This window comes from Pongo abelii, chromosome 5 (assembly GCF_028885655.2).
Source record: "Pongo abelii isolate AG06213 chromosome 5, NHGRI_mPonAbe1-v2.0_pri, whole genome shotgun sequence".
Taxonomy (NCBI): Eukaryota; Metazoa; Chordata; class Mammalia; order Primates; family Hominidae; genus Pongo; species Pongo abelii.
In genome coordinates this window covers 30,856,111-30,921,100 of record NC_071990.2, presented here as the reverse complement: position 1 = coordinate 30,921,100, position 64,990 = coordinate 30,856,111, and the positions used below count along the sequence as shown (strand labels likewise).

At 46.2% G+C, this 64,990-nt stretch overlaps 2 long non-coding RNA genes across 2 annotated transcripts; both read left to right on the top strand.

Moving 5' to 3' along the window:
• The first annotated feature begins 19,993 nt into the window (after positions 1-19,993).
• LOC129060193 (uncharacterized) lies at positions 19,994-31,979 on the top strand. The gene is made up of 3 exons (XR_008526718.2): positions 19,994-20,314; positions 21,130-21,242; positions 28,261-31,979. It is a non-coding gene; the product is annotated as an uncharacterized LOC129060193 (long non-coding RNA).
• A 3,154-nt stretch (positions 31,980-35,133) lies between these two features.
• Positions 35,134-40,326, top strand: LOC129060194 (uncharacterized). The gene is made up of 3 exons (XR_008526719.2): positions 35,134-37,084; positions 37,506-37,657; positions 38,821-40,326. It is a non-coding gene; the product is annotated as an uncharacterized LOC129060194 (long non-coding RNA).
• The last annotated feature ends 24,664 nt before the right edge of the window (positions 40,327-64,990 follow it).

The window sequence follows — 64,990 nt, the reverse complement described above, 5'->3', positions numbered from 1 at the left end:
ATAATAAATTGCCCCAAAAGTAAGTAGTTTCAAACAATAAGAAACATTTATTTTCTGTCTCTCTTAAACACATACACACACATATACATACACACACACAGACAGTATTAATTTGTTATTGTTGAAGTTTTAAAAAGTGATTTGTATATCAAAAACAAACCCCAACCTCCTCTCCTTGCCACCCAAACCAAAGAAGTTCAGCTCCATAACATAAAAGTGCGAGGTGAAGCAGCAAGTGATGATGAAGAAGCTGCATCAAGTTATCCAGAAGATCTAGCCAAGATAATTGGTGAAGGTGACTACACTAAACAACAGATTTTCCATGTAGACAAAATAGCTTTATATTGGAAGAAGAGGCCATCTAGGACTTTCATAGCTACAGAGGAAAAGTCAATGCCTGCCTGGCTTCAAAGCTTCAAAGGACAGTCTGACTCTCTTGTTAGAGGCTAATATAGCTGATGGCTTTAAGTTGAAGCTAATCTTCATTTACCACTCTGAAAATCCTCTGGCTCTTAAGAATTATGCTAAATCTACTCTGCCTGTGTTTTATAAATGGAACAACAAAGCTTGGATGACAGCATATCTATTTACAGCATGGTTTGTTGAATATTTTAAGCCCACTGTTGAGAGACCTACTGCTCAGGAAAAAAAAGATTTCTTTCAAAATATTACTGCTTATTGACAATGTAGTTGGCCACCCAAGAGCTCTGATGCAGAGGTACAAGGAGATAAATGTTGTTTTCATGCTTGCTAACGCAGTGTCCATTCTGCAGCCCATGGATCAAGGAGTGATTTCAACTTTCAAGTCTTATTATTTAAGAATAAATTTTGTAAGGTTATAGCTGCAATGGATAGTGATTTTTCTGACATATCTTGGCAAAATACATTGAAAATCTTTTGGAAAGCATTCATCATTCTAGATGCCATTAAGAACACTTGTGGGCTGAGCGCAGTAGCTCACACCTGTAATCCCAGCACTTTGGGAGGCCGATGTGGGTGGATAACCTGAGGTTAGGAGTTCCAGACCAGCCTGGCCAACATGGTGAAACCCCATCTCTACTAAAAATACAAAATTAGCCAGGCATGGTGACACACTCCTGTAATCCTAGCACTTTGGGAGGCCAAGGCAGGTGGATCACCTGAGGTCAGGAGTTTGAAACCAGACTGGCCAACATGGTGAAACCCCATTTCTACTAAAAATACAAAAATTAAGTAGGCCTGGTGGCAGATGCCTGTAATCCCAGCTACTTGGGAGGCTGAGGCAGGAGAATTGCTTGAATCTGGGAGGCAGAGGTTGCAGTGAGCTGAGATCGCACCACTGCACTCTAGCCTGGGCAACAAGAGCAAGACTCTGTCTCAAAAAAAAAAAAAAAAAAAAAAAAGAGAGAGAGAGAAAGAAAAAGAACACTTGTGATTCATGGGAGGAAGTCAAAATACCAACACTTACAAAAGTTTGGAAGAAGTTTGGTGCCAACCTTCGTGAATGACTTTTGAGGGGTTCCTGACTTCGGTAACTGCAGATGTGGTAGAAAAAGCCAGAGAACTAGAAGTGGAGCCTGAAGATGTGACTGAATTGCTGCAATCCCATGATAAAATTTGAATAGATGAGGAATTGCTTCTTGTGGATGAGCAAAGAAAGTGGTTTCTTGAGATGGAATCTACTCCTGTTGAAGATGCTATGAACATTGTTGAAATGACAACAAAGGACTTAGAATATTACATAAACTTAGCTAATAAAGAAGCAGAAGGGTCTGAGATAATTGACTCCAATTTCAAAAGAAGTTTTACTGTGGGTAACATGCTATCAAACAGCATCACATGCTACAGAGAAATATCTCACAAAAGGAAGAGTCAATCTATGTGGCAAACTTCGTTGTTGTCTTAATTTAAGAAATTGCCATAGCCACTTAAGCTTCAGCAGCCCCTACTCTGATCAGACAGCAGCCATCCACATCAGGGCAAACCCTTCCACCCACAAAAGGATTATAACTCTCCAAAGGCTCAGATGATCATTAGAATTTTTTAGCAATAAAGTGTTTTAAAATTAAGGTATGTACTTCTTTAAGACATAATGCCATTGCACACATAATGGACCATAGTACAGTGTAAGCATAACTTTTATGTGCACTGGGAAAACAAAAACTTAGTGACTTACTTTACCGAGATATTCCCTTTATTGTGATGAACTGGAACTGGGCCCGCAATATCTCCAAGGTATGCCTATATCTGAGAAAGCAGCACTGAAATGGCAAATAAATAAAATTCATGAAAGCTTTGCCAGTAAGGAAGTAGAAGATGGCTGTTTTGTGGACACTAAAAGTGTCTCCTGCAAAAACCTTTCGTGAAATCAGACGGGCTTGCTCTCTTTTTTATTTTTTTTTCCAAGACAGGGTATCACTCTGACACTAAGACTGGAGTGCAATGATGTGATCTCAGCTCACTGCAGCCTCAACCTCCTGGGCTCAAGTGATCCCCTCACCTCAGCCTCCTCAGTAGCTGGGACTATAGGCATGTACCACAACGCCTGGCTAATTTTTTTTTTTTTTTTTTTTTAAATAGTGGTCTCTCTTTGTTGCCCTGGCTGGTCTTGAACTCCCAGGCACAAACTGAATAGGCCTCCCAAAGTGCTGTGATTACAGGTGTGAGCCACTGAACCCAGCCAGACAGGCTTTCTTCAGCAACTTGTCTGCCATGCAAAGAGATTTGGGTCATAAGATTCAGTAGTCTCTGGGAAGCCTTTAAAAAAAAAATTGAACTTGGCCATGATGAGATTTGCATAGTATTATAAAGGATGATATGAAGGGTGATACAGTTTGAATCCGTGTCCCTGCCCAAATCTCATATTGAAATGTAATCCCCAATGTTGGAGGTGGGATCTCGTGGGAGGTGATTCGATCATGGGGGCAGATTTCTCATAAATAGTCTAGTACCATCCCCTTTAGTACTGTACTCACCATAGTGAGTGAGTTCCTGTGATATCTGGTCATTTAAAAAGGTGTAGCACCTTTACCATCACTCTCTCTCACTCCTGCTCCCGCCATATGAGATGCCTGCTCCCCATTCACCTTCCGCTGTGATTGAAAGCTTCCTGGGGACTCCCCAGAAGCAGATGCTGCTATGCTTCCTGTACAGCCTACAGAACCGTGAGCCAATTAAACCTCTTTTCTTACAAATTACCCAGTCTCAAGTATTTCTTTATAGCAGTGCAAGAATGGCCTAATACAAAGGGAAAGCAAGATTGGGGAAGGGGTGCCAGTAACAAGGCTATGTATTATGTGCTTCTAATTCTAAATCATATACGTACTGGGAAACCAGAACTTGCAGGTGGATGGATCACCATCATGCCTATTCCATCCCAGGAGCAGCAAAACTGCCCCCCTTAGAGATCTTCCACTGTGAACCTCAGAGCCATTCAGCTATGGGTAAAGCTAACCTAAGCACAAATAGACTTTTAGCGCCTGACTGGGATCCAGAGCCACTTGGTCAGTGGGGATGGATATTGTGAAGCTTCAGAGGTCAGGGTGGGAGGGGGCTGGCAATGGGTTAATCAAAGAGGCTGTCACACAAATATCCTATTCAAGGCACCAAAAGTGACAACCTGAGACTTCTATTAGCCTGATTTTGTTGATGAAACATTCACCTTGGGGGGAGGAGGGAGGTACCCAAGGGATATCTCATGCATCTCTCACCTAGACTCCAGGGAAACCAGAGTCAAGGACTTCATAATGACCTGCCCCACCTGAGGATGATGGTGATATGCTGACATCATCCTCTGTATTGCCCGAATCCTGCTGCGCATCAAAGACACAATCTGCACCACCACACAACCACGTGATCATCAATTGAGACATGAAGTTCACATCATGTCTCTGGACCTTGAGAGCTTATTTGGAGATTCTAGCAGGGGAGCGCAGCTACTCATATACCCTTAGCCAAAGACTGGTCCTCCTCTATTGCGGATGGTCCTCCTCTTCAACTGAGCATGCAGCTTCAGGAGGGATGCACATGGAGTGGTGAGGGACACCACCTAGCCAGCCAGATCAGCAGAATCAACAGTGGCAATCACTGGGGTGACAGATGTCATAGCCAGATCACCCTCACATCCAATGTCTCTGGAAAATAGCGTTCAACTTTCTCCACTTGAGAAGGCACCTGACTACTTGCCTGCTGCCCACACTAAGGGCCAGATATGGTACATTAGTCACCTTCTTAGAGGCATTCTCCAGGCTCAGCAGGAAGCCCCCCCTTGATTGGGGAGCTGGGAAAGGGCAGGGATGTACTTTTCTGCAGAGATTTATTTTCTCCACAATGGGATTTAAATCATTAAACTGACTTTATAACATCAGTTCTAGAGCATCCTACTTGCAAACGGAGTGAAATTATCCAAATTATAAAGGAATCTCTCACTTGATAAAAGAAACACATGGTCTCAAGTAGCGTTTTAATGTTTCATAGCATGTGTTTTCAGATCAATAGACACTTAGCAGAGGGAAGGTGTATTAGTCCTGTAACAGGGTGTATTAGCACTGCTATAAAGAGCTACCTGAGACTGGGTAATTTATGAAGAAAGGAAGTTTAATTGGCTCACAGTTCCACAGGCTGTACAAGAATCATGCTTGGGGAGGCCTCAGGAAACTTACAATCTGGGCAGAAGGGCAAGGGGAAGCAAGCACCTTCTTCACACGGTGGAGTGGGAGAGAGGGAAAGTGAAGGGGGAGGTACTACACACTTTGTTTTTTTGTTTTGTTTTGTTTTGTTTGTTTGTTTTTTGAGACAGAGTTTCACTCTTGTTGCCCAGGCTGGAGTGCAATGGCGCGATCTCGGCTCACCGCAACCTCCATCTCTCAAGTTCAAGTGATTCTCCTGCCTCAGCCTCCCAAGTAGCTGGGATTATAGGCATGTGCCACCATGCCGGCTAATTTTGTATTTAGTAGAGACGGGGTTTCTCCATGTTGGTCAGGCTGGTCTCGAACTCCTGACCTCACGTGATCCGCCTACCTCAGCCTCCCAAAATGCTGGGATTACAGGCGTGAGCCACCACACCCAGCTCTACTACACACTTTCAAACAACCAGATCTTGTGGGGAACTCACTATCACGAGAACAGCAAGGGGGAAATCTGCCCCCATGCTCCAATCACCTCCCACTAGGCCTCTCCTCCAACACTGGGAATTACAGTTCAACTTGAGATTTGGATGGAGCCCATATCGGAGGGATTGAAAGGTCCTGTGTTCCAAGTTACAGACCAACAAGAAAGCAAGCAAATTAAAAAGGAAGCCTGAAATTCTAGTAGTAAGATAAATTATTAGGCCGGGTGCGATGGTTCACACCTGTAATCCCAGCACTTTGGGAGGCCAAGGCAGGCGGATCATGAGGTCAGTAGTTCGAGACCAGCCTGACCAACATGGTGAAACCCCGTCTCTACTAAAAATGCAAAAATTAGCCGGGCATGGTGGCGCGCGCCTGTAATCCCAGCTACTCAGGAGGCTGAGGCAGGAGAATCGCTTGAACCTGGGAGGCAGAGGTTGCAGTAAGCTGAGATCACACCACTGTACTCTAGCCTGGGTGACAGAGCAAGACTCCATTAAAAAAAAAAAAAAAGAGAGAGAAGTGATTTATGTATTTGGTTTTTCCTGGACAGGAAGCTAAAATTCCAGGCTGGTGTTTAACCCCGGATGACTGTCAGGCGTAGCTGAAGCCTCTGTTGGGTTTCTCTGAGCAATTGGCTCTTCACATTGATTTGCGGGTATGTCTGTAACTCCAAGCCATAGAGCTGGGAGAGTGCTGGGGGAGGACTGAGATTAGGACAAGATGCAGGTGAGGGTTCAGCCGTACTGTTTGTTCATGGAATGTTCCTCATGAGATCCTGCAGCCTCACATCAGCCAGAAAAGAACACATCTCCTTTATGTGCCAGCTGGGAGCTGAGGAGACTGGTCACACTCACAGAAAACCCAAGGAACATTAGTAGTCATGGTTTTCAAGGCCAAAATCTAAACAGTGTTTTGGGAGGAGCCGGTCCCTCCCACTATGCACAGAGGTGTTTATGTGGTGTCCCTAGGCCAAGGAAGAATGTCTCTCCAAGACCTCAGCTCCTCACCACACCTCCCCAGCCCTCAACTTTCCCCTTCCTTCTCCATGAATCCATCTCCTTTTTACCTTCTCTCACAGTTACGTGCCTTCCCAAGTCCTTGCACTGAGCTGCCCCGACTCTCCCCCAAGATTAGCAAGTCCCTGGCCCCCTTTTATATTTTTGTGCTTGCAGCCAGTCAACTCTCAGGCAAACAGACCCCGACAGACTGCTTTACCATGCAGAGTGCTACACCTCCTGGCTCCCCTGCTACCAGCTGCTAGGACCTAGTGCAGGAGGTTATCACCACTTTGGCCAGCCTCCTCACCACCCCATTCTTTTCTTTTTTTTCCTTTTTTTTTAAAAAAAAAGAGAAAGAGGGCCTCGCTCTGTTGCCCAGGCTGGAGTGCAGTGGCACAATCATGGTTCACTGCAGCCTTGAACTCCTGGGCTCAAGTGATCTTTCCAACTCAGCCTCTGGAACATCTAAGACTACCGGAACATGCCACCATGCCTGGATAACTTGGTTTTTTGTTTGCTTTTAGACAGGAAGTCTCCCTATGTTGCCCAAGTAAGTCTCCAACTTCTGGCCTCAAGTGATACTCCTGTCTTGGCCTCCCAAAGTGCTGGAATTATAAACTGATATGGTTTGGCTGTGTCCCCAATCAAATCTCATCTTGAATTGTAGCTCCCACAATTCCTATGTGTTGCAGGAGGGACCTGGTGGGAGATAACTGAATCATGGGGGCGGTTTCTCCTATACTGTTTTCATGGTAGTGAATAAGTCTCATGAGATCTAATGGTTTTATAAGGGGAAACCCCTTTCACTTAGTCTCTCATTCTTTTCTTGTCTGCCACCATGTAAGACATGCCTTTTGCCTTCAATCGTGATTGTGAGGCCTCCCCAGCCACGTGGAACTGTGAGTCCATTAAACCTCTTTTTCTTTATAAATTACCCAGTCTCAGGTATGTCTTTATCAGCAGCATGAAAAGGGACTAATACAGTAAATTGGTACTGGGAGTGGGGTGCTGCTGTAAAGTAACCCAAAAATGTGGAAGCAACTTTGGAACTGGGTAACACGTAGCAATTGGAACAGTTTGGAGGGCTCAGAAGACAGGAAAGTGTGGGAAAGTATGGAACTTCCTAGAGACTTGTTAAATGGCTTTGAACAAAATGCTGATAATGATATGGACAATGAAATCCAGGCTAAGGTGGTCTCAAATGGAGATGAGGAACTTGTCGGGAACTGGAGTAAAGGTGACTCTTGCTATGTTTTACCACAAAGACTGGTGGCATTTTGCCCCTGACCTAGAGATTTGCAGAACATTGAACTTGAGGGATATGATTTAGGGTATCTGGCAGAAGAAATTTCTAAGCAGCAAAGCATTCAAGAGGTGATGTAGGTGCTGTTAAAAGCATTCAGTTTTAAAACTGAAACACAGCATAAAAGTTCAGAAAATTTGCAGCCTGACGATGTGATAGAAAATAAAAACCCATTTCTTTTTTGTTTTTGTTTTTGAGATAGAGTCTAGCTCTGTCACCCAGGCTGTAGTGCAGTGGCATGATCTTGGCTCACTGCAACCTCTGCCTCCTAGGTTCAAGCAATTCTCCTGCCTTAGCTTCCTAAGTAACTGGAATTACAGGAGCATGCCACCACACCCAGCTAATTTTGTATTTTTAGTAGAGAAAGTGTTTCATCATGTTGTCTGACCAGGCTGGTCTTGAACTCCTGACCTCAAGTGATCCACCCACCTCAGTCTCCCAAAGTGCTGGGATTACAGGCATGAGACACCAGGGCCAGCCAAAAAAAAAATCATTTTCTGAGGAGAAATTCAGCCAGCTGAAGAAGTTTGCATATGTAATGAGGAGTCAAATGTTAATCACCAAGACAATGGGGTAAATGTCTCCAGGGCATGTCAGAGACCTTTGTGGAAGCCCCTCCCATCACAGACCTGGAGACTAGGGAGAAAAAATGGTTTTGTGGGCCAGGCCTAGGGCCCCCCTGCTGTGTGCAGCCTAGAGACTTGGTGCCTGCATCCCAGCCATGACTAAAAGGGGCCAATGTACAGCTTGGGTCATGGCTTCAGAGGGTGCAAGCCCCAAGCCTTGGCAGCTTCCACATGGTGTTGAGCCTGTGGGTGCACAGAAGTCAAGAATTCAGGTTTGGGAACCTCCACCTAGATCTCACCTGGATGTCCAGGCAGAAGTTTGCTGCAGGGGTGGAGCTCTCATGGAGGACCTCTGCTAGGGCACTGCGGGAAGAAAATGGGAGGTTGAAGACCCCATGCATAGTCTCCACTGGGGCACTGCCTAGTGGAGCTGTGAGAAGAGGGCCACCATCCTCCAAACCCCAGAATGGTAGATCCACCAACAGCTTCCACTGTGTGCCTGGAAAAACAGACACTCAACACTAGCCCATGAAAGTAGCCAGAAGAGGGGCTGTACCCTGCAAAAGCCACAGGGGCAGAGCTGCCCAAGGACATGGGAGCCCATCTCTTGTATCAGTGTTACCTGGATGTGAGACATGGAGTCAATGGAGATCATTTTGGAGCTTTAAGATTTGACTGCCTCACTGGATTTTGGACTTGCATGGGGACTGTAGCCCCTTTGTTTTGGCCAATTTCTCCCATTTGGAATAGCTGTATTTACCCAATGCCTGTACCCGCATTGTATCTAGGAAGTAACTAACTTGTTTTTGATTTTGCAGCCTCGTAGTTGGAAGGGACTTGCCTTGTCTCATATGAGACTTTAGACTGTGGACTTTTGAGTTTATGCTGAAATGAGTTAAGACTGTTGGGAAGGCATGATTGGTTTTGAAATGTGAGGGCGTGAGATTTGGGAGGGTCTGGGGCAGAATGATATGGTTGGGCTGTGTCCCCACCCAAATCTCATCTTGAGTTGTAGTTCCCATAATTCCCATGTGTTGTGGGAGGGATCCGGTGGGAGATAATTGAATCACAGGGAGTGGTTTCCTCCATACTGTTTTCATGGTAGTGAGTAAGTCTCACAAGATCAGATAGTTTTATAAGGGGAAACCCCTTTTACTTGGTCTCTCATTCTCCTCTTGTCTGCCACCATGTAAGATGTGCCTTTTGCCTTCTGCCATGCTTGTGAGGCCTCCACTGCCACATGGAGCTGTGAGTCCATTAAACCCCTTTTTCTTTATAAATAACCCAGTCTCAGGCATGTCTTTATCAGCAGTATGAAAACAGACTAATATATAGGCCTTCACCATCTTTTTTTTTTTTTTTTTTTTTTTTTTGAGACAGAGTCTCGCTTTCTCGCCCAGGCTAGAGTGCAATGGCATAATCTCTTCTCACTGCCACCTCTGCCTCCTGGGTTCAAGTGATTCTCTTGCCTCAGCCTCCTGAGTAGCTGGCACTACAGGTGGGCGCCACCACATCTGGCTCATTTTTGTATTTTTAGTAGATATGGGGTTTCACCATGTTGGCCAGGGTGGTCTCGAACTCCTGACCTCAGATGATCCGCCCACCTCAGCCTCCCAAAGTGCTAGGATTATAGGTGTGAGCCAGCATGCCTGGCCACATCATCCATTTTTGCTGCCAGAATTTTTGCCATCACCCCTGCCATTTGGGGGCAGAAGAAAAGTTTGCTTGCATCATTTGATTCAGATCATGTTGGCCAAAAGCTAGTCCCACAGCATGGGATACTGGGAAATGTAGTCTTGATTCAGGATGGCCACAAGTCCAGCAAAAATTTGGGAGTCTCATGAATAAGGAAGAAGAGGAGAATGGATATTTGGGGACAACAGCAGTTTCTGCCACAAAGCACATAGTGGGAAATGAGAGATCACTACACACCTCCATTCTCACCAGGAGCAGCTGGCCTGTAAATGGCACAAAGTAAGTGAAGAAGCCTCAAATGTATTTATTTTATTTTTATTTTATTTTTTTGAGACAGGGTCTTGCTCTGTCTCCAAGGCTGGAGTGTAGTGGTATGATCACGGCTCACTGCAGCCTTGACTTCTTGGGCTCCAGTGATCCTCCTTCCTCAGCCTCCCAGTAGCTACGATTACAGGCGTGTGCCACTATGCCTGGCTAATTTTTGTATTTTTGGTAGAGACGGGGTTTCACCACGTTGCCCAAGCTGGTCTCAAGCTCCTGAGCTCAAGCAATCATCCACTTTTGCTTCCCACAGTGCTAGGATTACAGGCATGAGCCACCACGCTCGGCAAGCTTCAAATTTACATAAAGTCTGAAGTTTGGAATCCATAGTGTGGAATGGGGAAGGAAGAAAAGCTCTTTAAGAGATACAATCAGTGTTTTCTTTGGTTGTTAGAGTGTTGAAACAGATCAGACACTTTAGCACAGTAAGAGTTAACCTCCCTCACTGGGCCCCAGCAGGCAGCCCAGGAGCAGTGAGGTCACAGTGGGTTGACAGGGTCTGTTTGTTTGCCTGAGAGTTGACAAGCTGCACGCACAAAACTCATCCAAGCAGAAGAAGCATCCATGCATGATAAACTTGAACCAATAACAAAGTCTTGAACATTAAATCATAACCGCTTTTTTGTTTGTGTTTGTGTTTGTGTGTGTGTATACTGCTTTTTGATCTTGCACCAAACCATAAACTCCATGGGCACAGAGACCACGTTTATCTTGTTTATCATGTTCATCATGTGGCTAGCACGGATAAGGAATTTAGGAAATATGTGTTGAATAAAAGAGTAAGTGAATGTTGTTTGTCACCACATTTAGTTGAGTCCTGCCTCCATCCGAAGCAAAAAGAAAGCTGAAGGTCAACATAGAAGCTGTGGTTCTACAAGCTCTGCATGATGCTGGAGCGCACTGGCATTGCTTGGGTGGCCCCTTCATGAACAGGAACACAAAAGAGAGGGAAAGGCATTTCCCCACTGGACATAGACACTGCTCTGCCCAGTGCAGAGTTGATGCCTGAAGGGCTCCAGTTCCCTGGGGGAATGCTCAGCAGGCGTGGAGAGAGAGTTGCCATCGGCCTGGGTGCCTGGATTTAGGAGCACAAGTGAGATTTCCCTCAGACCCCCAGAAATACTTGGGCAGAGAAGGAGACACTGAAATGTTGTTATTACCTTAAGGTGGCCCCATTTGCACATTCCCGCAGGTTAGCAAGACCCAGGGATGCTCAGGTTACTTATCTGGAACCTAATGTTGAAATACTATGAATTCCGCATCACAGACTAATTACTACTACTGGGATGAGAGCCCCTGGCCTTTTGGGATGGTGGCAGTGGCACTGGTGGAGCCCAGCTGCCTGTGGCCTCAAGTTGAGGTGGGCTGAAAGTTCAAACAGAAAGAGAATGTGAAGGCAGCTTCACTAGATCTTCCAAGGATGTTAATTCCTCTGCAGCTATAGAAGAGATGAGGCACATGGTAGACGCAGAGGGGTCTGGGATCTGGCAAACAGTGGCTCTTACTCAAAACAGTGAGCTGCTAAAAAGGTTGAATCTCCTCTTAAATGGAAGAGAAGGGGAAAAAAATGAGATGGGCCAGAGTCCTTAGGTAGCAGAGCACCTCTCCAGTCCCCAGCCTCGGAGTGTCCCCATAAAGTGGGGGCCATCGAGTGGAACAAGAAAGGGGAAGATCTTCAATTACTTGAGGAAATTGAATTCAGTGAGGGTATTTCTTCGAGCCCCGGGAAAGGGCCTTCGGTGGTACCCGTCAGGGAGCTGAGTATATGTTCCTGCAATTTGGAGGACAGGGTGAGCAGCTAGCTGGTTCATTTCTAGAAATGGAAAAACACATATACACACAAAAACACACACACAACAAAAAAGAACACCAGGAGTCTAGCTACCTGCCCTGATGGTAGAACAAGGGAGGTAGGTGGGTTTCAGGGCTGCCAGCCTTCCGCAATTGCCGGGGGCACTGGATTCATGTTTCCTGTGGACCACAGGTGGGGCCAGCATAAGAGAGAGATGGCAGGGGATGGCATTAGACTCTGTCTAAAAGGGTCACCTGAAGGGGTTTGGTGATCCTAATAGAGGGATGAATCGCCAGACTCTTAGAAGCTGCAGAAAGAAATATAATTGACCAGCCTAAGGAAGGGCATTTGTCCACCTCAGAGAATTATGTGATGAGAAATTGTAGCAAAGGGAAGGTGTTAGCTCAGAAAAATCCACGGAAGTGCCTGATGAAAGGAAGAATCAGCTATGCCTAATGACCCAGGCAGTGCTTCTGCCATCTCACAGTAATTCTAGTGCAATGAAACCTCCTGGCCCCTCCCTCTCACCACTGGAACCCTGGAGAGGTCCAGGGTCCAAGTTAGCAAGGTGAGGGAGGAGGGATAGAAGCATGCATACACAATGAACCTGTGTAGGTAGAACCCAGGTTCAGCAGCTGAGAGAAAAACTGTATGTCAAAAGACAAAGTGTGTTTCTCATTAATTGTTCCAACATTAGGAGTCTTGGGCTGGACAGAGTGACTCCGTGGTGTTGGGGACCCCAGCTCCTTCTGTCTTGCTGCTCTGCCATTGCATCAAGGGCTGCTCCCCCTTGAAAGGTTGAAATGACTCTCCACATCTGCTGGGTCAGCATTCCAGCCAGGGAAAGAGGGAAAGGGGAAACTGATGCCACCCATGCTGTTTGAGGGCAGAACAAAAGGTTGCTTACGTCGTTTTGATTCAGACCCGTTGGCCAAAAGTTAGTCTCACAGCCACACCTGGCTGCAAGGGATACTGGAAAATGTAGTCTTGTTTTAGGCTGGCAATAAGTCCAGCAAAAATTTGGGAGTCCTACTAATCAGGAAGAAGAGGAGAATGAATATTTGGGGACAACTGCAATTTCTGCCACAAAGCACAAAGTGGGAAGTCAGAGGTCACCACACACCTCAATTCCCATTGAGGGCTGCTGGTCTGTAAATAGCATAAAGTAAGGGAAGAAATCTCAAATTTAAATAAAGTTTGAAGTTTCTACTATTACATGAGATTTAATACTTTACTATTTAAATAGATTTAAGACCATTTAATTACTTATTAAACTCCTTGGGGAATTGGAGTAACCCAGTGACCTTAGATTACCTACAAATGACTAGAAAGTTCATGGGGCTTGCTCCAAATTTCATCTTGGGGCAAAAGGAGAAGAAATCCCACAAAATGGATTTAAAGGGACACGGTGAAGTGAAAATAAAATTGCTTCCTGATCCCCCTTTCTTTAGTTAGATTAGGCTAGGCTGTGATAACAAAAAAACAAAATTTCAATAACTGGCTGGTTGGGACTCTATACCCAGTGAGTGGTTTTGTCGGAGATGTTTGAATCAGAGCAACTCCATCTTAAATAGGGGCTGGGTAAAATGAGGCTGAGACCTGCTGGGCTGTATTCCCAGGAGGTTGGGAATTCTTAGTCACAGGATGATATAGGAGGTCAGCACAAGATACAGGCCACAAAGACCTCGCTGATAAAATAGGATGCAGTAAAGAAGCCGGCCCAAACCAAGATGGTGACAAAAGTGACCTTTGGTCATCATCACTGCTCATTACATGCTAATTATAATGCATTAGCATGCCAAAAGTCACCCCCCCACCAGCACCAAGATAGTTTATAAATGCTATGGCAATGTCCCAGAGTTACCCTATATGATCTAAAAGGAAGAGGAACCCGCAGTTCCAGGAAATCCACATCCCTTTCCCAGAAAACTCATGGATATCCCACCCCTTGTTTAGCATATGATCAAGAAATAACTGGCTAGGCGCTGTGGCTCATGCCTGTAGTCCCAGCACTTTGGGAATCCAAGGCAGGCGGATCACTTCAGGTCAGGAGTTGGAGATCAGCCTGACCAACATGGTGAAACCCCATCTCTACTAAAAATACAAAATTAGCCGGGAGTGGTGCATGCCTGTAAACCCAGCTACTCAGGAGGCTGAGGCAGGAGAATCGCTTAAACCAAGGAGGCAGAGGTTGCAATAAGCTGAGATCGCGCCATTGCACTCCAAGAGCAAAATTCTGTCTCAAAAAAAAAAAAAAAAAGGAAAAGAAAGAAAGAATCATAAAAATAGCCAACTAGCAGCCCTCAGGGCCACTCCACCTATGAAGTGTAACCACTCTTTTATTCCTTTATTTCTTAATAAACTTGCTTTCACTTTACTCTGTGGACTTGCCCCAAATTCTTTCTTGCACAATGTCTAAGAACCCTCTCTTGAGGAGTGACTGGATCATGATCCCTTTCCAGTAATGATTTGTGCACCCAAACTTTGGTTTCCTTAATTTGTGGGCCCATAGATGGTCAGCCCTCAGACTCTTGTCTCTTCTTATTGCAGGTTATACCTGTGACCTGGGCCCAGAGCTATGGGCACAGCTCTGGAACAGCATCTGCAGGCTTTCTACCACTTGGCTATTCTTTATTTTATTTATTTATTTTTTTTTTTTTTGAGACGGAGCCTTGCTCTCACCCAGGCTGGAGTGCAGTGGCACAATCTTGGCTCACTACAGGCTCCACCCCCTGGGGGTTCACATCATTCTCCTGCCTCAGCCTCCCGAGTAGCTGGGACTACAGGTGCCTGCCACCTTGCCCGGCTAATTTTTTGTATTTTTAGTAGAGACGGGGTTTCACCGTGTTAGCCAGGATGCTCTCGATCTCCTGACCTCGTGATCCGCCCGCCTCAGCCTCCCAAAGCGCTGGGATTCCAGGCATGAGCCACTGCACCCGGCCTTGGCTATTCTTTAAAAAAAAAAAAATTATTGAGACATAATTTCACAGATTTAAAGTGTGCACTTTGATCAGTTTTGTCGTATTTGTATACTATGAAACCGTCACCACAAGATAGTGAACACATCCATACCTCTCAAAAGTTTTCTCATGCTCATTGTACTTCCTTCCCTCCTGCCATGCCCATTCTCAAACAGCCACTGATCTGCTTTCTGTCACTGTAGATTATTTGCTTCTCCTAGAGTTTTATATAAATGAAATCATATAGTATGTATTCTTCTTTTTTTTTTTTTTCTGGTTTCTTTCACTCTGGCCATTCACTTCCAAGAGATAATGTATTAGTCCATTTTCATACTGCTATGAAGAAATACCCAAGACTGGGCAATTTATAATTCTGAGCTGAGTGCGTGGCTCATGCCTGTAATCCCAGCACTTTGGGAGGCTGAGGCAGGCGGATCACCTGAGGTCAGGATTTCAAGACCAGCCTGGCCAGCATGGTGAAACCTCATCTCCACTAAAAATACAAAAATTAGCCAGCTGTGATGACACACACCTGTAATCCCAGCTACTCAAGAGGCTAAGGCAGAAGAATCACTTGAACTCAGGAGATGGAGGTTGCAGTGAGCCGAGATCATGCCACTGCACTCCAGCCTGGGTGACAGAGTGAGACTCAGTCAAAAAGAAGGAAGGAAGGACAGAAGGAAGGAAGGAAGGAAGGAGAGAGAGAAAGAAAGAAAGAAGGAAGGAAGGAATGAAGGAAGGAAGGAGAAGAGATTTAATGGATTCACAGTTCCACATGGCTGTGGAGGCCTCACAATCATGGTGGAAGGTGAAGGAGGAGCAAAAGCATGTCATACATGGCAGCAGGCAAGAGCATATTCAGGGGAATTTCCCTTTATAAAACCATCAGATCTCATAAGACTTATTCACTATCATGAGAATAGCATGGGAAAAACCCACCACCCAAGATTCAGTTACCTGCCACCAAGTCCCTCCCATGACACATGGGGATTATGGGAACTATAATTCAAGATGATATTTGGGTGGAGACACAGCCAAACCATATCATTCCTCCCCGGCCCCTCCCAAATTTCATGTCCTCACAATTCAAAACACAATCATGCCTTTCAACAGTCCACCAAAGTCTTAACTCATTTCAGCATTAACTCAAAAGTCCAACTCCAAAGTATCATTTGAGACAAGGCAAGTCCCTCTTCCTATGAGTCTGTATATCAAAAGCAAGTTAGTTACTTCCTAGATACAATGGGGGTATAGGCATTGGGTAAATACACCCATTCCAATGGGATACATTGGCCAAAATAAAGGGGCTACAAGCCCCATGCAAGTCTGAAATACAGTAGGGCAGTCATTAAACCTTAATGTTCCAAAATACTCCCCTTTGACTCCATGTCTCACATTCAGGTCATGCTGATGCAAGAGATGGGCTCCCACAGCATTGGGTAGTTCTGCCTCTGTGGCTTTGCAGGGTACAGCCCCCCTTCCAGCTGCTTTCATGGGCTAGTGTTGAGTGTCTCCAGCTTTTCCAGGTGCATGGTGTAAGCTGTTGGTGGATCTACCATTCTGGGGTTTGGAGGACGGTGGCCCTCTTCTCACAGCTCCACCAGGCAATGCCCCAATGGGGAACTCTGTGTAGGGGCTCTGACCCCACATTTCCCTTCTGCACTGCCCTAGAAGAGGTTCTCCATAAGGGCTCCACCCCTGCAGCAAACTTCTGCCTAGACATCTAAGCATTTCCATACATGCTCTGAAACCTAGGCAGAGGTTCTCAAACCTCAATTCTTGACTTCTGTGCACCCACAGGCCCAGCACCATGTGTAAGCTATCAAGGCTTGGGGCTTGGACCCTCTGAAGCAATGGCCTGAGCTGTAGGTTGGCCCTGTTTAGCCACAGCTGGAGCTAAAGTAGCTGGGATGTAGGGCACCATGTCCCCAGGCTGCACAGAGCAGGGGTCCCTGAGCCCAGCCCACAAACCCTTTTTCCCTCCTAGGCCTCCAGGCCTGTGATGGGAGGGGCTGCTATGAAATTCTCTAATATTCCCTGGAGACATTTTCCCCATTGTCTTAGTGATTAACATTCCACTCCTTTTTACTTATGCAAATTTCTGCAGCAAACTTGAATTTCTCCCTAGAAAATGGGTTTTTCTTTTCTATCGCATCATCAGACTGCAAATTTTCCAAATTTTTATGCTCTACTTCCACTTGAACAGCTTTACCACTTAGAAATTTCTGCTGCCAGATACCCTAAATCATTTCTTTCAAGTTCAAAGTTCGACAGATCTCTAGGGCAGGGGCAAAATGCCGCCAGTCTCTCTGCATAGCAAGAGTGACCTTTACTCCAGGTCCCAACAAGTTCCTTATCTCCATCTGAGACCACCTTAGCCTGGACAAATATTGTCCATATCACTGTCAGCATTTTGGTCAAAGCCATTCAACAAGTCTCTAGGAAGTTCCAAAGTTTCCCACATTTTCCTGTCTTCTGAGCCCTCCAAGTCTTGAGGAAGTTCCAAACTTTCCCACATTTTTGTGTCTTCTTCTGAGCCCTCTAAACTTCTAACCTCTGCCTGTTACCCATTTCCACATTTTCAGGTATCTTTATAGCAGTACCCCACTTTACTGGTACCAATTTACTGTATTAATCAATTTTCTTTTTTTTTTTTATTTTTGAGACAGTCTTGCTCTGTCACCCAGGCTGGAGTGCGGTGGCACGATCTTGGTTCACTGCAACCTCCACCTCCCAGATTCAAGCAATTATCCTTCCTCAGCCTCCCAAGTAGCTGGGATTATAGGCACCCACCACCACGCATGGCTAATTTTTGTTTGTTTGTTTGTTTTGTTTTGTTTTGTTTAGTAGAGATGGGGTTTCGCCATATTGACCACCAGGCTGATCTTGAACTCCTGGCCTCAAATGATTCACCTGCCTCAGCCTCTCAAAGTGCTGGGATTAGAGGCATGAGCCACTGCACCCAGCCGTATTAGTCCATTTTCATACTGCTATGAATAAATACCTGACACTGGGTAATTTATAAAGAAAAAGAGGTTTAATGCATTCACAGTTCCACATGGCTGAGGAGGCCCTCAAAATCATGGCAGAAGATGAAGGAGGAGCAAAGGCATGTCTTACATGGCAGCAGGCAAGAGCATGTGCAGAACTACCCTTTATAAAACCATGAGATCTCATGAGACTTATTCACTATCACAAGAAGAATAGCATGGGAAAAACCTGCCCCTCATGATTCAGTTACCTCCCACCAGGTCCCTCTCATGACACGTGGAGATTAAGGAACCTACAATTCAAGATGAGATTTGGGTGGAGACCCAGCTAAACCATATCAGACACCATTCTAATGGAAAACAGCTCAGCTGAAAGAATCCTGCCAAAAACTCAGGCTACCTGTCTGTGCAGCAATTCAGAGTCATGAATTCTTGTTAAGCCATGTGATTTTTCTATGAGGATGCCAAGTCTACTTTCTGATTAATGGACCTCTCTTAATCAGAAACAAGCACAATTTACACTCATAATTTTTTGCCAAAATATATAACCTTAAACATCACCTCTCTCCCCTGCTTGTCAGTTCTCATCAATTAATCTGGTCTGAAGAAGAAAAAAAACTCAGTTAAGGGAAACCAAGTGCACAGAGGATTTCTTGAAGAATATATTTTGCAGATTATGCAATTACAGACATTTGCAGCACTATGAATTTGGACTGTTTGTTTTAACCCTTCACAGAATCTCTTACAGTGAATTGTGCTTTGTCAGTCTGCTCTTAGATTGCAGGGACTCAATAAGAATCAGATGTAATGCAAAATAATTTATGGATGATATGGTATGATGTGTAGAATTTGCTTTAAAAGATCTCCAGCTGAAAAAGTGGTAGGAGTAGGTTAAGTGAGTATGGTCAAGTTTTGACAGTTTTTAAAACTTTGTGATGGATACAGCAAGACTCATTATACACTCACGGCTTCTGTGTATGTTTGAAATTGTCGTCATAAGCAGAGTTTTTTAAAAGAGACATAAGAAGTTCACCATTGTCTTTACTATAGGGATATTGTTAAAGATTTATTTTATTCATTACTTTGCAAACCAGTATACTTTTGATAAGAAATTAAGAATAATCTTAAAAAATAATACTTATCTTAGTCCTGCCTAGTACAAAGTAAGCATGTAATAAGCAATAGTTATTGTTTATTGTGTAATGATTTCATCAGAATTCATTTGTGGGTATTAGCAGCCTGACCTCCTCGGAACTTGGAGGTTTCCTTTGATATTGGACAAAGTACAAAGAAAAAGGTATCTTCTGTAAGGTTAGTTGTAAGAGGTTTTCTGGTAGCATACTGAATATAGGAAGAATTTCTGAAAGAACCTTTAAGAACTCTAGTGTCTCAATCCAGAAGGTAAAAATTTAATATGAAGTATTAAAAAAAAAATGTACCATGACTAACCAGGAGTACAAAGATAGCTCTATGTTTTAAAATATATTCAAATGTATCATATTCAAATATATTCAAATTTTAAAGATAGTCTTATATTTTAAAATATATTCAAATTTATCATCTCTGTAGGCCAAAGAAAATAAGCCATATGATCATCTTGATTATGATAAATGGTTCAACTGGCTAACCATTTGAGAAACAATAATAATTAGAATTATCTCTCTATACTCAAAATCAATTCCATATGAATATAAATGTGGAAATTTTTAAAAGTGCAAAATGAAAACAAGGGATGAGATTAGGGAGGAAGAAAACTACTCTGTGCTTCCTGGCTTCGTCTTTGATCCTGTTCCATCCTCAGAGAATGCAGAGTAAGTAAACTGTGACAGCTCTTTCACTTTTGCATCTCGACATATTCCCCAACCTCTCTCATCTACTTGAATGCCAATTCCTTTTTTGCATTCTAGGCTTTATTACATCCACTTTTCAATTCCTGCAATAACTAGATTCCATAATAAGAAAAGACTGTACTTGGCTGATTGCTTTCATAATGTACCTAAGGTTAATATTTAAGTGTGAATTCCTCAAAGCTCTTGTGATAGGCTTCTCAAGGCATGGCAACATTCCTCACCTCTCTTCTGCTGTATCATATTATATTATTGTGTCTCTGTGATACAATAAAGAATTTGACTGCCCTTTGTCCCTGGTTCCTAGGAGGGAAACTAAATCCTTGGAATTTCCTGAGTAATATGAGTATCTTTGTTATTCATGAGCCCCTTGGATCACACCTGGGTTTATGCTAAGAGAGAACTCAGGATGGGAGGTTGGTCATCAGAAAGATCAACCATATGATAAAAGGATTGGGCCTCAGAGCCAGCCCAGCCTCCATGGAGGGTAGGAGGACTAGAGATTGCGTTCAATTCGGTGGCAAATGAGTCAACCAATTGTGCCTATGTAATGAAAACTCTGGACACCAAAGTTTGGTGGAGCTTCCTGGTTGGTGAACACATCCATGTACCAGGAGGGTGACACAGCCTGATTCACAGAGAGAAGACACAGAAGCTCTGCTTGGGAGACCTGCCCAGACCTCGCCCTACGTGTGTCTTCATTAGTCAGTCTGGTCCTCCTGATTTGTATCCTTTGTAACAAGCCTGTAATCGTAAGTATAACATTCTCCTGAGTTTGGTGAGTTGTTCTAGCAGATTATCAAACCCGAGGGGGTTGTGGGTACCCCCCAGATTTGTAGCCAGTTGGTCAGAGGAGCGAGTAGCCTGGGAACCTCCACACTTGTGGCTGGCGGCAGAAGTGAGGGCAATCTCTTTGGGACTGAAACCTGTAGTTAGTGTTGTGCTGCACTATTCCAGTCCCTTATCCACCTACATTCCTGTCATTTCCTTGTCAGGGCCTTGCTGTGATGTCTCCATTTGGGTGATTTCATAAAGGTTAGAGATGAGGGAGGACAGATTTACCTGGAGAACAAATTCCTAGGCCTTTTGATACTTTTTTTTTGAGACAGGGTCTCTCGCTCTGTCACCCAGGCTGGAGTGCAGTGGTGCAATCCAGGCTCACTGCAACATCGCCTCCCAGCCCCCACTCCCATGCTCTGGGCTCAAGCGATCCTTCCACATCAGCCTCCAGGGTAACTGGGACCACACGTGCACACCAGCACGCCCAGGTTTTTTGTTTGTTTGTTTGTTTTTGTATTTTCAGTAGTGAAAGTGTTGCCCAGGCTGGTCTCGAACTCCTGACTGAGCTCAAGCGATCTGCCCCGCTCAGCCTCCCCAAAGTGCTAGTATTACAGGCATGAGCAATCGCGCCCAGCCAATATACATTCTTAACAATTTTTTACTTATCAATTCTCTGTTCTGGCTTTGTATCTCTGATTTGACTAGATTATCCCTGTTTTGGCAAACACTAACAATATTTATATAAGTTTAGCCTATATGCCTTAAAGATGTTTTCTCCTACTTCCAGAACTTTCTCAGTTGTGTGTGTGAGTACGCCTGGCTTTTCATCAAAGAGCTTTGCTGTCTTGATGCTTCCTTTTCTGTGAACACAGCAATAAATAGATTCTGCAGAACAAATGAGTGAGTAATTTTTTTTTTTTTTTTTGAGACAGAGTCTCGCTCTGTCACCCAGGCTGGAGTGCAGTGGAGCTATCTTGGCTCACTGCAGCCTCTGCCTGCTAGGTTTGAGTAGCTATTGTACAATAGTGACTACTGCCACAAAGTCAAATATACATTGCTTATAATCTCTGAATTGAAGTACAAATTTTACTTTCTCTTTTTTTTTTCCTTTGGAGTTGGAGTCTCCCTCTGTCACCCAGGCTGGAGTGCAGTGGCAGGATCTCAGCTCACTGCAAACCCCGCCTCCTGGGTTCAAGTGATTCTCCTACCTCAGCCTCCCGAGTATCTGGGATTACAGGCACGTGCTACCATGCCCAGCTAATTTTTTGTGTTTTTAGTGGAGGCAGGGTTTCACCATGTTGGGCAGGCTTGTCTCGAACTCCTGATCTCAGGTCATCCGCCTGCCTTGACCTCCCAGAGTGCTGGGATTACAGGCATGAGCCACCACACTTGGCCTTTTTTTTTTTTTTTTTTTTAGTAGAAATGGGCTTCCCCACCTACCCCCACCTGGCATGGTGGCTCATGCCTGTAATCCCAGCACTTTAGGAGGCCGAGGGGGACAAATCACCTGAGGTCAGGAGTTCGAGACCAGCCTTGCCAACATGGTAAAACCCCATCTCCACTAAAAATACAAAAACTTAGCCAGGCATGGTGGCACGTGCCTGCAATCCCAGCTACTCAGGAGGCTGAGGCAGGAGAATCACTTGAACCCAGGAGGCAGAGGTTGCAGTAAGCTGAGATTGCGCCATTGCACTCCAGCCTGGGCAACAAGAGCAAAACTCCAACTCAAAAAAAAAAAAGAAAGAAAAGAAAAAAAAAGAGAAATGGATTCTCACTATGTTGCCTAGGCTGGTCTGGAACTCCCAGGTTCAAACGATCCTCCCTCCTTGGCCTCCCAAAGTGCTATGATTACATGTGTGACCCACCGTGCCCAGCTCTAAATATCTTTAATTGTAAGTGTGTAGCATTCCATACAATCCAAGCACAGTTTTCTATAATGGGTTGAGCTAGATCAACAAGGCTATAGATGGCTGGTTCATGATCACCAGGTTGGTGGGTAAAATCAGCCATTAATCTCCTATGAAAGGCCAGGCACAGCAGCTCATGCTTGTAATCCCAGCACTTTGGGAGGCCAAGGCAGGTGGATCGTTTGAGCTCAGGAGCTCAAGACCAACCTAGCCAACATGGTGAGACCTCTCTCTACTAAAATACAAAAAACTAGCCGGGCTTGGTGGGGGTCACCTGTAGTCCCGGCTATGTGGGAGGCTAAGGCAAGAGAATTGCTTGAACCTGAGAGGCGGAGGTTGCAGTGAGCCGAAATGGTGCCACACTGCACTCCAACCTAGGCTACAGTGAGGTAGGAGTTATTAAGAAATTATTTTAGGCAGATAGAGAGGAAAAAGGGTCCGTGGAAAATTTTTCACAGCTCTTGTCTAGCATGAAAGCCCTGGCTCTTAGACTTGGGCCAGCAACCTTTGATAGGCAAATGCCAGCTGTTAGAAACTGGGTCCACCCAACATGGCTATTCCCACCTTTGTCCTCTTGTCCATGCCCCTACATGTGCCTGGCAGCACGGCCGCCCCCACATATCCCCACATGTGTGGAACATGACGCAGCCCTGCATTTGCATATTAAAAGGCTAGGGTGGGAGGGCCAGCTTTTTCGCTGGCTACGTGAATGACATGCCTGGTCAAACCAATCCCCTGAGCCCTAAGCAGATCAGACACTGCCTCCTCCACCCATCGAATATAGCTGGCTGGTATTACCTAAGTGCGGGGTTCCGTCTCTCGGCTTTGGAGCCCCCCTCCCTCTGTCTCTATACAAGAGAGTTTCTTCTTTCTTTCTTCTCTCTTCTTTCTTGCTTATTAAACTCTCTGCTCCTTAAAACCACTCCACGGGTGTTGGTGTCATCTTACCTAATTCGACGTGAGACAAGAGCCCTGGTGTTCCTCCACTCATCGGAGCCATATCAACAGTGGGTGACTCTGTCTCAAAAAAAAAAAAAAAACTCCTCTGAAAAACAGAATTTGAAACTTGAAGTGGACAAACATCATTTTTATTTTTTTAAAAAGTCGACAAATTCTTATAACCGACATTCATGGTCTCAAGTAACAAGTTGACAGTTTGAGCAACAGCTGCAGAAGATAAAAAAAAAAATTGAGGTATTTGCAAGAAGCTCTTGCTAGAAGGAATAAGAGGGGCTGAGCATTGAAGCCTGGGCCAGGTGGGCTGTCTTCCTTGTCTCCCCACATTCCATACCCCAGACACTGCTGATGGGGAGCTTAGGAGATGAGGGGTGGAAGGAGGAGGTGAGGCTGGGTTTCCTCCAGCTCAGGGATGTTGTCTTGAATCTCCCCATTGAAGGATAAGGAGGAAAGTGATGTCCCCACCAAGGCTGACAGGCTAAGGAAAGGGAAAGCATCTTTGGAGGTCCCCAGGCTAACTACTGAATATCCTGCCCCGGGTGTCCAAGCTCCACAGTGTGGCTGATGGCTGTGCCCTTGGCACCACTTCCCCCACATGCTGAGTGTTCTGGGAAGCAGGGAGCGCAAATGTGAGGACACGCTAGTGCCTTGGGGACCCTTCACTAAGACTGGCAGCCACCCCTTCCCCAACCCTCTTGTCCCTGTCTTTCAGAGATGGAGCCCATCCAGAACCCAGCTGTGCTGCTGCAAGGTGCATTCTCTCTCCCTCTCTCTTTCTCTCTTTCCAGCACACCAAATTCCCTACATTCTAGGGAGGGAGTTATCTCAGTCTCCAGCTGCCCCAGAGTGGTGAGCAGCATTCCACACACTCCAAGCATATAAGGAAGAAGGGGAGGAGGCTGGGGACTGGCAGAAGGAGCTCCCTGTGCAGAACAGCCAGGAAGGTAGCTGGGTAGGAAGGTAACCTGCATGGGCCCAGCCCAAGGCACTAGAAAATCAGCCTTCCCCAAATAATCACAGAAGCTTCCAAACGTGCCCCACCCCTTCAATGCTCCCTTCCCAGGGCTCTGCTGCTCCCTCTCCACTTTCTCTTGCTCTTTTTTCTTCCCACTCTAAGTGTCCTACTTCCATCTTCTTCCCATCTCTTTGTCTCTTTCTTCCCTCTCGGGCCCACCTTTGGCTTTTCTAGGCTTTGATAAAGAGTTTCCTGAGGCTCACCACTGGCAGCCTCTGGCTGAAATCTGGTCTCCTCTTCCTGCCTCTGCTCGCCTCCGTGGACTCCTAGACATGCTCCTTGAGCCTGTGGGCAGGCATCTCAGCACAGCTGTGGGATCTGGGGCTCAGAGACCCCCAACTAGCCTGTGCCTAGAATCATATTTCAATAGAATGATTTCTTTTGAATCTTATTGATGCAGAACTTTGTTCCTTAAACCCTAAAACCAAGTTCTTGTCACACAACCAGGAAAAGCTAGGAACGCAGACACATTGAAGGATGAGGGGAACAGAATTTATTGGGTGAAAAAGGAAAAGAAGAAAAAAAAACTCTCAGCAAAGCAAGAAGAGTTCCTGCCAACAGCACCCCCACCCCCAGATTGATTCCAGGCCACACACAGGAACTGAAGAGGCCAGGCTCCTCCCCAACTGCACATGGTGCGAACTTCCCGTGGCTCCAACCCCTTCTCCCAAGTGCATAGGCAGGTCGGAGATTCTCTGGGGACCCTTCCCCTTATCTACCTCCTGCATCTATCAATATGGTGAAACCCTGTTTCCACAAAAATTATGAAAGTTAACTGGGCCTGGTGGTGCACGGATGTGGTACCAGCTACTTGAAAGGCTGAGGTTGGAGAATCACCTGAGCCCGGGAGGTCGAGGCTGCAGTGAGCTGTGATTGCACCACTGCACTCCAGCCTGGGTGACAGAATGAGACCGTGTCTCAAAAATAAATTTAAAAATAAAATAAAAATAAAGAGTTGCAGCCTACAATGTACCATTCTGACTAGTGGGAAGCATAGCCTCTGGCAGAGCCTAGAGAAGGAACTTTGAGGGAGGGAGAGGAATAAAACAGGAATTTAAGCTGACTGGGTTGGCCAAGTATACATATTCAACAGGTTACAGAAGGAGCTATGAATATTCATGAAAGTGGTCCTGAAGCACATATACTGAATAAACTAGTATATTGCTTGCATACGACCCATGTGCACCTTAGGGTGGAGACTTAGCATTTAAATGTATTACAGCTGGCCGGGCACAGTGGCTCACACCTGTAATCCCAGCACTTTGGGAGGCTGAGGCAGGCGGATCACGAGGTCAGCAGATCGAGACCAGCCTGGCTAACATGGTGGAACCCCATCTCTACTAAAAATACAAAAAAAATTAGCCGGGCATGGTAGCGGGTGCCTGTAGTCCCAGCTACTTGGGAGGCTGAGGCAGGAGAATGGCGTGAACCTGGGAGGCGGAGCTTGCCGTGAGCCGAGATCGCGCCACTGCACTCCAGCCTGGGCAAGAGCAAGACTCCGTCTCAAAAAATAAGTAAATAAGTAAATAAATAAATAAAAAATGTATTACAATTAGGTTTTATACATCAAAAGGTCTTTTCAGGACACAAGGGAACTCAAGTATGCAGCATCTGTAAACCAGCCAGAACCAGTCTATGGTCAGTAGTCTCCTTATCAGGAGAAGGTTACTGAAATCAGTCTCATGTTCAATCCAAGCTGTAGTTTTGGCTGATGGATGATCTGCAAGTTGTTTTAATCTTGCTTATCTCAAGGCCAATGTTTGTTTGGCTGCTAGAGAAAAATTAAAACCTTGTGGCAGAACAGAGTTTTTTCTTTAAGTGCAGGGGTGTGTGACTTAACCCTGACCTGCCATGGCCTTAAGTCTTGTTTATAGTTTGGTCTTTCATTGGCTCAGATACTTTGTTCTGTCAGTCTTATGATCTCTGGTTTATTAATGTTGGTCAGTGGTTGTCTAAACCACAAAAGGGATGAGATATGATGAGGCGTGTCTGACCTCCCATCCTCTCCTGGCTGGGAACTCAGTGTTTAAGGTTTCTCTGGGGTCCCCTTGGCCAAGAGGGGGTCCATTAAGTCAATTGGGGGGCTTAGGATTTTATTTTCAGTTTACAAAATTATCTCACTATAGTCTCATAAGGAGACTGTGTTCTTCCCTGAAAGAAAGCTGACATCCTCTGCTGCTGGGGGTTAAGGGTGGCAGGGTCACACATAAACCAGGCATCAGAAGGGCTGTGGGCAGAGGCCAGAGCAGCCTGAATAAGGTGGGAAAGCCCAGGGTTGTTCTTGATAATGAACTGAGGTGGAAAGGGAGAAAGGCGTTGTTTTGTGAATCCACTGGAGACACTGAGCAGCGCACAGAAAGCAGATGTCAGGGAGTGGGAACCAGGGAGCTGAGTGGGTCCATCCTAAAAGGGGCAGCTCTGAGGCGTTCCTAACCTTTTAGTGCTGCAGGCCTTGTAGCCAAGCTTTGTGCCCTACCCACGGGTCCTCTAAGGTTGCCATTCAGATGACTCCGCCTTTAAGCCCCTGACACTGTTGAGGACTTACCCTGGCCACAGGAGCACTACCCATGGGTAGGGCAGGCTAGAAATGTCAGTGCCCTGGGGGCAGCCCTCAAGTGAAACGGGATTTGGTGGAGAAATGCCCCAGCTTCCTCAAGGGTAGGATGACTCTGAGGCATGCTCTATACAGTAGTCTCTTGAAGGTCCCAGTGGGATTGAGCCAAGGAGTTCATTACGTTCATTGCTCATCGATGCACCCCATGCTGGCTTCTGCCCTTTCCTGTCTACTTTATCAATTATGCCAGGGATTTCCTCTCTAATAACCTCCTTGCTTCAAATCTTTGTCTCCAGATCTGCTTCTGAAGGAAACGAACCTAAAACAGACCGCTTTGGCAATTTGTGAAAGCTGCTGTACTTCTCAGAATAATGGTGGGGTTTTGTTTTTTGTTTGTTTGTTTTGAGACAAGGTTTTGCTGTGTTGCTCAGGATGGAGTGCATTGTCATGATCACAGCTCACTGCAGCCTCCACCTCCTGAGTTCAAGAGATCCTTCTGCCTCAGCTTCCTGAGTAGCTGGGACTACAGGTGCAGGTCACCACACCCGGCAGAATAGTGTTTTAAATGTATAAAATAAAATAGATAATGATAGATGCAGGAGGCAGATAAAGGGGAGGGTCCCTGGAGAATCACCTGCCTGCACACTAGGAAAATGGGATGGAGCCACGGTAAGTTCGTGCCAAGTGTGCAGTGGTGGGGGAGGAGCCTGGCCTCTTCAGCTACTGGGTGTGGCCTGGAATCAATCTGTGGAGTGGGGACCTGTTGGCAGGAACCCCTCTTGCTCTTTGCTGAGAGGTTTTTCTTTTCTTCTTTTCTTTTTTCACCCAAAAAATTCCATTTCCCTCACCCTTCAAAGTGTCTGCCTGCTTAACTTTTCCTGGTCATGTGACAAGAACCCGGTTTTAGCTGAACTGAGGAGCAAAGTTCTGCATCAGTATTGCCAGGCTGGTCTCGAACTCCTGGGCTCAAGCAATCCACCCACCTCAGCCTCCCAAAGTGCTGGGACTGCAGATGTGAGCCATAATGCCCAGCCAGCTATAACTCTTTAAAAGAAATAAAGCTCTCCTTTCCAAATTTATGATTTTTCTTTTCTTTTCTTTTTTTTTTTAAGAGACAGGGTCTCACTCTGTCGCCCTGGCTGGAGTGAATAGCTCCCTGCAGCCTCAAACTACTGGGATCCACTTCAGCCTTCTGAGTAGCTAGGACTACAGGCGTGTGCCAGCACACCTAGCTAATTTTTATTTATTTGTTGGTAAAGAAAGGGTCTCACTATGTTGCCCAGGCTGGTCTCGAACTCTCAGCCTCAAGCAGTCCTCCCACCTCCACCTACCAAAGTGCAGGGATTACAGGCAAGAGCCACCATCTGCCCAGCCTAAAGTGATTTTTAAGTTAACATATCATTGTGAAATTAATTTGTGTTTTCTGTTTTTTCCTCACCTAACCCTGCCTCCCTCCCACTCTTCACACCACCCTGCACTTCCAAGCCAGGAGAAAGGACTTTGTGCTCCTTCACCTCAGAAACCTGAACTCAGAATTTCCTTGTAGACTTTTGTTTGCTGGAAACTGGAGTTCCCTGAGAGGATTAAGGGTGTGGTAGGGAGTGTCTAAAGGAGCCCAGTGCCTTGAGGGCAGCCAAGAAGACAGAGTCCCTGGAATGGATGGCTGAGGTAGGTGGATCCCTCTGGGGTGGAGACCTTCCCCAGCTCCACAGCCCCAGGCATGTCAAGGGCTATCAAGGCCTCAGAGGAGACCAGCTGCCTGGGGCACCTCAGGAAGCTATACCCTGACACCTGGACTCGAGTCCACAGATATCTCTGTACCCAAACCAGTGGGCAAGCAAAGGAGCCCTTGCCTTTGGGAGACCTCAGGATGTTGACCATGAGAACATCATGGATGGGCGCGGTGGCTCGCTCCTGTAATCCCAGCACTTTGGGTGGCCAAGGCAGGTGGATCACCTGAGGTCAGGAGTTCAAGACCAGCCTGGCCAACATGGTAAAACCCTATCTCTACTAAAAATACAGAAATTAGCCAGGCACTGTGGCAGGCGCCTATAATCCCAGCTACTCGGGAGGCTGAGGCAGGAAAATCGCTTGAACCTGGGAGGCAGAGGTTGCAGTGAGCCAAGATCACGCCACTGTGCTCCAGCCTGGGCAACAAGAGAGAAACTCTATCTCAAAAAAAAGAACATCATGGACTCCAAAGGGCCTGAAGTGGAGAGTCCTGAAGTCATCTCAGACCATAAACCCACCCTAAGGGTAGAAGGAAGCACACTAAGATGATAGGAACAGAAGACAGGAGCCTGGGTCCATCATGCCAGGGAGCCTCCACACCTGCCCTGGATGTTTCATCTCAGACCTCGTGGACAAAGCAGAGAAATAAGTATCTACTTTGTTTAAGCCACTTTATTTTCAATTTTTTGTTTCAAGTAGGCTTTTCATGAAGGTCCCAGTCTGACAGCATTAATTGGTGGGCTAGAATTTGTGGATGGTTTCCGTGTATGTATTCTGCAAAACCATCCATAAGAAAGAGTTGAACAAGTCTTGGGACTAGCTAGAGAAGTGGGCAAAAAAAGAGAGGAAGTGGCCGGGTGCGGTGGCTCACACCTGTAATCCCAGCACTTTGGGATGCTCAGGCAGGCAGATCACGAGATCAAGAGATTGAGACCGTCCTGGCCAACATGGTGAAACCCCGTCTCTACTGAAAATACAAAAATTAGCCGGGCGTGATGCCGTGCGCCTGTAGTCCGAGCTACTCGGGAGGTGGAGGCAGGAGAATCACTTGAACCCAGGAGGCAGAGGTTGCAGTGTGCCAAGATCGTGCCACTGCTCTCCAGCCTGGAGACAGAGCGAGAATTCCGTCTCAAAAAAAAAAAAAGAGAGAGAGAGGAAGTAGCCTTTCCACTGCCCCTGCCATGCCTAGAAGGTTCCCCAGCATAAGAAGAGATCATTTGCATCTCAAACAGCACAATAAGCAGCCTGCTGGGTGGCCAGGGAAACTGTCCAGGACAGGACTGTGCCAGAGGCCTTTTCTTGTCCTTTGAATATTTCAACTTCTGTTCAGGAAGGCTTGGGCTTTCCCGGGACAAAATAATTTTTAACACTTTGTCTTATTAAATATTAAATAAATATATTTGTAAAAGATACAGAAATGAATAACAATGATACAAAGAATGACAAAGTGACCTTTTAAATTTCAGACCAATTCCATCTAAAAAAATCCAAGCCACCTATAGCTGTTGGTTTGATTGCAATAACCAATACTGGACCATGGTTACTTAACCTATCAACCCAAGAAGAAATCTTTCATAACTGTGATGATCACGAAGGAAATATAAACATGGCTAACCTGTGTCATGAAAAATGGGAGCTAATTAAGGTATCTGAAATGAGTGAGGAGACTGAGGATGTTCTGAAGGAAATGCAGGAAGGAGAATTAGCCTAAGTGCTTCCATGTTGAACTTATACATAAATCTTTCCTTGGTTGGCAAGAGTCCAGAATATGACATCACAGTGTGTGAAGGAGGCTGAGAGGAAACAGACTGTCCCATGCATTGCTGGCAGCAGTGCAGATGGCACAGTTCTGTGGAGCAGACCTGCAATATCTACCAGAACTATACACGCACAAACCCTTTGACTCAGAGATCCTCCTTCTGGGAATCTATCTTATAGATTCATCTACACAAAGGTAAACTTGCTTATATATAAGGTTATTCACTGTGGCATTATTTATAATAACAACAGATCAGAAACAGCCCAACAACCCAGCAATAGGAGACTGGCGGAACACACAGCTCTGTTAGATCCACCAGTGGAATACTATAGAGCTGTCAAAATGAAAAAGGCAGGAGGAACAGCTTTACGTGGTGATAGGGAAGGATATCCAGTATATTTAGTTAAGATTTTAAAAGGAAGGAGCAAGAAGTATATAACATGCTTTTTTTGTGTAGTAAAAGAGGAAATAAAAGTATTTTATTTATATTTGCATAAAGCAATGTTGGGAGAATAAATAAGGCACTATTATGGTAAAAATGGTTACTGACGAGCAATGTGAGGGGAAAAAGAGAGGGTAGGGATGGGGTAGGAGTGATATTTCTCATGTACTTACTGATGTCATTTTTATTTGAGCTACATAAATGAAATATCATTTTAAAAACTAGGCCTGGGTGTGGTGGATCACACGTGTAATCCCAGCACTTTAGGAGGCCAAGGGGGGAGGATGGCTGGAGCTCAGGAGTTCAAGACCAGCCTGGCAACATAGCAAGACTTTGTCTCTACTGAAAAAATTTTTTAAATTAGCCAGGCATGGTGCCACACGCCTGTAGTCCCAGCTACTCATGAGGCTGAGGTGGGAGGATTGCTTGAGCCCAAGAGTTGAAGGCTTCAGTGAGCCACTGCACTTCAGCGTGGGTGACAGAGCAAAATACTGCCTCAAAAAACATACATAGAATTTTAAAAATCCATATCTGGACGATTTATTAAAATCAAAGAAATATGGAGGGCAGCTATTTAGTAACCAAGAAATAAGGACAGGGATCAAAAATAATTGTGTTTTGTTTTTCTGACCAAGTCCCTCCTATGGTCCCATGCCCTACTTTTCATAAAAACAAAATTTCCAAACTTGGAGACATTTCAGGGAATCCTTGCCAAGAAAAATGCTGATAAATTGATGGACACGGGAGCCTACAATGCAAAAAAAGAGAAAGCTATAAAATGTTCCAGGTGGCTTGAGAAGCATGTTATTTTTGTCATTTGGGGCTATAAAATATACATGAAATGTCACATTCCTTACTTTTACTCAATCAAATGTAATCTGCTCTGTGTCCCACCCAGAAGACTGGGAGGAAATTCAACCCTAGTCATTAGTGGGGCTGTCTCCTCCCTCCAACACATTACAAAATACCAGGGGCTTAGGCAGTACCAGAAAAGCTGGGAGCAAGGCCGGTCCTTAGTACCCAGGATAGCCATCTTAGTTCGCTCTAGCTGCTGTGATGGAATACCAGAGACTAGGTGACTTAAATGACAAATATGTTTTTTTGTTTGTTTTTGAGACAGGGTCTCACTGTATCACTCAGGCTGGAGGGCAGTGTTGCAATGTCACCTCACTGCATCCTCGACCTTCCAGGCTCAGGTGATCCTCCTACCTCAGCCTCCCACGTAGCTGGGACTATAGGTGCACACCACCACATCTGGCTAATTTTTTTTTTTTTTTTAGACACAGTCTCACTCTGTCACCCAGGCTGGAGTGCAGTGGCACAATCTCGGCTCACTGCAACCTCTGCCTCCCAGGTTCAAGCAATTTTCCTGCCTCAGCCTCCTGAATAGCTGGGACTACAGGTGCCAGCCACCATGCCCGGCTAATTCTTTGTATTTTTAGTAGAGATGGGGTTTCACCATGTTGGCCAGGCTGGTTTTGAACTCCTGACCTCAGGTGATCTGCCCTTCTTGGCCTCCCAAAGTGCTGGGATTACAGGCATGAGCCCCCATGCCAGCCTAAGTTTTTGTATTCTTGTAGAGACGAGGTTTTCACCATGTTGCCCAAGCTGGTCTCAAACTCCTGGGCTCAAGTAATCTGCCCACCTTGGTCTCCCAAATCTGTACTAGGATTACAGGTGTGAACCACCACACCCAGCTGAATGAATATGTATTTCTCACAGTTCTGGAGACTAGGAAGTCCAAGATCCAGATACCAGCAGATTTGATGTCTGCTGAGGGCTCACTTCCTGGTTCTCAGACTGCAGCCTTCTCACTACCAATGGCCGAGAGAGAGAGAGCTCTGGTCTCTAACTCATCTTATAAGGGCACTAATCACACATGGGGGCTCCACCCTCATGACCTCAGCTAAACCTAAGTACCTCCAAAAGGCCCCACCTTCAAATGTCATCACACTGGGGGTTGGGTTTTCAACATATTAATTATGGGGGGAGAGAGACATTTAGCCCATTGAAGCCACTATTGTTTCTCTAGCTCCCTCTACTTTCAGAGGCTACAGTCAAGTCCTGGAGTGATGTCCTCTGGGTCATGCCCAGCACTTCCCCTCACATCAGCAATGTCCACATCACCCATAGTAGAATCTCCCTGGGGACCCTGGCCTCTGTGCCCCTAGCTGGGAGAAACCGTGGCTTCTCTGGGAATTCTCCAGCAATCCTTCAGCCTGGGAATGCTCTGGGCAGAAGTGGGGGTCTAAGTCTCCACCACTCGTGGGGAGAAAGCACCAAATTTCCAGACCCTAGAAAATCTCAACCTCTGCTCAAGACACACCCACAGTCCACTTCTGCGTCTCTTAACCTAGGTGTTTGCACATAATCCAAATGCCATCGCCACCCACCTTCTCCATACTCAAGAAAGAGCCTCAGAATTGGGAATAAAAAGCCCAGTAACTCTCTTGGTGAGGGGAGTATACACAAGCCTGGCATGGGAGCTTTGATGAACTGTAATGGAATGAAGAGCTGGGTAATGCTGTAGCCACAACCCGGCAAAGTGAGTTGAAGGAGATAGAGCCTTACAGAACCAAGAAGCTACTCACCCTGGGCATGAAGGCTCTGGTCCAGGTGCAGATACAGCTGTTTCAGTTTCCTATCACTGAGCAACCACCATCCCAAACCTAGTGGCTTAAAACAACAGCCACTTCCTTTCATAAAAAATTGTGTCTGTCAGTTCAGCAGTTCTACTCTGCTTGATGTTAACTGGAGTCACTCAATGGCATCTTCAGCAGCTGGCTGGTCTGGAGTGTTCAAAACAGCTTCCTTCACATTTTTGTCACCTTTGTGGGGACAGCTGGGCTCTGCTAGTGGTTGGCCAGAGTGCCGTACTCAGCCACTCCAGCAGGCAGTGGCAGGGAATTTGAACTTCTTCTTTTTGGGGGAAGGAGGGTACAGGGTCTTACTATGTTGCCTAGGCTGGTGTGCAGTGGCATGATCATAGCTCACTACAACCTTAAAGGTCTCAAGTGATCCTCCTGCCTCAGCCTCTTGAGTAGCTGGGACTACACGTGTGAGCCACCATTCCCAGCTATCTTTTCTTTTTTGTAGATATGGACTCTCACTATGTTGACCAGGCTGGTCTGAACTTCTGACCTCAAGTAATCCCCCTGCCTCAGCCTCCCAAAGTGCTAGGATTACAAAGGAGCACCACTGTGCCCAGCCTGAATTTGAACTTTTTTTTTTTTTTCCTCAGATGGAGTCTTGCTCTGTCACCCAGAGCTGGAGTGCAGTGGTGCAATCTCAGCTCACTGCAACCTATGCCTCTGGGGTTCAAGCAATTCTCCTGCCTCAGCCTCCTGAGTAGCTGGGATTACAGGTGTGCACCACCATGCCCAGCTAATTTTTGTATTTTTAGTAGAGACAGCATTTTACCATGTTGGCCAGGCTGGTCTTGAACTCCTGACCTCATGATCTGCCCGCCTTGGCCTCCCAAAGTGCTGGGATTACAGGTGTGGGCCACCGTGCCCAGCCTGATTTTGAACTTTTTACATGGTGATTCAGGCTCCCAGAGAATGCTCCAGGAGACAGGAGGTGGAAGGTGCTATTGAATCCTGTGCTGGAAGGTGGTTTAGCATCACTTCCAACAATTTGTGTTGCTCAAGCAGCCACACAGCCACCCAGATTTAAGAGGTCCCCACCTCCCAACGGGAGAAGTAGCAAAGGATATATAGCCAACTTTTAAATCTGCAATGAACAGAAGTAGTCCCCTTCCTCCAGCTGATTGCTAGGTGAGTTGGGGCTGGCTTCAACAATGGCATATATAAAACTCAGTGGCTCTGGTGAAGACATCAACAAGATCTCAAACTTAATCAAATGTCTGCCTGGCCGATGTGAGCAGCCCACAGGCCTTACTGCCAGATTTACCAATGCTGATGCCCATGCTCAAGAGTTCAGCTAGCATCTTGTGAAGGAGGCAGCAAATAGGGCTCTCAATAACACAAACCCATCTGTATTAGGGTACTCCAGGGAAACAGACCCAATAGGAGAAATCAGGGCCAGGCGCGGTGGCTCATGCCTGTAATCCTAGCACTTTGGCAGGCCGAGGTGAGAGGATCGCTTGAGCCCAGGAGTTAGAGACCAGCCTGGGCAACATAGTGAGACCTCATCTGTAAAAAAAAGTTTAAAAATTAGCTGGGCATGGTTGTGTGCACCTGTAGTCCTAGCTACTCAGGAGGATGAGCCTGGAGGATTGCTTGAGCCTGGGAAGTCAAGGCTGCAATGAGCTAGGATTGTGTCACTGCACTCCAGCCTAGGCAACAGAGTGAGATCTTGTCTCAAAAAAACAAAAAAAAAGGGAGAGAGAGAGAAATCAGTAGATGATACTATAGATAAGTAGATAGATAAATTAGATAGATCGATCGATCAATCGATCGATAGATAGAAAGAATGAGGAATTGGCTCACATTATTATGGAGGCTGTAAAGTCCCACAGTCTGCCATCTGCAAACTGAGACCCAGGAAAGCCAAAGATATAATTCTAGTCTATGTCCACAATCTTGTGGACCAGAGGAACCAGGGGAGCTAATAGTACAAATCGCAGTCCAAGGAGAGAAGACTGATATTCCAGTTCCAGCACACAGGCAGGAAGAAACAGTAGTGAATTTCTCTTTCCTCTTTTCATTCTGTTCAGGCCCTCAGCAGATTAGATGATGCCCACCACACTGGCGAAGACGATCTACTGAGTCCACAATGCTAATCTCACCCAGAAACACCCTCAGAGACACACCAAGAAATGTTATTTAATCTGGGCACCCTGTAGTGCAACACACTCAAATTGACGCATAAAATTAACCATCTAATTACACCCTAAAAATCACATCATCTAATCCATTTCCATTTTTGCAGCAGATAAAAAAATCCATGAGATCAATTCAGGAAGCCATAAAAAGGTGATCAAAAAGAAGATGGAGTCAAGGAAGATGTCAAGCAGGAAAGAGCAGAAAGTCCTTTTTTTTTTTCTCTTTTTTTGAAAGACAGAGTCTCATTTTGTAGCCCAGGCTGGAATGCAGTGGTGCGATCTCAGCTCACTGCAACCTCCACCTCCCAGCCTCCAGGAAGCTGGGATTACAGACATGTGCCACCACACCAGGCTAATTTTTAGTAGAGATGGGGTTTCACTATGTTGGTCAGGCTGGTCTCGAACTCCCGACCTCAGGTGATCCACCCGCCTTGGCCTCCCAAAGTGCTGGGATTATAGGCCTGAGCCACTGTGTCCAGCTACTTCCATCTTTTTTAAAAAATGTTTTTATATAAATAAAACATACATACAGAGAAGTGCATTAATTTTAAATGTACAGCTCGAAGAACTTTCGCAAACATCATATGCATGCAACCAGTGCCTAGATTAAGGAAAAGGCATTCCCAGGATGCTAGGGGCCCCCTCCTGTGCCTTCTAGTAACTACCCTCCCCAAAGGACAACCTCTCTCCTGACTACTACCACTTTGCCTGGACTTGAGCTTTATATAAATGGAATCATACAATGTGCTCTTTTGCAGCTGGCTTCTTTCACTTGACTTTATGTCTGCAGATTTGCCTGTGTTATCACATGCAGTTATAGGAACATTCATTTTCAGTGCTGAGAAATATTCCACTGCATACATATGCCACAATTTTCCTCTCCTTTCTCCTGCTGAAGGCTATTTGGCTCATTCCCACTTTAGGCAGTGTGGGCTCCAGTGCTTCTCTGTTGGGAGCAGCTCTGCTCCTCCTGTCCCTCAATGAGTGCCACTCACTGAGGACACCACGGAGAACGTGACTGGGCACCACACAGTGCCCCCAACTCAGGGGCCCCAGGTCCCCTTTGGCTCAAAGATAAAGCAAGACAGAGCTTTCTGTCTAACCCCACAGACCTGTCTGCCATTTCTGCCACCTCCCCAGGACTCAGCCCAGGGACCCCTTTCTCTAATACCCACAAATGTGCACATCATTATTATGGCCCCTCTGCCCCACCAGCACAAGGGAACCCCTTTCTGTTGGAAAGTGAGGGGGTGGTTGCTCTTAGTCTCCATTCCTCCTAAATACCTGGCCTATGTCATAAATCCTTTCAGTTCCCATGAGGTCTCATGTTTGAAATTTAGGAGGCAGAAGATGCTGCTTGGCTCTGCTTTCTGCTGACCGCCCACCCTCCTACCCCAACTGCTAGAAGGGCTGGGGAGTGGGAGGGGAGGAGGGAGAGATACAGATGAAATAAATCCGAAGGTTGTTTTTTTTTTTTTTCTAGAGATGAGGTCTCGCTCTGTCGCCCAGGTTGGAGTACAGTGGCAAAATCATAGCTCACTGCAGCCTGGAACTCCTGGGCTCAAGTGATCCTCCCGCCTCAGCCTCCCAAGTACGTCAGATTACATGTGTGAACCACTGCACCTGGCCAGAGAATATTTCAAAATGTTATTCCTCCACATTTACAACAGAAAGGATTTGGACCAACCCACTTCTGCCATCTCTCTTGGGCAATGGACACTGATGGTTAGGGATGCCCTTAACTTGTTCCCAGCAGACTTCTCATACTCTAAGAAACACACAGACAGGCATCCAGCTCCGCAGTGTCTCAGTCTGTGTCATTGGTTTGTCTGGGGCTCCAATGTCCCGCTTCTTCTGGGCATCCATTATCTTCCCTGGAATAGAGTGCAAAGGCCCCCCAGCTCAGTGGTCTCCCCTCAGAGCCTTCATTAGGGTGGCTGGATACTTTCTTGAGATGTTAACATGTGGTTTTTCGTTCTTCCTGTTTTGTCACTGTTTCTACCCCATTCCAGGAAGCGTTTGCACATCCTGGCCCCAGAGGATTTTGCATAGCCTCACCGAGAGAAGAAGTTGGAAAGAAAAAAAAAAAGAGAGAAGAAGTTGGCAAGGCATCCAGAGGAGACCACCCCCCCCTAGCACCTGGGTTCTCTGCCAGGGGAGAAAGGTGAGCACACTGGAGTGAAGGAGGCAAAAGCTGCTCAAGGGAGTGGGAGGGGAGATTCCCAGATGCTGTGGAAGGGATGTGGTTTGGGGGTCCTTGGAGTAGTGAGGAGAAGCCCTGCTCCGACATAGAACCCCAAACACTCAACAGCGGGGATGGGGGGAAGTCAGGGATTCCAAAGGAAACTAGCTAAGAACCTTGGCCTTGCTAACCACAAAGAAAGACCCCCATTCAAATCAGCTGTGTCTGAAGGTCAGAGGCCCAGACTCTGAATGTTCTAGGCTGGGTCAGACCCCTGGGATAGTCACTGGACCCCATAGGAGAACAGATAGGGGAGTACCTAATAAAACTTCAATTACATTTCCTGCCTGCTTGGTCAGTGGATACTAAATGCAGATGACTTAGAAAAAGAAAGAATTGTGAGATGCTGTGGCGTCAACTCAATGCCATCATTAGCATCTTCCCCTTCAGAGTCCTGTATCCCAGCGACGGAGCTCAAGGTTCAGACTAAAGGCTCTCTACCCCTGGCAAGGAGGTCTTTATAGTGGAGGTGAAAGTTTACACACTACACTCTGAGAATGTTTTTTTAAAGTAGCCTCTATTTTGTATGTCTTCTCATCCTGTTAGAGTAAGTAGCTAGCCAGGGATGAGCAGGGCAGAAGAGGGCGCCCCAGACACACACCCACAGGAATGTCAGGCAAACATCAGGTGAGGGTCAGGCGGTTGTTAATGGCAGCTCTAAAATAATTGGTCACAGCTGGCACCAGAGACAGGTGGTCTCCCAATGGAAACACCTGAAACTGGTGATCAGCAGTTTCCCAATAAGATCCCAGTAAGTGACCAAAGAGGCAAGAATTGAGGTTGCTGCAGACCCCTACGGATTTGCTGCCACTAACAATCCCTACTACTGCTGGGGAGGAGGTTTTAATAGTATCTATTAATTAAAGATATCCCAGCCTCTTTTCTATCCTCCCTCCCCAAATACTGCTCGGTCCACCTCATGAGATTGTCCTGGGGCTTTCGAGATCCAGGCAACAGGAAGAGAAGGCCGTGGAGGTGGACTGAGAATGCTGGGTGTCTACATTAACTATGCTGCCCTGCGGAAGGCACCTCCAGTAGGATGCACAGCTGTGGCTATCAGCAAATTCCCCTTCCTCCTCTTGCAGGTGCCCTAGAGAAATGGATAGAGCTGCAGGTGGTTAATGGTTCGAAGACTACTTAGTGAAGATGCTGCCTGGGGGAACAGAGTGTGGCCACATCTAAGGAAAGAAGGTACAGGTGAGCAGGAGAGGAGGCGAAGAAGAAGGGAGCAGGTGGGGGTTGCAGAGGGGCTAAGGAGGGTCAGGCAGAGCCAGGGGACCAATCCAGCTCCTTGGAAGGTAGCTCAGTTGACTCCTTACCATGTGGCGTTTGTAAAAGGTGGACAGTAGAGGCCTGGGGCCAGAGAGAGGCTGGACCAGACCTCCACTGTAAAGATCTCCTTGCCAAGGTCCAGGTAGGGTGTCCTTAAGTCTGAATCTTGATCCCCATCGCTGGGACACAGGACTCTGGAAGAGGAAGATGCTAAATGACTGCATTTGGAGAGGGAAAGACATGCTCACTTCTCCCCAGCCCCAAGTTGCCCTGTGTTGCTGCCACACTACGTAACTACAGTCATAAACTATATTTGAAGCATGATGGAACCTGAACCATGGCAGTAGCTAAAGTTGACTACATTAACAGGGAAAGTTGAGTCATGATTCTATACTGAATATAAAAATTAAGTCAGATGTGCGCACTCACTTGCACACAAATATTCTGGAAAGCTGAGATCCACAGCCCCAAGATGGGGAAAGGGCTCCCCCTGGTGGGATTGCCAGAGGTTCCCCCATGGAACTGCAAGCCCCAGACCAAGCCACAGCCCAAGCAAAACAATCTGCTATGTCATGCAGGATTGGAAGACTTTCATTTGCTTCAGGGCCAATTTATGACTCCTGATATTCTCTGTCCTGAAATGACACCCAGTTCCAGGAAGAACTGGATTCTAGGACCAACTTGTACAGGCACCCCAGGAGACAGTCTGGGCATGCAGGTCAGCCGATGTGTGCCGGGGAAGACTGTCCACATTTGCTGCTCAGTCCCACTGGGCCTGATCACAGGCCACTCTGCATAGTAAAGGGGAGCCAGGGCCCCTGGACAAGGGTAGATGCTGCCTCTCATGCCCCTGAATTAGCCAAGAGGCGCTCCAGCAAGAAGCCTTGTTCTGCTTGTATTGCAAAGGAGGCACCACTTCCTATGCAGTCCCCTGCCCAGAGCACCTTGCCTGTGCTACTGAGAAATGTACTGCTGCAGCAGGAGAGGGGGATCTAACTACAGCCAAGAGTGTGCCCTGCCTCCATCTGCTGACCCAGGTCAGAATGGTGTGGAACACTGGACAGTTTACTCACTGGGTTCCAAAAACACAGCAACACAATGCTCTGGGTGCCTCCTGGCTGTGATGTGCACCATTGTTTTCTGGGGAGATCCCATCACATATGAAACTTCAGATGTTCATCCAGGGATCATGTCAAGCTTCCATTGTTTGCTCTCATATGCTCCCTGGAGCTGGATTCCACCCTGGCTCAAGACCTCTGATGAAGTGCTAGCATGGAGCAGAAACTCCCTTAAGCAGAAACCCCCTTTCCCCCTTGCCACCCACCCCCCCACCAGCACCCCATCCTAGGGATGCCACCCCAGGGCTCCTCTCATGGCAGCACTACTTCCTCAATTCTTAACTTCAGGTTACTGCTACAGAGTCTCACACCTGATCCAGCCTTCAGAAAGCGATTAGAATATGACTGGAAAAAATTGTTAGTGATCCCCAAATATATAGTATAAAGCTACAGTAAATGCTCCTAAAAAGTAGACACGAGTGAAACAGGCTAGCCCAGGGGCTTTCAATACAGAGCAATGATAGATATAATATTAAAGAAAATTAAAAAACAGTGCTCCACAAAGGGAGAATATCCCCAAAGATATTCCCAGAAACTGAATATAAATGCAAAAGATGAACAGGGCTACAGCTGTGGCCTGTTGGGTTCTGACTCAGGGTACAGTTAAAGGCAGCTGGGAAGTCAAGTCCTGTTGAGTACTGAGTGATGAGATAGAATTAAATTGCCCACTGAGGTGGGGGACCAGTGTCATGGTCACTGTGAAAATATTAGGGACTCAGATTCCCCTCTTGCCCACACTTCCACCCTCTTCAGGAAGACTGAAATAGCTTGCTACTAACTTCGCCTGGGACTGTGGCCTAGGGAGGCCCGTGGTTACCAAACGGCACCACACCTGGGCTTAACTGAGCCACCCACAGCCATGGGGCTGGATGTGAGTCATTCCCAGGGTTATCCCAGGGCAGGAGCCCCGACTGCCATATAAGACCTAGTCCTGAACACCAGCCCCTGGGAAGGGCAACTGCACAGCCGCTAGGCAGGGAGGAGTGAGGAACAAGAGAAGGGAGATACAGAAAACCTGGAAATGAACCTGGAAGCTGAAATTCCAAAACACACAAAAACTAACACTGAGAAAGGCAGCCAGCAACATCAACACTTGATGCATGACAGGTGAAGTGAAAAGAATATAATCATTGGAAAGAGTCTTCAGTATCCTCAAGGAGGCAGTTAAACATATACTGTTCACTTAAAAATCAAGCCACTGTGAGATTAAAACCAGGCAGAAATGTGCTGTCATATAACAATGGAACAGAAAAATATTATGCAATAAATGGTTCAGGAGAAATAATTATTAATATTTGGGAAAATACATATAGTAGATGTAAATCCTCACTTCTTCTAACATACCCTGAGCAAATCTAAATATTTTTTAATCTCTGAAAAGGGTAGGATGTTCTAAATTAGCTGAAAGAAGCCAGGTGTGTTGGTGGTGTAATCCCAGCTACTTGAGAGGCTGAGGCAGGAAGATCGCTTGTGCCCAGAAATTCGAGACCCGCCTGAGAAACACAGCAAGACTCCAATCTCTTAAAGAAAAATAAAACTAGATTTTAAGATAAATATCATACAAGAAATATGAAAGTAATACGTAAAACATGGGAAAAAAGTAAAAAACCAAATTAACTGAAACAATAGGCCAACGAAAGGAATATATGCATAGATTTAACTACAAAAAGTTTTTAAATTTTTTTTTTTTCTTTTGAGACAAAGTCTTGCTCTGTCACCCAGGCTGGAGCGCAATGGCACGATCTTGGCTCACTGCAAACTCCACCTCCCAGATTCAAGCGATTCTCCTGTCTCAGCCTCTCGAGTACCTGAGTACCTGGAACTACAGGCACAGGCCACCATGTCCAGCTGATTTTTTGTATTTTTAGTAGAGATGGGGTTTCACTATGTTGGCCAGGCTGGTCTTGAACTCCTGACCTCAAGTTATCCAACCTCCTCAGCCTCCCAAAGTGCTGGGATTACAGGTGTGAGCCACCGCGCCTGGCTAATTTTTATATTTAATAGAAAAAAATGGAATGGAAATAAATAAGGAAAATGTTGGCAACAGGCTCTGAATCCAGCCTTTCTGGGTATGACTTGGGCAAGTTCCTTGACCTCTCCAGGCTTCTATTTCCTCCATCATACGAGACTAATTATTGTACCGTGAGGCAGGATTAACTGAATTACTCCATTTAAAGCTCTTAGAACAGTAACTAGCACCTAGAAAATACCCCACAGCTATTTGTATTTTATATTGTACTGTATGAGAAATTCAGACACAGACAATTTATAACAGAAACAGCATAACTAACAATTATCAATGAGTAATTCAACTTCATTAATAATGAAAAAAATCTAAATTTTTTTTTTTTGCCTTTCTAGTTGATAGACTGTTAAAATAACAATAGAGTATTCCTGCCTTAACCCTGGGGTCCTGTTCCTAAAAGCCTCCTTGGATGAAAACATTGTGATTAAGAAACTCAGGACTTTATGAAAAATTAGGGATAGAGGATGCTAAAATCTTTAGAAAACCCATGTTTTTTAAAACTTCTGTGTTTTTTAAAACTTTTGTGTTTTTTATGTTTTAAAACTATTCCCAGCCAGGCACGGAGGCTCATGCCTCTAATCCCAGCACTCTGGGAGGTCAAGGCAGGCAGATCACTTGAGGTCAGGAGTTCGAGACCAGCCTGGCCAACATGGCAAAACCCTGTCTCTACTAAAAATACAAAAATTAGCCAGGCATGGTGGCGGGCGCCTGTAATCCCAGCTACTTGGGAGGCTGAGGCAGGAGAATCGCTTGAACCTGGGAGGCAGAGGTTGCAGTGAGCCGAGATGGCGTCATTGCACTCCAGCCTGGGCGACAAAGTGAGACTCCATCTCAAAAAAAAGAAGCTATTCCCTATTTTTACTAAAATACACTCATAAAGAGAGTATCAATTTTATAAAACTTAGATTGGTAACTGCTTACTGAACAATTACTTCCATTAATCTTTCCTTACTGGAGCGTAGCCTTCTAAAAACCTCTCCCCTGCGGTTTCAGTGAGATGTTTGCGAATCAGTTAAGTGGGTCTATAAGGAAGAACTGTGGTATTTATTTGCATATGGTTCCTCATCCAAACACTACGAGCCTTTTCAGTTATCAGTGGTTGTATGTAATGGGCAATTATAAAACAGAGAAAGAGAAAGTTGTCCAAGCAGAACGTGCTATGGAAGGTTGCACCAGGAAGAGATGCTTGTGCACTGTCTGGAATGAGCCAGTGGTCCCAGCCCAGGGATTCTGGTTCACTGGATCTGGGGATGGGCCATGTACATGCCGCTTGGAAGGCTCTGCAGGTAGTTCTAATGTGCACCGTGTCATGAACCTGCGGAAGAGGGTCGGATCAGGGAAGGGAGACTTGACTTCTCAGCTTTACCATAAATGAGGGTTTCCATTTTCTGGGTTTTAATCTCCTCCTTTCACTGTAAAATGGAAGAGTTGGACTAAAGTGGAATCCTCGTTATATGACAAGGCAGCACAATATGCGAGAAAGCACACAGGCCTTAGGGTCAGGCCGCTGGAGCTGGTGCTCTCTCCAGAGTCATTCTTCCTCTCCTTCACCCTTATATCCACCCTTCCTACCCTGAAATCCATCTCCCATCTGTCCCCACTCAGTCCCTTAACCACTGCCTTTTTTTTTTTTTTTTTTTTTTTTGAGACGGACTCTCACACTGTCACCCAGCCTGGAGTGTAATGGCGCCATCTCGGCTCACTGCAACCTCTGCTTCCCAGGTTCAAGTGATTCTTCTGCCTCAGCCTCCCAAGTAGCTGGGATTACAGGCATCCACTACCATGCCCGGCTAATTTGTCTTTTTTTTTTTTTAATCAAGCAATCCGCTGAAACTGAATAGGCTCAGAGAGACTCCCGCCACTCATTCAGATGTTCATCACCTCTCACTCGAGCAATTTCCGTAGCTTCCCAACTATTTTTCCCAACACCAGTTTTGTTTTCTTTTTTTCTTTTTTGAGACAGGATCTTGCTCTGTTGCCCAGGCTGATATGCAGTGGCGTGATTATGGGTCACTGCAGCTTCCGTCTCCTGGGCTTGAGTGATCCTCCCCCCTTAGCCTCCTGAGTAGCTGGGACTACAGGCATGCACCACCACGTCCAGCTAATTGTTTAAAACTTTTGTAGAGATGAGGTCTCACTATGTTGCCTAGGCTGGTCTCGAACTCCTGGCTCCAGCAATTCTTGCATGTTGGCCTCCCAAAGTGCTGGGATAACAGATGTGAGCCACCACACCCAACCCCTGATACCAGTTTGGATCCTCTCTAATCCACCCTCTGCACCGCCTTCTGGTATGCATCTTCCACTGCTGCTGAAACCTCTGGCTGATCACAGGAGGGTACATTTTATCCACCTCATATGCCAGTCATTTTATTAGATCATCAAAATCCTGGCAGTCACCAGTGAGCTATTTACATTTTTGCAACGTGGTTCCCATTATTCTACTGTCTCTTTCTTTCTTTAGTAAACCCTCAATGTTTCTTTGTATAAGAAATGGGCTGGGATGGCTGGGCGGGGTGGCTCACGCCACTACACTCCAGCCTGGGCAACAGAGCAAGACTCCATCTCCAAAAAAAAAAGAAGAAGGAGAAGGAGGAGAAGAAGAAGGGGAAGAGGAAGAAGAAGGGGAAGAGGAAGAAGAAGAAGAAGGAGGAGGAGAAGGAGAAGCGAAAAGAAGAAGAAGAAATGGATTGGGATGTTATCAAGAAGCTTTGTCATTTTGGTTTACCCTTTTTTTTTTTTTGGGGGGTGGGGGGGATGGAGTCTTGCCCTGACGCTCAGGCTGGAGTGCAGTGGTGCCATCTTGGCTCACTGCAACCTCTGCCTCCCGGCTTCAAGCGATTCTCCTGCCTCAGCTTCCCAAGTAGCTGGGATTACAGGCACCTGCCACCATGCCTAGCTAATTTTTGTATTTTTAGTAGAGACGGGGTTTCACCATGTTGACCAGGCTGGTCTTGAACTCCTGACCTCATGAACCGCCTGCCTTGGCCTCTCAAAGTGCTGTGATTACAGGCGTGAACCACTGCGCCCGGCCCATTTTGGTTTATTCTTTGCAGTCAATAAACTTTTAAATGACTTCTGCCTTCACCAGGAGCTGCATCCCACTTCACACATCTGGGCACTGAGTGTTCCCTGGGGCCACAATCAAAGATCCTCTCGTGGCATTCCCATCTTGCCCCTGTGGGACTAAAAACCAAAATTAGAAAGCTCTTTGAAAGTTGGAACTCTGCCTTATTTACTCTTTCTCCCCAGCCCCTATACGGTGCCTGGAATGCTTGTTGAATAAACAAATCTATCCACCTAGAACAAATATTAGAAATAGACCTTTAAAATCTCCCAGAGTCAAAAATATGTAGAAGCACAAAACAAGCACTGAATGTTTTTACTTTCTCAGTTCCCTTCTTGTCATAACCCAAACCCCACAAGTTCCAAATCATATTCAAAAGTCACCGAAAGGGACAAGCTAATTCTTAGGGACCAATGCCACTCATCCTCAGATTCCACAGGACAGTCAGCACTTCTCCTGACAAAATATGATGAGTATTTTAGCCCAACAATGCTAATATTAGCTACAATCCCTCATCACCCTCTTCATCCACTCCGAGATGCAACGGCTCAACAGTAAGAAGTTTACCTCAAAAGAAGGTGTGTGCTAGAAGCAGGTAGAGACGCGCTCATTTCTGACTCTTAGAACAGGCAATTCTAAATGCCAGTTGACGATTTCTATGTGGTTTTCTGGCCATCAGGTACAGACAAATTCCTTTTTGAACCTTAAAATTCCAAAGATGGGTCTCGCCTGCCTGTGTATAAAAAGCCAGCTACGAGTAAGAATTAGAAATGAGCTTTCTCAGGGGCATTTTCACCATTAATTATCTAGAGTTTTTTTTGTTTTTTCAGAGTAGTAGCCATCCTCTTTGTTTATCTTAATGAGCCCAGTTATGCCATCTGGTGGCCAAAATAAATTGAAAACATGCAACTATGCTGTCAGAAAGCGTGAACGTGTCCTTTTTAGAGTTATTCCCTTTCACCCCTTAGTTTTCTCCCCATTTTCCATGAGCATCTATCACTCACTACATAAGGAGGACCAGGGCATTGATCTTGACGGTGCCTGTTTCCCTACATGGAAAGGTAAGGAAGTTTGGTCTTGGTACAAGTGAAACCGGTTAAAATCAAAAGAAAAAGAAGGACAAGTTAGGGATAGGACCCTTGCCCATGTCCAAAGGAACAGAATAATGTTTCCAGATGAGAGAGCAAGAGCAGAAGCCAGTGCCCCCAGCTTCTCAGTAAGCAACATGGCATTTGACTAGGAAACAGCAGAACGGCCATTGCTAAGTGGGAATCACCATAACACCTAAAAATAATAATAATAATAACAGCAAGAGTAGCTGCTCCAAATGTGTTCAAACCTCCTGGTCTGAATGGATTACATTCCCAAGTACCAAAATAAAAATTAACTGAGAGTATCTCCAAGTCACTATCAATGATCTCTGAGAAATCACAAAGAGGCAGAAAGGTATTAGAAGCTGGAGATTGTGTGGCTCTGATTCCCAAAGATGGAAAAAAGATGAATGTTGAAAAGTACAGATCAGGCCAGGTGTGGGGGCTCACGCCTGTAATCCTAGCACTTTGGGAGGCTGAGGCAGGTGGATCACTTGAGTTCAGGAGTTCAAGACGAGCCTGGGCAAAACCCCATCTCTACAAAAAATACAAAAATTAGCTGGGCACGGTGGCTCACGCCTGTAATCCCAACACTTTGGGAGGCCGTAGCAGGCAGATCACCTGAGGTCAGCAGTTCGAGACCAGCCTGACCAACATGGAGAAACCCTGTCTCTACTAAAAATACAAAATTAGCTGGGTGTGGTGGCACATGCCTGTAATCCCAGCTACTCGGGAGGCTGAGGCAGGAAAATCGCTTGAACCTGGGAGGTGGAGGTTGCAGTGAGCCGAGATCGTGCCATTACACTCCAGCCTGGGCAACAAGAGCAAAACTCCATCTCAAGAAAAAAAAAAAAACAATTAGCCAAGTGTGGTAGTGCACACCTGTAGTCCCAGCTACTTGGGGGACTGAGGCAGGAGGATCACTTGAGCCCAGGAAGTCAAGGCTTGCAGTGAGCCAAGGTCAGGCCACTGTACCCCAGCCTGGGTGAGAAAGCGAGACTCTGTCTCAAAAATAAAAAAGAAAAGAAAACTACAGATAAGTGGCCTTGGCAATGACTGTAGGCAAAAACTCTCAAATGAGATACAGAAAGATATTTTGTAAAGTGTTTTGTGAGCCCTGAGAAGAGCTGAGTATAGTCACCAAGGGCCCCTGGGGGCTCCACAAGGGCAGGTCATGGCAGGCTGTCCTCACTCCGTGCTCTCATATCCGGGTTGCTAGACAGATGGAGCCAGGTAGCGTGACAGACCAGAGGTCTGCCTTTGATTAAGGCATTTCCTGGCATTCCAAAGTATATACGTCTGGAATAAATGGAGAAATATGGAATAGGTAATGGTACAGTTAGGATAAATTGGAACTGATTAAATTATAGTATCTCAAGGTGCTAGAGGGGTCTCACTTCGATCCTGCTCTGTCCAATACTTTTTTTTTTTTTTTTTTTTGAGATGGAGTTTCGCTCTTGTTGCCCAGGCTGGAGTGCAATGGCATGATCTCGGCTCACCGCAACCTCCGCCTCCCAGTTTCAAGCAATTATCCTGCCTCGGCCTCCTGAGTAGCTGGGATTACAGGCATGCGCCACCACGCCTGGCTAATTTTGTATTTTTAGTAGAGACGGGGTTTCTCCATGTTGGTCAGGCTGGTCTCGAACTCCCGACCTCAGGTGATCCCCTACCTTGAACTCCCAGAGTGCTGGGACTACAGGTGTGAGCCACTGAGCCCGGCCTTTCCAATACTTTTATCATGTCTTGCACATTATATAGAGGCCACGTTTAGCATGTATATGAATGACATAGTTTGAAGAAAATAGCAAACCCACTGAATTTGAGAATCGGTGCACAAAATCCATCTTGACAGTCCACACAGAATTTTTTTTTTTTTTTTTTTTTTTGAGGCAAGGTCTGACTCTGTCACCCAGGCTGGAATGCAGCGGCAAAGTCATAGCTCACTGCAGCCTTGAACCCCTAAGCTCAAGTGATCCTTTCACCTTAGCCTCCCAATAGCTAGGACTATAGGCGTGTCACCACGCCCCACTAATTTTTTAACGCCTCCTTCCCGTCCCCCAACTCCTGCTCTCAAACTCTTCAAAAGACTTGTTCCCATGATTCTGTTGGAGACCATGTTCTCTGGAAACAGATACTGAGATAAAGTTGGGATGCAAGATGTTAATTAGGAATTAACACCTGTGAATAAGGGCGAGGAAGCAGGAGTGGGCAGAGGGAGAAGTTAAACTGAGCTGCAGGCCCAACCACACCTCTCATAACTCTGCAGAGAGCTTGGGGCGGTATTGTCTATCAAAGCAAAGCAAGTTGAACTGAAAGAGCCAGGCATTTATATCCAGCCCCGCTTAGTCACCACATGGAGCTGCCAGGAGAAAGGGTGTGACCAGGAAGAGGGGCCAGGCAGCTCTTTGCAGCCAGGGGACCCTGAAGGAGCTGATGGCTGGAGGCTGTCTGCTGACTGCTCTCCCATAGCTGGGCAACAAGTCCTTCCTTGGGGGAGATCTGAGCAGCACATCTCCACGTCCACTATGCTCTCCTTACTTCCATTCCCCTCTGGTACCACTGAAATCCACCTTCCATCTTCACTTTTACTCCACTCACCCCATCCCTTTGCTCCACACCAAATCCAGTGGGCCCTTCTTGGTTCTCACCTTACAGCTGACCTCTCTCTCATTTGTTGAAGTTATTGATTTCTACAGTAACTTCTCCTCTCTCTCCTTGACCTCTCTACCCACACTTTCCCAGCCTGTTCGGGGGTTCTGTCCTCCATGCACTACCCAAGCGTTGGGACTCCATTCTGAATCCATCCTCCTCTTCCTCCATACTCTCCCAGGCGATCCCACCCACTATCAGGGTTTTAATTCCTGTTTATATGGCAGTGACTTTGAAATGTACTCTCCAGCTATCCTCTCTGCTAGGCTTCCGATTCCCATATCTAATTGGCTGCTGGCTATCTCCATGCTAAGGGCTGTCAGAACTGTGACATTCCACTTCTCTTTTCCCACTGTGTTCCCACCCTAATTCTTCCAATGCAAGAAACCAGGGACCCTTTGAACCTGCTCTGTCAAGTTTCTTTTCTCGGCAGCCACCCCCGCTGGGTCCAGTTTGGGCATGGGTATGGAAGCACTCCGAACAGTATCAAGGACTCTGCATATGGAGATTTGCATCACTGACATATAAATAGCTGATGCTGGTGCTGAAACCAAAAGAATATTCATCACTGATCACACCCACTACTTGCCCAATAAGGTGTGAACCTCTGACTCAGTGGGTCCACAGGAAAGAGTTACTCAGCACTTCCTAGGTATAGGTGATGAGAGATGGTATTCATTTATTTTACAGCTTGAAGAATCTATAAAGAAAATCTGAAGAAAAAAGTTATCTGGGCTGGGCACGGTGGCTCACGCCTGTAATCCCAGTACTTTGGGAGGCCGAGGCGGGCGGATCACGAGGTGGGGAGATTGAGACCAGCCTGGCCAACAGGGTGAAACCCCGTCTCTATTAAAACACAAAAATTTAGCCGGGCATGGTGGCGCATGTCTGTAGTCCCAGCTACTCGGGAGGCTGAGGCAGGAGAATCGCTTGAACCCGGGAGACGGAGGTTGCAGTGAGCCGAGATTGCGCCACTGCACTCCGGCCTAGTGACAGAGCGAGACTCTGTCTCAAAACAAAAACAACAAAAAAGAGTTCTCTGAGCAGGTAGCTTTTAGTCACACCTTTTATTTCCAGGCCTGTACCTGTGTGGCAAAGGCTTAAATAGGAGGTATCTCTCAAGGAAAATTATCTCCAGTTTATTTAAATATACCATACTTCGTGTATATATGTCCTCTCCTTCCAAACTGGAATTTCCAGTTAAATTCAAGGAATAATTATCAAGTAAATACAACATGACAAGAGCAAGGCTAAGTACAGGACAGTTCCTGCCTTAAGGAATCTAAAGAACGGTGAAAGGATAAGTCTAATGGAAGCGCATTCCAGTTTGCTGATGAGCACAAAAGCCATAGCAGCTAAGTGTCATGGGTTCCAGAGAAGGGAAGTGTCTCCGTCCAGGCTGGCTTCATAAAGGCTTCTGAGATAGGCCTAAAGGATAGATCAGATTTCAGGAAGTAAGCACAAGACAGGAATAAGCAAGAAATAATGATGACACACAAGGAATGGAGAGGAAAGAATGCCATCAGAAGAATATCTTCAGAGAATTGCACAATAAACAAAGAGTAATGGTAAGGAAATTTTCTTATAGCTAAGGCCAAATATTGAGACTACAGAAATACCCTGGGAGGTTAGAGAGAGGCAAGGTCATGGGGAAAAGATTGGTTTTTTGTTTGGTTGGTTTTTGGTTTTTTTTTTTTTTTTGGTTAGGTTTTTTTTCTTTGGAGAAGAAGTCTCCCTCTGTCACCCAGGCTGGAGGGTAATGGCGCAATCTCAGCTCACTGCAACCTCCGCCTCCCAGGTTCAAGCGATTCTCCTGCCTCAGCCTCCTGAGTAGCTTGAATGACAGGCGCCTACCACCTCGCCTGGCTAATTTTTGTATTTTTAGTAGAGACAGGGTTTCACCATGTTGGCCAGTCTGGTCTCGAACTCCTGACCTCAGGTGATCCACTCACCTTGGCCTCCCAAAGTGCTGGGATTATAGGTGTGAGCCACGCACCCAGCCAGATTGTTAAAATAACATTATTACAAGGAGGTGGGTAGAAAAGGCCAAATCACTGCCCCATTAACTTTTCCTAGGCCCCCAGTTCAGACCCAAACTCTTTTTAGACTTCCCTTTTCTACCATCATGGGCAGCACGGGTGTTGTGGCTCTGAGACCCGTCTTCTATCCAGCTCCCTGAAAAGGACAATGCCCACTAAAGGCTCGCTGGGAGTTGATCTGTCACTTCTGGTTTGGTAGAATGTTTCTCTAAGGATCTCTTGAGCCCAGGAACTCAAGACCAGCCTGAGAAACATGGAAAAAACCCGTCTCTACAAGAAATGCAAAAATGAATGGGGTGTGGTGGTGTGCGCCTGTAGTCCCAGCCACTCAGGAGGCTAAGACAGGAGGATTGCTTGAGCCCAGGAAGTTGAGGCTGCAGTGAGCCATGATCGCACCACTGTACTCCAGCCTGGACAACAGAGCAAGACCTTGTCTCAAAAAAAAAGTTCCCCTGATGTTGCCCACTTGGGTAACTCCCTCCCACCTATCCCAGTTGTAATTAAATGAGAACACTCTAGTCCTTGTTCTTAAATAAAGGAAGTGAAAATTTGTGAGGACAAGAATGTTCTGGGCCTGGTGACCTCCCAAAGTGAGCTTGGCAGCAAATCTTCCCATTTGACTTGGGAAAGCCCTAAAAAAACCAGAGTGTGGGATGCTGATAGTGGTTATAATTGCTAACGAGGTTAGGGTTTTAACACATGATGCATGCTAAGTAGTCAAAATTCCCCATTTTACAGAAAGAGAAACTGAAGTTCAAAGATGCTACGTGCAATCTCCCTACATGGAGACACAGGCTGAGTCTAGCTTCTCAAGGCCTTGGCAGGGCCTGAGGGAGTGGGTAACATGGGTATGGCTTGTATACATTTATGAATTTTGTATCTGGGAAGCAATATGGAGAAATAGCCTGTAAAGAAGGAAAAGATGAGACATTATTTACTGCAGCTCCAAACAAAACTACATAGAGGCCAGGCACAGTGGCTCATGTCTGTAATCCCAGCATTTTGGGAGGCCAAGGTGGGTGGATCACCTGAAGTCAGGAGTTCGAGATCAGCCTGGCCAACATGGTGAAACCCCATCTCTACTAAAAATACAAAAATTAGCCGGGTGTGGTGGCACACGCCTGTAATCCCAGTTACTCGGGAGGCTGAGGCAGAAGAATCACTTGAACCTGGGAGGCAGAGGTTGCAGTGAGCTAAGATCACGTGACACTGCATTCCAGCCTGGCAACAGAGCGAGACTCTGTCTCAAAAAAAAAAAAAAAAAGGCCAGGTGCCGTGTCTTATCCCTGTAATTCCAGCACTTTGGGAGGCCAAGGAGGGTGGATCACCTGAGGTCAGGAGTTCAAGACCAGCCTAGCCAACATGGTGAAACCCCCGTCTCTACCAAAAATTAGCCGGGCGTGGTGGTGGGCCCCTGTAATCCCAGCTACTCAGGTGGCTGAGGGAAGAGAATTGCTTGAACCTGGAGGGGGGCTGGGTTGGGGGTAGAGGTTGCAGTGGACCGAGGTCGCACCATTGCACTCCAGCCTGGGCAATAAGAGTGAAACTCCGTCTCAATACATAAATAAATAAATTAAGATTGTGTTTGGTTCTTGAGTAACAAAAACTCAATACAATGGCCTAACTTCATAGGTGTTTACTTTTCCCAGTTATCAAGAAGACTGGAGCAGGCAGTCCAGGGCTGATACAGCTGCTCCAATCACCAGAGATGCAATCTCCTGCTAGATGTCTTCACATCTACCTTTCTATGTCACATGTGCAAGATAGCTGCTCTGCCTCCAGACATCACATTTACATTCCAGGCAGAAAGGAGAAGGAAAGAGCAAAAGATGTGTTCCGAACAAATCCATCTTAAAAACAAACAAACAAAGGGAGGGGTGGCAGGAGAAAATTTAAAAAAAGAAGAAGAAAAACAAACAAACAAAAACAGGAAAGCCGTTGTTTCCCTAAAAGCCCCACCAAGCCGACTTCTACTGATGACTCATTACCCAAACAGTCATGTGGCCATCGCTGGATTCAAGGCAGTCTGGGGAGGTGAGTGCTTCAAAGAGGCACATGGATGCCACAGACAAATTCAGGTTTCCGTGGTTGAAGGAGAAGAGGACGATGGAGTTTGGGGAGGCAGCCGGCTACGTCTGCCACAGAAGATATCAAGACACAGAGCCACACGAGAAGATGGGAGAGGCTGCCAAGAAAGGCCACTGGGTACCAGTGAGGAGCGGGTGACACTGGAGTTGCTCCATCTGAGGAGCTCACACCTGCAGTGGCTTGTGCTCCTGTTCCTGTGGGTATAGGCACAAGGCTGATGCTGAGAGAGTGAGTTGTTTCTGTTGGGGTTCAGAACACAATGCCCCAAAGTATGGTGCTGAGTACTTAACTAAAAGACATTGGAAGGCCTCAGAAGCAGCCTCAGATCCAAGGTCCCTCTGACCTGCTCCTGCCCTCCTGTCTCTCTCATCCCTCGTTCTCCCCTGAAGTGAGTCATAGAAACCAGAATCCTCTTCCCCAAGGCAGGTCCTAGAAACTAGAACCCTTCTTCCCCGAAGCAAAAGCCATAAAAACTGGAATTATTACTCTAAACTCTCCCTGACTTTCTGTCCAGAAGATGGCCATAAAGAAATTCTCAGCTAGGTGTGGTGGCTCGTATCTGTCATCCCAGCACTTTAAGAGGCCAAGGTGGGAGGATCACTTGAGGCCAGGAGTTTGAGATCGGCCTGGGCAACATAGTAAGACCCCCATCTCTACAAAACTTTTTTTTTTTAACTTAGTTAAGCGTGGTGGTACACCTGTAGTCTCAGCTACTTAGGAGGCTGAGGTGGGAGGGGCCCCGATCTGGCTGTTACTGCTTTATCACAGGGAGTGCCTATCTGTGGGCTGCTTTCTACACATCAAAGCATTTTCAGAAAGGGCCAACATCAGCCTTGGAAAAAAGGAGGAAGGGCCATGGAGAGTCTCCCTCTCTATCTTCCCCTTATCCGTGATGTGAGAGTGCACATGCCTGTGTGCACATACACACAACACACACACACACACCCCACAGACACACAGGGTCGAGAATCTGCTGGGCAGAACTTAAGCCACTGAATGTTTCAGTAGGAATCATGATATCTAAAAATAGGACAGCTGATAGGTTAAGGGGGTTCTTACTACTCACAGTTCCTGAAATTATATGCAATTGCATTTTGGAAACTCAACAAATAAACAGCAAGTATAGAATTAAGGAATCAAAGTTTGGTGAAGTTCAAAGAAGCTGATGTTACAAGAGTAAACAGAGAGGAAGCCGGGCACGGTGGCTCACGCCTGTAATCCCAGAACTTTGGGAGGCCAAGACAAGCAGATAACTTGAGGTCGAGAGTTCAAGACCAGCCTGGCCAACATGGTGAAACCCTGTTCTCTACTAAAAATACAAAAATTAGCTGGGCGTGGTGGCAGGCACCTGCAATCCCAGCTACGTGGGAGGCTGAAGCAGGAGAATCGCTTAACCTGGGAGACAGGGGTTGTAGTGAGTCGAGATCACACCACTGCACTCCAGCCTGGGCAACAGAGCGAGACTCCCTCTCAAAAAAAAAAAAAAAAGGAGTAAATAGAGAGGAAAGCACAGGCCAGGGTAAAGAGCTCCATGTATGATTCATGCATAATGATGCGGGCATTTGGAGTGCAACCCACAGCCCCCTTGCAGAGACCCAGTATTCGTTGTCCCATTCCTTCTTCTAGCAGAACTCCAATTTTATTTTGTTTAGCAAAGTTCTATGCTTTAAATTTTTTTTTTGCCTGAAACTGCCATGCAGGTAGGAGTGGTGGTGTGGCATAGGGCTGGCCAATGAGATGTTAGCCTAAGTCACGAAAAGGGGACTTTCAGAAAAGTTCTTTTCTAGGACTGACTCAACTGGCATGGGCCCCCTTTGCCTTTTACTCTCCCGCTTCTTCCAGCCTGAAACAAAACCATGAAGGTCTGAACTCCAGCCATCAACTGGAGAGCACTTAATCATTTATTCAGCAAATACATGCCAGGCCCTGTTTTCAGTTCTGGGAACTTACCATAAAGAAAACAGATAAAAATCTCTGTCTTCAAGGAGCTTACAGTCTAGTGAGAGGAAACAAATTATAAGCAAACAAATATATAGTATTTCAGAATATGGTAAGTGTTAAGGAAAATAAATTAAGAAATGAGATTCTTATTCTTATTATCTTTAGGGACACTCTCACTCCATCTCCTTCTGTTGCCCACACTGGAGTGCAGTGGTGTGATCATAGCTCACTGTAACCTCAAACACCTGGGCTCAAGTGATCCTCCTGCCTCAGCCTCCTGAGTAGCTGGGATTACAGTTGTCTGCTGCTACATCTGACTAATTTTTTTTTAATTTTTTTTTTTTTTGTAGTGACAGAGTCTTGCTACATTCCCCAGGCTGGTCTCAAGCTCCTGGCCTCAAGTGATCTTCCTATCCCAACCTCACAAGGGTCTGGGATTATAGGTGTGAGCCACCACACCACCCAGAAATGAGATTCTTTTTATTTATTTATTTGTTTGTTTGTTTGTTTATTTTGAGACAGAGTCTCACTCTGTCACCCAGGCTGGAGTGCAGGGGTACATTCTCGGCTCACTGCAGCCTCCGCCTCCAGGTTCAAGTGATTCTTGTGCCTCAGCCTCCAAAGTAGCTAGAGTTACAGGAATATGCCACTACACCGAGCTATTTTTTTTTTCTTTTTTTTTAAGTAGAGACAGGATTTCACTATGTTGGGGCCAAGCTAGTCTCAAACTCCTGACCTCAAGTGATCCGCCAGCCTCAGCCTCCCAAAGTGCTGGGATTACAGGCATGAGCCACCACGCCTGGCCTATTTTTTTTATTTTTATTTTTAGTAGAGACAGGATTTCACTATGTTGGCCAGGCTAGTCTCAAACTCTTGACCTCAAGTGATCTGCCAGCCTCGGCTTCCCAAAGTGTAGAGATTATAGGCGTGAGCCACTGCACCCGGCCCAGAAATGAGATTCTTGATGCTCGATCAAGTCAGGGTGGTGGCTCAGAAGGCTGGATGGACCTGGGGGTTGTAAAGGTAGCCAGGGTTTGTTTTAATCAGGTGTGGCAAGACATGCAGACACAGGAATCACTTTCATGGAGGAAGACATTTACTCACAGTTCCCTAGAAACATGTGTGAGGCAGGGCGTGGCATGCAGGGGGTGCCCCATGGGGAAGCACCCGAGTCAGTCAGGAGGCAGTGGGAGTGAAAGGAAAATGTGGGCAAGAGCCTTTATTGTGGTTTCACAGGCAGGAGTGTGCAGGCAGGTAAGCAAGTTCAGGCTCAGCTAGTTTGAATAATTTCAGCACCCTCTGGGGCGTAGGGGCTGTCCCTAGCTCTCTAGTACTGGTCCTGGGGTGACTAGGGGAATTGCAGCTAGGATTGGCAGCGCCTGATGAAGGCGGTGGTTGGGAGAATGGGGTCTAGATTGGTTGATCTACATAAGACAGGCGAGTTCTTTGCTTCTAGGAATTAGCTCAACCTGGGAGAGGCAGTCACTCCAGGGTCAGCAAGACCGCAAGATGTGGAAGTATCAGAATATAGAAACTAGAAAACATGGTTAATTACACTAGGTTCTTGCCAATATTGCTATGCTATTAGGACCCCTGCTCTCACCTCTAGATTTATTCTAAATCCAGAAAAATTAAACTCTCAATTTTTTATGCCACTGTTTTTCAGGTTTCTATTACTGGTTAGGTGAATGCCAGGCCTGTACTGATAATGATCCTAAAGAAGACTCCTCTTTCATACGGCCTAGTAACCGATTCTCAGGTCTTATCCATATAAATAGGCTGTTAGTCAAACAAAACAAATAGCAAGACAAGTAATAGATCCTTCATAGAGTAACTACTCTCATCTGTGTGTGCGCGCACACCCACACACACACACATACACTAGTGCGAAAATAAAATGATTTTTCACAGACTTTTTCTGAAGATTTGAAGATTTCAAAACAGTCTGAAAAAACAGTTTCCAAAGTGGTCCTGAAGTTAGCCTTACATCAATGCATTAAATATTAACTTTTCCTTTTTTTTTCCTTTTCTTTTTTCCTTTTTTTTTTTTTTTTTTTTGAGATGGAGTCTCACTCTGTCCCCCAGGCTGGAGTGCAGTGATGCCATCTTGGCTTACTGCAACCCCCGTCTCTTGGGTTCAAGTGATTCTGCTGCCTCAGCCTCCCAAGTAGCTGGGATTACAGGCATGCGTCATCATGCCTGGCTAATATTTTTGTATTTTTAGTAGAGACGGTGTTTCACCATGTTGGCCAGGCTGGTCTCAAATGCCTGACCTCAAGTGATCCACCCACCTTGGCCTCCCAAAGTGCTGGGATTACAGGCGTGAGCCACCGTGCCCGGCCTAAATATTAACCTTATATGAACAAAAAGAGAAACGAGGATATATGGAGAAAGTAAAAGAGAAGTGAGGCACAGTGAGAAATGGGGAAGGGAGACCTGAGCCTTTGTCTATAGCAAAGGTTGAAAACTCAGCCACCTGCAGGAGCAAAGCAGAAAATGCAAATGAGGTAGCAGGCTTGGGATAAGAAAGACCTGGCTCTTGTTCTCTCTTTGTTTTCCCATTTTTCAGTAAAGATATAGGTAGAAACTAAAATTTGTCTGCTAGAGGAAAAAATAACTACTCAAGCTAAATAATAAATGCCAATTGACACTTTCCCTCAGTGTTAGGGAGGCCAGGAGGCATGGAGTGGGCACTGGTGAACAGAGAGGGGCAGCCAACGCCCGGCTCCATCAACTGTTACTAGCAATCAGTGTAGGTCGCATGATGCCAGATGGCCTGATTTTTTTTTTAAGCTGTAAAACTGGCATTTCTGTTTAGAGACTGGGTCTCACCCCAGTCTGGAGTGCAATGGCACGATCATAAAACACTGCAGCCTGGAACTCCTGGGCTGAAACAATCCTCCCTCCTCAGCCTCTCAAATTAAATTGTAAGTGTGAACCACCACACCCAGCTGATTTTTATTATTTTTTGTAAAGACAGGGTCTCACTGTGTTGCCTACGTTGCCCAGGCTAAAATCTGGATTTTTATGTGAAATCTCCAATTCTTAATTGTTGAGATTGAAGACTTTTTTCTTTCTTTTTTTTTTTTTTGGAGCCAGGGTCTTGCTCTGTCACCCAGGCTGGAGTGCAGTAGCACAATCAAAGTTTTCTGCAGCCTTGACCTCCTGGGCTCAAGCAGTCCTCCCAACTCAGCCTCCCCAGAAGCTAGGACTACAGGCGTGTAGCATCATGCCTGGCTAATTTTTGTATTTTTTATAAAGATGGGGTCCTACTATGTTGCCCAGGCTGGTCTCAAACTCCTGGGCTCAAGCAATCCTCCCAACTCGGCCTCCCAAAGTGCTGGAGTTACACGCATGAGCCACTGTTCCCAGTCCCTGAAGACAATATTTTGGATAAACATTCTCTTAGCAAATTATATGTTTCTGCAGAGCAGATACTCAGGCAGTAGGCCATCAGTTTGCACTTCTCTTATGCTGAACAGATGAGATAGGAAGCTGTTGCAAAGAAAGGAAGGGGAAAAGCAAGGGGCTAGCTGACAGTAAGAAAGACTGGGAGATGGACAAGGAGAGACCCAAGGTGATGGGATGAAAAAAGAAGAAAAAAACAGATGGAAAGAAAAATATTGATGAATGCGATTGAGAAGAGATTGGGGGCCGGATGCAGTGGCTCACGCCTATAATCCCAGCACTTTGAGAGGCCAAGGCAGGTGGATCACCTGGGGTCAGGAATTCAAGACCAGCCTGGCCAACATGGCAAAACCCTGTCTCTACTAAAAATAGAAAAAAATTAGCCGGGCATGGTGGTATGTGCCTGTAGTCCCAGCTACTCAGGAGGCTGAGGCACGAGAATCACTTGAACCTGGGTGGCGGCGGAGGTTGCAGTGAGCGGAGATTACGCCACTGCACTCCAGCCTGAGTGATAGAGTCAGACTCCATCTCAATTTAAAGAAGAAGAAGAGATTGAGAAAGAATGAAGAAGAGAGGAAGAAAACATTGGGGCTCAGAAGACAATACCCCAAAGTGTAGCACTTTGGCATGCTGAGTACTCTGAACTAAAGGACATTGGGAAGCCTCAGAAGCAGCCTCGAAACCAAGATCCTTCTGACCTTCTGCCCCTCCTGTCTCTCACTCCTCATTCTCCCCTGAAGTGAGCCACAGAAACCAGAATTATTATTCCCTAAGACAGGTCATAGAAACCAGAACCCCTGTTCCCCAAAGCCAGCCATAAAAACTACAATTATTTATTCTACTGCTTCCTGTCTAAGACATGACCATAAATAAATAGTCTGACCTACCCTTGTCTAATGGTGGGCCATAAGACCCTCATTCCAGAGGGGTCCTGTCCCATACCTGGCTGGAAGAAATGCTACAACATAGAGGCCGAGAAGAATCTGGACAGACAGGCCTTGTGGGATTCCCCCATTAGAACATACCCTTTCTGTCCCATCACATTTCCACATGACCATCCATTCTTCATCAACTCTAAGCATAAAAATGGAGAATTTTCCCTGTGGATGTTCACTCTTTTTCTTTCTTTTTCTTTTTTTTTTTTGAGACGGAATCTTGCTCTGTCGCCCAGGCTGGAGTGCAACGGTACGATCTCGGCTCACTGCAACCTCTACCTCCTGTGTTCAAGCAATTCTCCTGCCTCAGCCTCCTGAGTAGCTGGGACTACAGGCGCATGCCACCACACCCAGCTAACTATTTTTTTTTTTTAGTAGAGTCTTACCATGTTGGACAGGCTGGTCTTGAACTCCTGACCTCAAGTGATCTGCCCGCCTTGGCCTCCCAAACTGCTAGGATTACAGGCATGAGCCACCACATCTGGCACCTGTGGGTCTTCATTCTAAAGGCTACCATGACACATAAAACTTGGATTCAATAAATGTTTTTCTCTCATTAACCTGTCTTTTGTTAGATGACTGTGTTCAAGACTTTCATGATGGAGAGAAAAGGTATCACAGAAAAGGTATGCCCTTTTCTGCTCCTAAAAGGGCAAGGAAGGTGGAGAAGAAAGCGAGAAAAAGGAGATTTGAAGAGATAGGAGGAAGTGGGCTGCTGTAGGTAGAGGGTGGAGATTTAAAGTCATTCAACAGGCTCGGCACGGTGGCTCACGCCTGTAATCCCAACACTTTGGGAGGCCAAGGTGAGTGGATCACTTAAGGTCAGCAGTTCAAAACCAGCCTGGCCAACATGGTGAAACCCTGTCTCTACAAAAATACAAAAAATTAGATGGGTGTGGTGGCGGGAGCCTATAATCCCAGCTATATGGGAGGTTGAGGCAGGAGAATCTCTTGAACCCAAGAGGTGGAAGTTGCAGTGAACCAAGATCACACCACTGCACTCCACCCTGGGCAACAGAGTGAGACTGTGTCAAAAAAAAAAAAAAAGAAGTCATTCAACAGAAAGAGACAGGAATATGCAGGCACTGTGGAGAGAACAGTGGCTCTATATGGTGAAAGGGAAGCTCACAAGTTTTCCAGCCTTTGGGAGTCTGTGCTATTATAATTTATATATAGGTTTTAGTCCATGGTTCCTGGCTTATAATTCCCATCGCCCTTGTTACAGTCTGTTGTTGTAATGTTGGGTGCTTTAGGCCTCAGAAGCAGGCCTCAATAAACAGACTCTCTCTGACCTTCTCCTGCCCTCATTTCATCTGCTCCTTTATCTCTCCAAGGCAGGAATCTTTGCCCATCTTTCTGTCTTTGACCTATCTTTTCTGACTATAGGTCATAAGACTCCCATTTCAGAAAGGGTGCCCCATATCCTGGAGGAAGAAAGGCTGCACAGAGAGGCCAAGAAGAATCTGGACAGGACTCGCTGGGTTTCCCCACTCTATTAGTATTAGATCATATCCTTTTTGTCCAATCACATTTTGACATGGTTGTCCATGTTTCAGTCATGCCTGTCCAGTGAAGTCTCCATAAACGCCCAAGAGGACGGGCTTCAGAGAGCTTCTGGAGAGCTGAACACATGGAGGTTCCTGGAGGGTGTTTCACCCAGGGAGGGCACGGAAGCTCCGTGCCCCTTCTCCCTGTGCATCTCTTCATCTCTAGCCTTTGTAATAAACCAGTAAACGCAAGTGTTTATTTAACTGAACCCAAAGAGGGGGTTGCGGGAATCCCAACTTAAAGCTGGTGGGTCAGAAGTTCCCAAGGCCAAACCTGTGACCAATGTGGGTCGGGGGGCAGTCTTGGGGACTGAGCCCTCAACCTGTGGGATCTGATGCTACCTCTAGTTAGACAGTGTCAGAATTGGATTGGAAGACACCCAACTGGTGTCTGCTGCAGACTTAATTGCTTGCTTGATGTGTAGAGACAAAACTCCTCACATTTGGTCACAGAAGCCTTTGTGTTAATGATTGTTGTGAGTGAGAGAGTAGGAAACAGCACATTGAGTGTTGTTTTTCCCACACACAGAGCATCACTTTTTCTTTGATAGTTAAATAACTCAGGCCCGCACTTTTCTACAACTGCAGGAAGTCCAGGGCCCTGGTTCAGGAAGTGGCGCCATTTCCCTGGTCAATAGCATCTCTTGCTTCTCCTTTCTTTCAACACCTCTCTGTGGGGGTCCAGCTCCTTCAGCCCTTCCCTTCCTTTACCAGCTGACACTGGACTAGGGGTCAACACAGCTTCAGTGGAGGCTTGAACCACGGGTAGGCCAGCCCAGAATTCTACAGGGGACAAGTAGAATTCCATACCAGAGATGACGTTCCTAAAATAATCTCCATTCAAGGTGCCCTATTCTGGAAATTTCTCACCACCTCTCTGCTCAAAGAAGACATCCTTTCTCTTCATTGTGCTCAGCAATGGGGCATCTCTTTGATCAGACCCTGCCTGAATTTCATGTAATCAAAGGACACATTAAAATGTTTTATTTCACACAAGAACCCCAGAGGGGCTGGGAACTAGAAGAGCTGTATTCTTTTATTTGTTTATTTATTTATTTTGAGACAAAGTCTTGCTCTGTTGCCCAGGCTGGAGTGCAGTGGCGTGATCTCGGCTCACTGCAACCTCCACCTTCCAGGTTCAAGCAATTCTCTTGCCTCAGCCTCCTGAGTAGCTGGGACTACAGGCACCTGCCACCAGGCCCGGCTAATTTTTTTTGTATTTTTAGTACAGACAGGGTTTCACCATGTTGACCAGGCTGGTCTCGAACTCCTGACCTCAAGTGATCCACCCACCTCGGCCTCCCAAAGTGCAGGGATTACAGGTGTGAGCCACCGTGCCCAGCCAAATTTCTGTATTTTCTTTTTTAATTTATTATTATTATTATTATTATTTTATTTTGAGATGGAGTCTCGCTCTGTTGCCAGGCTGGAGTGCAGTGGCATGATCTTGGCTCACTGCAACCTCCGCCTCCCAGGTTCAAGCGATTCTCCTGCCTCAGCCTCCTGAGTAGCTGGGACTACAGGCACACCCTACCACGCCCAGATAGTTTTTCTATTTTTAGTAGAGACAGGGTTTCACCATGTTGGCCAGGATAGTGTCGATCTCTTGACCTGGTGGTCTGCCCGCCCCGGCCTCCCAAAGTGCTAGGATTACAGGCGTGAGCCACCGCACCTGGCTTTTATTTTTATTTGTATTTTTGAGACAGAATTTTGCTCTTGTCGCCCAGGCTGAAGTGCAATGGCACAACCTCAGCTCACTGCAACCTCTGCCTCCTGGGTTCAAGTGATTCTCCTGCCTCAGCCTCCTCAGTAGCTGGGTCTACAGGCATGTGCCACTACGCCCAGATAATTTTTTTTGTATTTTTAGTAGAGACGAGGTTTCACCATCTTGGCCAGGCTAGTCCCAAGCTCCTGACCTCAAGTGATCCACCCTCCTCAGCCTCCCAAAGTGCTGGAATTACAGGCATGAGCCACCACACCCGGCCTAGAGCTGTATTCCTGATGATGGAGAGCAGTTTCCTCCTCTCTGCCAGGCCACACTGTGCATGGCCATCGCATCCTGAATGGTGCTCTAGTTCTTGAGACCTACAGAAGCCATTTCCTATTTTCCTTACTCACCTGCGTATCCTTAGGCAATGTCCATCCCCTGAGGTAACTTGGGTGTTTCTCTGTCTTTTGCAACCTGAGTGAGCTGAATACCTTCACATTGGTTTGTTTGTAGAAGGCAGTCAGGTTTTTGTTTTGCTTTGCTTTCTAGTTGGATCAGATAAGAGTTAACAGAAAATGACCACAGTCTAGGTCACTTGCTCAGTTATCAAGCTGTGAAAAAACTGAAATCACTTTATATATATGTGTGTGTATATATATATATGTGTGTGTATACATATGTGTATATATGTGTGTGTATATATGTGTGTGTGTGTGTGTATATATATATATATATTTTTTTTTTTTTTTTGAGACAGAGTCTTACTCTGCCGCCTAGGCTGGAGTGCAGTGGCGCAATCTTGGCTCACAGCAACCTCCACCTGCTGGGTTCAAGCGATTCTTCTGCCTCAGCCTCCCGGGTAGCTGGGATTGCAGGTGCCTACCACCACACCGGCTAATTTTTGTATTTTCAGTAGAGACAGGGTTTTACCATATTGGCCAGGCAGGTCTGGAACTCCTGGCCTCAGGTGATCCGTCCGGCAGCCTCCCAAAGTGCTGGGATTACAGGCATGAGCTATCACACCCATCCTGAAATCACTTTTGACCTGGAAGTCCCTCTTTTTCTGTGCTTCTGAACACATGACAACCTTCTACCCACCTGCCCAGCATCCTCGTGTCCCACTGGTTTCTCCCAAATCTGTTCTCTTCCCCTGCGCCTCCTCCACTCCTGCCCCTTTATCTCCAGCACACGTTCCTCTTCCTCCTCCTTTTTCATCTAATTATCCAACAGATACGTGATGAGAGCCCATGTGTGCCAAGCACTGTGCTGGCAACAGAACAGACGGAGGTCAAGACGGAGCCCCTCTCCAGCCGCGGGTCCCTACAGCCTAGTATGATGCCTGCAGTCAGAGCCAAGCACACTGCTCACATCTGAGCTCAGCAGATCTGGGCAGTGAAGTGGAGTAAAGTTAGTCTTTAGGTGGAAAAGCAAACAGAAATACAGACTGTTATGAGCCTTTTTTGTGGAGGCCACAGACTTAGACGTTTTGAGCCTGGAATCTGATGTCACACAGACCCAAATCCCACTACTTACCAATTGTGTGACCTTATCTCTAGGCCTCTTTTTCCTTCTGGAAGTAACCACCCTAGCCAACTAACAGGTCAAGATTAAATGATTTATTCTGTATAAAGTACTTAGCACAGTATCTGATGCCTGGTGGTAGAAAATAACCACTAAATGGTAGTTGGCATTAATGATATGGATCTGCGCTAGGAGTTACATGAGCAGAGTAAGACAGGTTTCAATCTCTGTATTCCACTCCTCCCTTCCCATTCCCACTTCTCCACCCCCGACCCCAGTCTGTTCCAGTTCGAAAGGTAGAAATTCCTAATGGAAATCAAGAGCAGGGGAGGGGTGGAAACAGGAAACATGGGTTATCAACAAAAACTGGGCTCCAGGACAGGCGCCGTGGTTCATGCCTGTAATCCCAACACGTCGGGAGGCTGCTGGACAGATCACCTGAGGTCAGGAGTTCGAGACCAGCCTGGCCAACATGGTGAAACCCCGTCTCTACTAAAAATACAAAAATTAGCTGGGCGTGGTGGCGGGCGCCTGTAATCCCAGCTAGTTGGGAGGCTGAGGCAGGAGAATCACTTGAACCCAAGAGACAGAGGTTGCAGTGAGCCGAGATCACACCACTGCACTCCACCCCAGGTGACACAGTAAGACTCCGTCTCAAGGAAAAAACAAAAACAAAAACACAAAAAACTGGGCTCCTGAGTGCTCCACACGCGTGAGCGGCCATCCCGCTCCTGAGAAGCAGCTCTCCAACCCCCTGGCCCAAGTAAAGCTGGGCCCTCCTGGACGTCTGCAGGATCCACTCCAGCTTGAATCACTCTCTGGACAGGCCTTTAGTGCACTCTTCCTCA